Here is a 72,089-nt window from a genome sequence, read left to right on the forward strand (position 1 = left end):
TAAAATTGTCATTGAGATGTTCTATCATTTGTGTCGACGTAGCTAACCATTAGCTTGTTGTGATGGTCAGAATGCTCGGATCACTCCTACTCCTCCGCCAGAGCGTCCAGTGTGCGCTCTGAACGCTCCAGGGGGGAAACGCTCTGAATTTATGAACGCCCAGAGCGCACTCTGGCACCCCAGATTGAATTTACGAACATAAGTAAAATGTCTAGCTAGTAATTTGTTATGCTGGTAAGAGGTTGCATAGCAACATCATCCATTTCCGGTAGAAAGGCGTAGCGCTAGTATGCTCAACTGAAAGGATACCGTTATTTTACTAAAATTAACTCATTAAGTATGTCGTATACAGTATGTTATTGTGGGTATTCGAGCACAGCTTGTACTCTTTCTTCGTCATTGAATACATATCTCTTCCCATTTTCACACTTGTAATTCTAACCACGCCCCAAAAATCTCACACTAACCAATGAAAAGTCTCCAACTGATGCACCAACGCGCCTGCTCTGTGGGCAATAAACACGTGGTTCTTGGCAATCCACGCAGACATTGGTTCAATAATGGCGGCTGATGGAGGTAGTTTTTCTTTGGGGCTACCCTGTGTTTTCTCTCCAAAGTCACGTCAATACCTTGCTTTATGTGCTCAGGATGGCAGACTTCGTATTTGGAACACAGATATTAAAACACTTAATCAAGAATACGTGCCTTCAGCACACTTGAGTGCCACTTGTACCTGCATATCTTGGGGACCATGCCGAAAGGCCAAGGTATGTGTCGGGGGAGGCGTAGGCCCAGGCGTTCCTGCTAGTAAAACAACTTTCTGATAACTTTAATCAAATAAATGCTTTTAGACTTACGTTATATCTACTTGTGATGGAATTATATCTTAAGTCGTTTACAATTCTGTTGTGTGGTGTGTTGTATTTGCCACGTTTAGCTTGTTGAAACTAACGTTAGCTAACGTTACCTCCTGTCCTGCAGGACGCACATGTTAGTTGCACATGGTGGTAGCCCCAAATTGCCACGAGTTCCTTGAATGTGTCTTGATTCAGACTAAGAACGACTAAGTCAAACAAGTACATGTAATAAGGACAGTTGCTTTTCAAATACTAACACAAATGTAAATAGCCAACCGTAAAGGGTTAGCTAGCTAGATTAGAACAGCTAGCTAACGTTAGCTACCTATTCACCATGTGACGCAGATTTTGATTTCCAAATCCAATTTTGTAACGTTAAGTTCCGTACCCCTCTAACGTATAACAACAATACACGACTGCGGAGTTATTTGCTTTGTCTTATTTTTTGTCATTGAATTTGACCACAGTAATGCGTTTCTCGACCACGTTTTACCACCTTTAACTTAGCTATCGTTTCATATACGTGTCAGATGGGAAACACTTCACGCCACTTCGATGCCGAAGTGCTTTTTCGTAGTAGGTTCGGATAATTTAAGCACCAGGTTAGGATAAATAACGTGGCAGGTTAAGAAACCGGTTGAAGTTAGGAGAAGGGGTAGGGTTATCGAAAACTCTCGCCTTACCTGCTACGGAAATCACTTTAAATCGAGGCGTTCTGACAAGGGACAATCTTCACGACAATCTATTCAACCGTACTCCCTTTAGTATGAATCTAGACAGCTACACGTTTAAAGTAAAACAGGTGTTAAGTAGGGGGATGGCTATTCAAGTGACATGGTTTAGTGTCACAATAAGAAACCGTTTTGACAACTTAGTGATTTTGCAGTTGCCTTTTGTGGTCTAGTTACTATGAGTTCGGCTTCCTGTCAATGCAAGGGTTACCTGTAAGCAATGTCGACGATGAGTATTTCATGGCTCCCAACACCCAGGAAGCTCCAGCTCCGCAAGCCTTCAATGTCAAAATAAGTTTGATACTCACCATATATGGAATTTCCCTGAGCAACTATCATTTACTCCTGTTACAACTGACATGTACTTACAAAAAGGTATAGATACAAATTTACAAGCAACCGAAAAAGGACATTTCGGCACCCCAATGTGAATCACTCACCATGCACAGGTCAAATCAAATGTTATTGGTCTCATGCACGTGGTTAGCATTGTAGCGAAGTGCTTCTAGTTCTGACATTGCAGTAATATCTAACAATTCCCTAACAACTATCTAATACAGACAAATATAAAGGGGTGAATGAGAAAATATATGGATGAGCGATGGCTGAGCTGCATAGGCATAGTGCAGTAGATGGTATAAAATACAGTATATACATGTAATACACGATATGTAAACATTATTAATGCGGCATTGTTTAAAGTGATTAGTGATACATTTATTAGTGATTAGGTTTCAATGTAGGCAGCAGTTAGTGATTGCTGATTTCCTTGCTATAGAAACTTTTTTCAGTCTCGCTGTTCCCAGCTTTGATGCACCTGTACTGACCTGGCCTGGCCATCTGGATGGGAGCGGGGTGAACAGGCAGTGGCTCGGGTGGTTGTTGTCCTTGATCTTTTTGGCCTTCCTGTGACATCGGGTGCTGTGGGTGTCATGGAGGGCAGGTAGTTTGACCCCGGTGATGTGTTGTGCAGACCACACCACCCACTGGAGAGCTTTGCGATTGAGGGCGGTGCAGTTGCCATACCAGGCTGTGATACAGCAAGACAGGAAGTTTGTCAGGGGTTTTAAATGTTGCATTTTTTTATTCAACCTTTTTAACTAGGCAAGTCAGTTAAGAACAAATTCTTATTTACAATGAAGGGGTTAACTGCCTTGTTCAAGGGCAGAACTAGATATGTTTACGTTGTCCGCTCGGGGATTTGATCTAGCAACCTTTCGGTTACTGGCCCAACACTCTAACCATTAGGCTACCTGCTGCCAAATTCCTTCAGCGTCCCGAGGTTGATGAGGCGATGTTGCGCCTTCTTTATGAGAATGTCTGTGTGGGTGGACCTTTTCAGTTTGTCTGTGATGTGTACGCCGAGGAACTTAACTTTCCACCTTTGATGTGGATAGGGGGGTGCTCCCTCTGCTGTTTCCTGACGTCCACGATCATCTCCTTTGTTTTGTTGACGTTGAGTGAGAGGTTGGTCAGAATCTACAATGGCTCAATACATTGGAAGCACCGAAAGCTTTTTATTTTCTTAGTTGCGTGCACATTTATATTTGTACCTGTTATTACCTGTATGTACTTCAAAAAAAGAGTACGTTTAGGTAGTTGCTCTGCGAAATTCCCTATTTTGTAATTAACAAATGTATTTTTTTAAATGGGAGTTAGAACCAGAGCTTCTCGTATACTCATCAACATTTCTAATGCACAGATACGGGGGTAGTTTCTACCCAAAGTCACTCAACAATCTAAATGCCTCTGGTTACATGACCAGCAAAACAGCTCAAGTGTTGCACCAAGGAAAATGAACGGTGTCCCTAGTTTTATCAGTCAGTTAAAAAAGTGAATTTAATAGTTAATATTGACTAATGAGTATTTGTACTACAGGAGGGACCTCAACGGAAGAAGAGGAAATCAGAGGCAGGACAGGTGGAAAATCAGGTGGACCTGTTGGCTCTGGGCACGGCTGCGGGCAGCGTTATCATCTACAGCACAGTGAAAGGAGCACTGCACTGTACACTGGTAAGGAGTGGGATGTGGCGCCACTGTCTCTGACCATTTGGGGATGTACCAAAAATCATACAATTGAGAACTTCTATTAGACCATATTGACTAGTAAAATAAAACATGTTGCCTGCATAATAGAAGACAATGTTTGCCGTATGGTTGGAAGTGTTACTTTCTACGTTTGGGCGGTGACCAGATTGTCATAACTTCATACTGACCTTATTGACCTTGTTCCACACTGGGATATTTGGTAACACCGCCACTGAACACAAGGGGGGCTGTTTTCAATCCATACCTGTACTCTGTAATCTGACATGTTAGCAATGCTAAAATCCCATAGAGAATGTTAAATGCCAATGAACGCATTGCTAACATGTTGTACGTTTTCTGACCTAAACTAAAAGTAACAACAATTCTAGTTTCCTGAATGCACAAAACAAATAATAGCTGGTAGGGATCTTAATCCAGCAAGGTATTCTCTGCTGTTATTGAGTGAATGCTTAATTTTGAAAGAAGCTAACCCCAAAGCTAGGTAACGATCTACAAAATGAGCTAACCAAATGCACAACTGCAGAGCATTTAGCACATTTTAGACACTGTGAGTGACTCACAAGGCTCCCGACTCTAGTTGTGATTGTAAACAAACACCCCTTGACTGTAATCTTCATAATGTGACAGGTGAAATTAAGAACATTATGTTTATCTCCTAACGTATTGCACTGCAGGTATTTACTTAAAGTAACGACAAATATTCACATTTATTAAACTTAAACCATAGGAATATTTATGTCCGTTGCGTTATGCTAATTAGTCAGTCGATTACGCTCCCTCATGCAGGATGGGGAGTCACTAGAGGTTAAACCATCCTGTGGGTTTTTCTAAATGCCCGATATATGGTATGCTACCCAAGCCTAGTACTTTATTCTATGTTGTATAATATGCTGCGGTGACATCATTTCACAACATTTTTACCCTCAATTGTGCAAGTTAGTGAAACATCTGGTACTGTTTTTATTCCAATTGTGAACCCTATGAATAATTTTTCTTAATGTTCTATCACACTATCAAAGAATATTGTTGACATCTGCTCTTTCCCAGGACGCAAGTCACAGTGGTGTGGTGAACTGTGTGCAGTGGCACCCTGAGGACTGCCTGCTGTACAGTGGCTCAGACGACACACACATCGTAGAGTGGGACCTACAGACGGGCAAGGCGCGCTGGTGGGTACCGGTGGTGGGGAAATCGAATAAAACTGGTTTAAACCAAAAAAGGGTTTTCTCTGCGACAGTCCTCCATGGCTCAGCAGTAACACCTTTTGTGGTGTTGAAAGGTCGGTTTTACACCGGATTTGTCTCGCTGTAGGAATGTGTTACATTCACAATCCAATGTGTATTTCAAGTCTGGCGCTTCAACCTGATTTACATTTAAGTAGGTAGCCAGACTTGCATGAGCCTTGGCATAACTGCTCATAGGCGCAGGATAATTTCGATAGAAAATGGTGTTCACAAGCTTTTTGACCCGGTTAAAACTTAAATTCACTGGTTGCTGATTGAAGTCTTGGAGTGCATAAGCTTACACGGTCTCAGCAGTATTGTCAGGAATAATTATTGTTGACCAATTAGGCCACTCATTGCTATATAGTGTCTTTTGGCAGATGAGGTCCTACTCATGCTCACACACTTGTCAGATGGGATTTGGTGGAAAGTATAGAGGTCAGTGTATATCTGCAATACAAATCTCTGGGGGGGGGGGGGGGGGTTGTAATTACATGCATCCTAAAACAGAAGCATGTCTGTTCTAAATATATTCCCAAATAAATGCATTCTTGTTTTTGTGTATTGTTGTGTGCGCTGAACTGACATGCACAATTGTTGCTGACAGGCCAATGTTCAGATGAAGGGAATTAAAATGCCCTCCACCGCTTTGCTCAACTCAGTGTGTAGCCTACTCTAGCAACTGGCAAAGTAATTCAATGCCTAGTGTTGCCTTTTTTTGCCATGTAATGTTAACAAAATCCGACAAACCCATAGCAAAATAATTTACCTATTTAACTATTTGCCTTATTGTGTGTTCTGTGAGAAATATTCTTCTCGAGGCGCATTCGAGTTTCAAGAGCCATAGGGAGGAAAATAAGTATATAATTATGAATGTATAGTAATAACAATCGGGATGTGTCAATGGGAAAATGCAGTATGTTTTATAGCCACTATTCTGCATCAGTTGGGTTACAGCCGATGATTCTTATTGCTTATCGGATGAATCGGATGATTCTTATTGCTCATCGGCTGTAACCCAACTGATGCAGAACATTTATTAATATAGACCAGTGCTCTCCAACACTGTTCCTGGAGCACTACCATCCTGTGGGTTTTCATTCCAACCCTAATCTAGTGCACGTGGTTCTATTAATTAGCTGGTTTATAAGATGAATCAGGTTAGTTACAACTATGGTTGGAGTGAAGCCACACAAGGATAGCTCTCCAGTAACTGTGGGAGAGCCCTGCTTTCGACCCTCATATTCAACTCTGGGCCCTGAAGCCAGTTCCACAGCTTTTTTTTCATCCCGACTCTTTAATCAGGGACTGATTTTAGATCTGGGATACCAGGTCAATTAATTATCAGGTAGAACCCAAAACCAGAAGGTTCCGGGCCTCGTAGGTAGGGTAAGTGTTAAATACCCCTGATATAGACTTTATAGGCTATATGCATGGTCCAATATGTTAAAAGCCATTGTTATTAGTCATTTTTTAGGTGGAAATTATATTTTACATGGTGTCGGTGTTATATTTTCATTCAGTTGGGAGAAGAATGAATGTCCCTCTAAAAAGTCACCAGAACTGAGCATCTCAGATCCTGGGGAGGACCCCAGACCCCTTAAGCAAGGGGATTGGAATTGGATTAACTCTGTTAAATGTACATATGATCCTCTTTCCCGCAAAGCAATATGGTGTTGACGTTCTTGCATGAAAGGGGAGGTCAACTTGGCCCCAGACAATCGATCTGAGATTGACCCAAGTTTCAGTCATCGGATATTTTCCCCCCGCACTGTAAGAATATTTAAGAAAATGTTTGGACATGAGTGAAAGGGTTGGAATTTTGGATTTCTTCCTCTAATTTTTTATTTTCCACAGTAAGTGGAAGGCTGATCGTGCCCCAGTGACCAGTCTGTGTGTGAGTCCGGATGGCAAGCTGCTGCTCTCAGCGGGACATACCATCAAGATGTGGGACCTCGAGACCAAGGACGTGTACCGGGTAAAAGGCACTGCTTGGTCAATCTGATGTCTGCATTGGCCATGCATCATTTACGGTCATACGGCCTCTGCAGATGTCAGGGCGTTCCTACCACTACTTGTCAAGGAAGCGTGTTTGTACAGGACCTCCCGTCCACACCTACTGTCAACCAATCATGTCAATATGGAGCCCTCTGCATTGTTACACAATTTGAGGCACTCAGCCATGGGGTTATGAGCTTGATTTGATCTCCACCCTCCATACAAAGCCTCGGAACACATTTTATGATCAAGCATACATTTTGCTTTTAGTAAGTGGGTCTTGCCCAGACCGCATACGCAGCAGTTATGTGGCAGACACTCGCATGAATTCGTCACGCTATTATGCAGGGTAGCTGACAGGCCTACGGTCCTTACACTTATATTTCCATGTAGCAGATGCATTTACACCCCCTTAACAGTCAAATTCAAACAGATCCATAAGCATAAGTAATTGGGTCGTGTTCAGTTGTCACCAAATGGGTGAAAAAAATAAGCCACTCAGGTGTAGTACCTGGACATTGCCAACAAGAGGACCACCTCTTCATCAGCCTTTTTCATTGTGTGCCCTAATGAACATGAGCCACTTCAGTGATTACCTCAGATTCCCCTGTCTTTGGATCAAGATGTTTCCTCCAAACTTACACCTCCCGCCTGTTTTTTCCCTCCATCAGAAGTTCACAGGTCACTCCACAGCGGTGACGACCCTGCGCTTCGCCACCACACGCCCCCCGGATAGTAACGGCCTCTACTTCCTCTCCGGCGCAGCCCACGACAGACTCCTCAGCGTGTGGTTAGTAATGAACGCCACAGCGCTTCTCCCAATAGACCCACAATACACAGGGGTTGTTTTGTGTTGCATGTGATATGAAGTGTCATGTCAAAGTTTCTTACAAAATACTCCCTTACAAAATTAATAAACAGACCTGTCATTTGTCTTGACAGCCTGATTGAATAAAGAACAAGTGTTTTGATTTCTAGTGTTCACTTGCTATCAAGAACTCAAGGTTAGATGAACAAAGCAAAGCCAACTGGCTTGTCTTTGGGCGGACTCGTGTGCTGTGTATACGCTACATATTCATGTGTCTGTCCACCCCTTAGGCAAGTCCGGGAGGACGGCAAGGACAAGAACTCAGTGGTGTCCTTCAACCTGACTGACGAGCCTCACCACATAGACCTCTTCACCTCCAACAGCAAGGAAGAGGTGAGATAGCTGTGCTTCACTGGAGGTTATTTGGAGTAGGGTGCCAGTTTTGCATAAACAAGTGCCAGCTGAAGTTAGCCAAACATTCCCCAGTGGAAAAACAGTGTCGCGCTTAGGAGCACTGGTTGTGGAAGGCTCTCGTTTTGTCTCGCTGTCTGAATCTCTCCCATTGTCAGCACGGTGTGACCTGGCCAAATGACTAAGATGAGATCTAAGGGGACCATTGACCCGATCATTTGTTAGCGGGGGGGGGGGGGGTAGTGGTTGACCAAGTTTGGTCTCTTGTGCCTCCCTTGGTTCAAGACATTACTTAATAACTGGATGTGCAGGTTGTCCAAGATAATGTTGTGGGGGCTGATTTGGGACTAGACCGCTAAGATGCATGCCTAATCCAATTTCTCCTTCTCTTAGGCGTTGAGGCTAGCAGTGGTGTGTAAAGACGGCCAGCTTCATCTCTTTGAGCATTTTTTGAACGGGTGAGTTTAAAAACCCTCATCCTCGTGTTCAAGTTGATTTACTAACACATAATATTACCCTGTCACTGCAAGGCGCTGTCTTTCTTATGGCACAGAGTCTTATATCTGTCAGAGGAAGAGTGAACGAGTCCATGTTCATCCCAGTCATCTCTATTCAGTGAGGAAAAAGGCTGGTTCATGCTATGGGCACAGACTTATGACAATTGGCGACCAAACCATTATTTAAATACTTTTTTTTAAATTGAACCTATATTTAACTAGGCAAGTCAGTTAATAACGTCTTGGAACTACCGCTCCCGGATCCGGGAGAATTGTCATCAACTGACACTAATTAGCATAACGCAACAGACAAAAATATTACTAGAAAATATTCATATTCATGAAATCACAAGTGAAATATATGATATATGATTTTTGTAGCAGAAATAGCTCCGTTTGTTCTTCACATTTTGTTGAGAAATCCACTGGAAATTGCGGTCACGACAACGCCGGGAAAAAAACTCCAAATTAGATCCTTAATATCGACAGAAACATGGCAAACGTTTTTTATAATCAATCCTCAAGGTCTTTTTCAAATATCTATTCGATAATATATAAACCGGGACAATTGGCTTTTCAGTAGGAGCGAGAGGAAAAATGACTACCTCTGTCTTTTACGCAAGAATCACTCTTGAGAGCCCTCAGCTGGCCACTTACGCAATGTAGTCGTTTACGCTCATTCTTCAACATAAAGGCGTGAAACTACTTCACAAATTAGACACCTTAGGGAATACATAGAAAAATAAATCTGGTTGATATCCCTTTCAGTGGCCAATAGGGGTGCATAGGAACACAACGGTTTCAAAACATGAGTCACTTCCTGATTGGATTTTTCTTAGGCTTTCGCCTGCAATATCAGTTCTGTTATACTCACAGACAATATTTTTTACAGTTTTGGAAACCTTAGTGTTTTCTATCCTAAGCTGTCAATTATATGCATATTCTAGCATCTGGTCCTGAGAAATAGGCGGTTTACTTTTGGGGCGTTATTTTTCCCAAAATAAAAATAGTGCCCCCTAGTTTCAAGAGGTTACTACAACCGCTGTGCCAGATTTCAAAGAAGCTTCATGGCAAAAGCACACCATGCACTAATCTGAGTACAGTGCTCAGCCACCAAACAGATATCTGCCATGTTGTGGAGTCAACCAAAGTCAGAAATAGCATTTTAAATATTCACTTAGCTTTGATGGTCATCGGAATGCACTCCCAGGAATCCCAGTTCCACAATAAATGTTTGTTTTGTTCGATTAAGTCCATTTATGTCCAAATACCTCCTTTTGGTCGTGTTTAGTCCAGTAATCCAAATGCACAAAGCGCGAGCACTAAGTCGAGACAAAGTCAAACGAGTTCTATTACAGTTCGTAGAAACATGTCAAACGATGTATAGAATCAATCTTTAGAATGTTTTTATCATAAATCTTCAATAGTTTCAACTGGACAATTCCTTTCATTTTAGAAATGAAAAGGAACAGAGCTCGTGCTCAGTGACTAAACTAATGGCTTTCTGCCAGACCCCTGATTCAAACAGCTCTTATTTGCTCCCCCTTCATAGTAGAAGCCTGAAAGAAGGTTCTAAAGACTGTTGACATCTAGTGGAAGCCTTAGGAAGTGCAATATGAACCCATTTACACTTCATATTGGAAAGGCAATCACTTGAAAAACTACAAACCTCAGAATCCCACTTCCTGGTTGGATTTTTCTCAGGTTTTCACATGCCATATGATTTCTGTTATACTCACAGACATTCAAACAGTTTAAGAATCTGTTTTCTATCCAAATATACTAATAATAATATCTTAGCTTCTGGGCACGCTTTTCATCCGAATGTGAAAACAGCGCCCCCAGCCATAAGAAGTTAAGAACAAATTCTTATTTACAATGATAGCCAAACCCCGACAACGCTGGGCCATTTGTGTGCCGCCCTATTCACAATCAAGGCCGGTTGTGATGCAGCCTGGATTTGAACCAGGGTGTCTGTAGCGAAGCCTCTATCACTGAGATGCAGTGCCTTAGACCGCTGCGCCACTTGGGAGCCCACATTCACACCGGGTGTTTTTCATTGATCGCGCTTAATTTAACATTGTCAGTGCAGTATTTATAAATTATATAGTACTGACAACTGATACATTTCTCTAGTTCTGTAATGTGTACCAATACTATAATTACATGGCACACTTCTTTGATACCTATGTCATGTTCATTAATGAATATTATTGTTTCCTCTGTAGGCCCTGTAAGAAGCCCCTGTCCCCGTTGTGTACAGTGCAGATGACTGGGGTGGAGGACAGCCCCATTCCCGTTCCCCTGTTGGCTGCGGCCCTCACTACAGACACACACAGCTTGCTGCTGGCCTACGGCAACCACTTGCAGCCTGTCATGGAGAGAGTGGTGAGTTGAATTCATACATGTGTTGTATACTCCAGTGTGCAATTATTCTAACCTTTCAAAAATGACTGTCACAGTTTAATGTTCTAGCTAATAAATGTTTGTTTTAAATCTAGGCTGATGACAAAACTCTAGCAATGTCCCTGACTTGAGCGTCATATTGGCTTTTCAATATACAGTTAACACTTAAGGAATGTTTTTGATTTGGTTTGTACACTTCGCCACAAATATTTAGGTTAGAGGCGAAATGTGAGTAGGTAGACCTTAAGGAGTATTCTGCAAAATGCTTCCTGTTCGGAGTGGTGGGGTTAAATGCAGATGACAGATTTCAATTGAATGTGTTCAGTTCAACTGATTAGGTATCCCCCTGTCCCTTCCTGCCATTACGCACAGACATTCTGTCTTACGCGGTCAGTAGTATGAAGTATCGTTTCACTCCTTCCTCACGGAAAGTGCTGTCCTGTTCCTCACCCAGTCAACGGAGGAGTGAATACGTTGTAACACAGCAGATATAATTATAGAAATGTATAGTGCTTTATATTTAAATTATTTTTACTGTAACTGACTGTCCCCTCCTTAAGGAGGTGAACACGGCAGAGAGACATGTTTGCCTGACCCGTGATGTCCACACCACCCTCTCCCTCACCATGGAAACCACAGTCTCCAAGGTAATTCCCAGCGGCAGCAATTTAGTTTTATTTACTGTTCTGAGAAACTGAACCAGTGGTATGGCACGTTACTGTTGCGTTGCTCAATTAAGTGACAATATCAGAGCATGAGTTTAAACACACCCCTGATCCCTGAAAGCTTGCATTGTTGTTTTCCAAAAATGTAATTGTTGATTGGGAAATGGGTCATTGAAGTTGAGTGGTTTGTTTGGTAAAAATGGAAAAACAGTGACATACACTCTTGTTACAGGTGAAAACCCCAGTAGTTAATGCCAAGAGCAAAGTTGTCGTCCCTGGGCTTCCCGGTCACCAAGCGCCGGTCAAAGGAGCCCTGGGATCCGAGAAGAGAAAGAGCACAGATGCCAAAGAGGTATATTGTCTTGCATACACCTCAACCAAGACCAACTTGGCCTTTCAAGGTTGAACACTGAGTGTTTCTTGCTCAAATACTTGACTCCAACTTGCCCCTCAACTCTGTTGGCGATAGCAATAAAAACCTTGACTTAAGATGAATATTTGAAGTCATCGCTAAAAACTCAGAACTTAAATCTTGTGTAATTGTCAGATGCTCTATAAAGTTTTAGGGGTAGGCGTCTGTTGAAGGTACTAGAATGAGAAGCAGAAGCAGGACAGTAGCTCCATCGCGTCTCTTTGCAAGTCTATGTGCCAAATGTACCCTCACTTTCAGAAATTCTAAAGATGCAAACACCTGCGGAATTGTGATTTGTACAAATCACCGAGGATAAATCTGCACCCGACAGCAGTTCCTCGTTAAAACATCTGTTGGTTAAATTGATGGGATCATTCATGCGTAAAATGTATGCACGCATTACTAAGACCCTTTGGATAAAAAAGTCTTAAAGGGAATATGTTAGGGATGCAACTATTCACCGATACGCATCGGTTGCCGATTTAAGATACTCAAACCAATCGAAATTCAGAGGTCAGAAAAATACTCAAATGATCATTTTTTTTCTCCATATTCATTTCTACCTTCTGAAAATATCTTGCGACAACTGATGCGTCCTCTGCTTCACTGTCAAATAAGAACGCATCTGTTGACAGCCATTGCGCTTACAAGTCAATTTTACCTGCCAAACAACCCCAGGGAATATCAGTAGCCCAGCATCGCACACTGCCTAACATAGGATGCCTGTTCCAGAGCTCACACATCTGCGGGGCACATTCCACAGATTCCATCCCTAAGTTAAAACAGCAAATTCTCTCCAACAAGAGGTGTCTGAAAAGTTATGAACAGTATTTGGGCCCTAAGAAATGGAAGTGGCGCAGGCAGGAGGGTACACATGCGGAGGGCTCCGCATAGGTCCGTATTGACATGATTGGTTGACGGTAGGTGGGGGCGGTTCATCCTGTCTAAACAATACTCACTGACAACATGAAGAACTTTGACCAAAGGTTATCAAAACAAGGCCCCATAAAATAAAACATCTTCATGACAGCTCGTGTAGGGATTCAGACACAAAAATGTGTTAGAACACCTGGAAAGAGATCGGGATTGCTTCCTGTTCAGGATAGGGCTGATTTTAAGGTTATACTACAAACCATTACATGGACTTGCTCCTACCCATCTCTCAGATTTAGTCCTGCCGTACATACAGTGCATTCGGAAAGTATTCGGACACTTTACTCAGTAATTTGTTGAAGCACCTTTGGCAGTGATTACAGCCAAAGAGTATGACGCTACAAGCTTGGCACACCTGTATTTGGAGAGTTTCTCCCATTCTTCTCTGCAGACCCTCTCAAGCTCTGTCTGGTTGGATGGGGAGCGCTGCTGCAATGTTTGCTGGTCTCTCCAGAGATGTTTGCTCGGGCTCACTTCCTGGACACTTCGAGACTTGTCCCAAAGCCACTTCTGCATTGTCTTGGCTGTGTGCTTCGGGTCGTTGTCATGTTGGAAGGTGAACCTTTGCCCCAGTCTGAGGTCATGAGCAGGTTTTCATCAAGGATCTTGGTACTTTGCTCTGTTCATCTTTTCCCCTCGATCCTAACTAATCTCCCAGTCCCTTCTGCTGAAAAACATCCCCCACAGCATGATGCTGCCACCATGCTTCACCATAGGGATGGTGCCAGGTTTCCTCTAGAATGCCAAGCATCACATCAGCCCAACAAGTTCAATCTTGGTTTTATCAGACCAGGGAATCTACACCTTTAAGTGTCTTCTGGCAAACTCTAAGCAGGCTGTCATGTGTTTTTTACTAAGGAGCGGTTCCTTAATAAAGTCATCATTCAACAAGACTCGTTTCAATGCTAATTTCTACATTGAAAAATACTGTAAACATTTTAGTTAAATGTTTTAATTGCGCGACTATGATCTCTTTGGTAAAAATGTCAATGAAGGAGACTTTAGTTAATTCTGAGGACCAGTTAATAAAACTGGTCCTCAGTAGTGCAGCTGGTAGAGCATTGCAAGCACCATGCTCTACCAACTGCACTACTTAGGACCAGTTTCTTTCATCATGCATGGTAGAATTGTTACTCTCTCAGTAGTAAATGCAATTGGACACCATGCTAAAGTTTCTGTCCACTCGCTTAAGGTTGAGCGCCGTCCTGTGCCTTACCCAGTCAATGGAGTGAATACATTGTAGCACAGCAAAAACAATACTGTATTTCTCTTCCCTCATCTGTCAGCTGCCAAGTTGCAACCCTCATTTAACTACGTTAACTCCACTGCTACTCATCCTTTTCTTCTTCAGATGTCTATAGAGGAGCGACTGGGCAAGATTGAGATGTCATCTGAAAAGGGTGTCAAGGGGGCCCCTTCTCTGCAGACCGACAACTTTGCGGTGCTGCTGGTGCAGGGCCTGGAGAGCAAGGACGCCAACATCCTCAATGTGAGTGTACCCTTTTTTTTGTATACAGTTCAAGTCGAAGTTTACATACACCTTAGCCAATTACATTTAAACTCAGTTTTTCACAGTTCCTGACATTTAATCTTAGTCTTAGGTCAGTTAGGATCACCACTTTATTTTACTGATGTGAAATGTCAGAATAATAGTGATTTATTTCGGCTTATGTCTTTCATCACATTCCCAGTGGGTCAGAAGTTTACATACACTCAATTAGTATTTGGTAGCATTGGGTCAAATGGGGTTTTGGGTAGCCTTCCACAAGCTTCCCACAATACGTTGGGTGAATTTTGGCCCATTCCTCCTGACAGCTGGTGTAACTGAGTCAGGAGCCTTCTTGCTCACATGCTTTTTCAGTTCATCCCACACATTTTCTGTAGGTTGAGGTCAGGGCTTGTTGATGCCCACTTCAATACCTTGACTTTGTTGTCCTTAAGCCATTTTGACACATCTTTGGAAGTATGATTGGGGTCATTGGAAGTCTAATTGGCATAATACTAAAATCCCATACAAATCTGTCAGCTAGTGATCTGAGTTTGTAGCTTCCGAACAGAAACACACACTTGGTATTCTCTCAACCAGCTTCACCTGGAATGTTTTCCAACAGTTTTGAAGCAGTTCTCACATGCTGAGTACTTGTTAGCTGCTTTTCCTTCACTCTGGGGTCCATCACATCCCAAACCATCTCAGTTGTGTTGACGTTGGGTGATTGTGGAGGCCATGGCCAAGCTTTTCTTGACATAATAAGGGCTATTCGGTAAACGACCAAGTCCAATCTTCTGTATACCACCCCTACCTTGTCACAACACAACTGATTGGCTCAAACGCATTAAGAAGTAAAATTCCACAAATTAACTTTAAGGCACACCTGTAAATTTAAAATGCAATCCAGGTGACTCCCTCATGATGCTGGTTGAGAGAATGCCAACTGTGCAAAGCTGTCAAGGCAAAGGGTGTCTACTATGAAGAATCTCAAATATAACATTTATTTTTATTTAACCTATTTTTTTGGTTACTACATGATTCCGTATGAGTTCATAGTTTTGATGTCTTCACGATTATTCTACAATGTAAAACATAGTAAAATGAAAGAACCCTTGAATGAGTGTTTTAAGCTTTTGGCCTTTACTCTACATGTTGGTGGTTCTGCTCAATCAATCAAATGTATTTATAAAGCTTTTCTTACATCAGTTGATGTCACAAAGTGCTGTACAGAAACCCAGCCTAAAACCACAAACGGCAAGCAATGCAGGCGTAGAAGCACGGTGGCTAGGAAAAACTCCTCAAGAGAGAAATTATTTAGAGGGCATACTTAAATTCACACCGGATAAGACAGGAGAAATACTCCAGATACAGACTGACCCTAGCACCCCGACGCCCAAATTAACGCAGCATGAAGACGAAGCTGAGGTCGGAGGGGTTGGGTATTAGACACCCTCTAGGACTCCCACAAGACTGGTATGAAGGCCCCCCTGTACCAGTCAAACATTAATGGGAGTAGATGGACACTGTTTACTGACCAAAATAAGTGGTTAAATACATGTCCAATTCCAAGGTGTCCTGACTTATCTCTCAGATATTGGCTAAATTGAGGGGGTGGGGCGCTGTCTGTTAAATGCTTTTGGCAGTAAGGCCAAATACATACACATTTGAAAAATATATGTATGTTTTAAAATTCATTATCAAGTAACATGATCCTTTGTTTGACTGTAAAACAATTCCTTAAATCTTAATAGTTTACTGGACAGTAAGATCCAAGACATCTCTGCCTCCTTATTGTAGTTGACATCAATTTAGAATTTAGTCTTTGTCTCTTCTGTCATTGGTCTCTCCTCCGCCCCACAGAAAGTGTTTCAGACCCGGAAGGACATGTTGATAAAGAAAACAGTTGCGCGGGTACCCCTCCCTGCCGTCTTGCCATTGGTGGAGGAGATCACCAAGAGAATGCAAGGGCATCCATACACGTAAGTGAACACCGTCGAATCTGTTATCAGATATGGTCAGATCTCAATATCGGCATTCGCATGATGAATTTTAATATTTCTCTACATTGATGCTAAAATTAAGAGTATCAATTTTGTTTTTTGTCAGGAATCTGTAATACCCATTTTGTTCACTATCTTTAGCTGTACATCAATCAATATTACCTTTTGAGCCGTTTTAGTCAAATCAATTGGTGTCATTTCTAAATCCCCAGATCTTGTTGCCTAAAGTGAACCTATCTGCACCCTTAACGCCTCTTCCCCTTTGTACTACAGGGCAGTGCTGATGGTGCGATGGCTCAAGGCTGTTCTCATGCAGCACACCTCCTACTTAGCCTCTGTGAGTTTATCTATGGGTGTCTTCGTGTAGCGCCTTAAAGCTTCAGGTCTAAAACATGGCTTGACCAGCAGAATGAATAGCAGCAATACAGTTACACTCTGCAGGTAGCCTAGTGGTTACAGCGTTGGGCCAGTAACAAAGGTTGCTGGATCAAATACTTGAGCCGACAATGTACAATCTGTCTTTCTGCCCTTGAGCAAGGCAGTTAACCCACTGTTCCCCGGTAGATCCCAGTAGCCCTCATATCATATGGTAGTTCAGTCTTGCGTTTTAAGCTTTGAATTCCATGCTCTTGAGAAATTAGTTAAACTCAGTGTTATTGACAGACTGACCGGGCCAACATTTAATCTTCATTTAAACAAATCCAAGGAATAATGCTATCATGCATACTAATTTATGTGTGTTCAATCCTCTGTACCAGTTGCCAGACCTGGTGTTTCAGCTGGGAGTATTGTACCACATGATTGAGAGTAGAGTCAAGATGTTCCACAAGCTGACCAAGCTGCACGGCAAGCTCTATCTGCTCATGACACAGGTACGTCTCAGCAGTTGTAGCAAAATAGTTAATCTTTCACAAATGTATTATTTGATTGCCAGTGCCATTCCCATTACTCTACACACAGATGGGTCCCGAAACTAGGCCCACTTATTCAAGGGCTGTGATTGATTGACCAGTTCATTCAGGTGTGTTAATGCTGGAATAACCCAAATAAGTATAACTGTTTGGGGGTACTCGAGTAGAGGTTTGGTGAAACTGTTTGAGATGGATGATTAGACAGTGAAGCCACTACTACCTTGTATCAAAAGCGACTGACCCTTTGATGGCCAGGTCATTGATAGTGCAGCAACAGTGAAGAGAGCTTTTCCCTGTTTGATGTGCCCTTTGTCCCTACCAAACCCTGGTTCTCAGGAAATCTCAAGTGTTATTACATACAGCCGTGAAGAGCTATTGGATATAAAAGCGATTACAACTTACCAACATTACGACCAGGAATATGTCTTTCCCGAAGGAAATCCTTTATTCGGACCACCTTCCACCTTGGACATGGGATCTTATCCCTGTGGCCTACTGCAGGAGAGGCAGACTAGCGGCCTACTGGTCAGACTCAGACCCCCTACTCCCGAGCATATTACTCGCCAAGGGCCAAACTCTAGATAACAAGGTGGATGAAATTAGGGCAAGAGTTGCCTTCTAGAGAGACATCAGAGATAGTAACATTGTTTCACGGAAACATGGCTCACTCGGGATATGTTAGAGCTGGTACAGCCACCGGGTTTCTTCATGCATCGCGCCGACAGAAACAATCATCTCTGGTAAGATGGGCGGGGTGCATACTTTGATTAACGACTCATGGTGTATCCACAACAACATACGGGAACTCAAGTCCTTTTGTTCCCCTGACCTAGAATTCATCACAATCAAATGCTGACCGTATTATCTACCAAGAGAATTCTCTTTGATCATAGTCACAACCGTGTTTATTCCCCCCCCAAAAGCAGATACCTCGTTGGCCCTGAAAGAACTTCACTGGACTGTATGTAAACTGGAAACCGTATCCTGAGACTGCATTTATTGTAGCTGGGGATTTTAACAAAGCTAACCTGAGAACGAGACATGCTGATAGAATTTAGGATATCGAATGCACGACACGGGCTGCTAGCATTCTGGATCATTGCTACTAGAACTTCTGCGATACATACAAAGCCCTCCCCCCGCCCTTCCTTCAGCTAATCTGACCATGACTCTATTTTGTTGCTCTCAGCCGTTAACCAGACTTAAAATAGGAAACACCTGTGCTCAGGTCTGTCCAACACTGGTCTGACCAATCGTATTACATGCTTCGGGATTGCTTCGATCACGTGGACTGGAATGTGTTCCGGATAGCCTGAGACAACATTGACGCATACGCTGACTCGGTGAGCGGGTTTATTAGCAAGTGCATCGGAGATGTCGTTCCTTCTGTGACCATTAAAATCTTCCCTAACCAGAAACTGTGGAATGATGGCCACATGTGAAAGTGCGAACCACTGCTTTTAGTCATGGCAAGATGACTGGAAACATGACCGAATACAGTGTAGCTATCCTCTCCAAGGCAATTGGACAAGCAAAACGTCAGTGTAGAGACGAAGTGGAGTCGCAATTCAACTGCTCAAACACGAGATGTATTAGGCAGGGTCTACAATCAATCACGGATTACAAAAAGAAAACCAGCCCCGTCGCCGACATCGTCTTGCTCCCAGACATATTAAACAACTTCTTTGCTCGCTTTGAGGACAATAGTGCCACTGACACAGCCCACTACCAAAGCCTGTGGGCTCTCCTACGTGGCCGACGTGAATAAAACATTTAAACTTGTTAACCCTCGCAAGGCTGCCATCCCAGACGTGTTCCTCAGCGCACGTGCAGACCAGCTGGCTGAATATGTCCATAAACACATCAATCAATCCCTATCCCATTCTGTTGTCCCTCCATGCTTTAAGGTGGCCACCATTGTTCCTGTTACCAAGAAAGCTAAGGTAACTGAACTGACTATAACCCCATTGCACACCTGTCATCATGAAGTGCTTTGAGAGACTTGTCAAGGAGCAATCATCTCCACCCTACCTGATACCCTAGACTCACTCCAATTTGCTTATCGCCCCAATAAGTTAACAGATTATAAAATCGCCATCACACTGCACTCTGCCCTATCCCATCTGAACAAGAGGAATACCTATGTAAGAATGCTGTTCATTGACTACAGCTCAGCATTTAACACCATAGTACCGTCAAATCTTCATTAAGCTTGAGACCCTGGGTCTCGAACCCGCCCTGTGCAACTGGGTCCTGGACTTTCTGACGGGCAGCCCCCAGGTGGTGGAGGTAGGAAACAACATCTCCACCCTGCTGATCCTCAACACTGGGGCCCCACAAGGGTGCGTTCTCAGCCCTCTCCTGTACTCACTCTTCACCCATGACTGCGTGGCCATGCACGCTTCCAACTCAAATCAAGTTTGTAGACACCACAGTGGTAGGCTTGATTACCAACAATGACAAGACGGTCTACAGGGAGGAGGTGAGGGCCCTCGGAGTGTGGTGTCAGGAAAATAACCTCACTCGACGTCAACAAATTAGATTATTGTGGATTTCAGGAACCAGCAGAGGGAGCACCCCCCCCCCCTATCCACATCGACGTGACAGCAGTGGAGAAGTGGGAGAAGTTAAGTTCCTCGGCCTTCACATCATGGACAACCTGAAATGGCCCACCCACACAGACAGCGTGGTGAATGCGCACCAGCACCTCTTCAACCTCGGGAGGTTGAAGAAATTTGGCTTGTCACCAGAAACACTTGCCAACTTATACAGATGCACAATCAAGAGCATCCTGTCGGGCTGTATCACCGCCTGGTACGGCAACTGCACCGCCCTCAACCGCAAGGCTCTCCAGAGGTTGGTGCGGTCTGCAAAATGTATCACCGGGGGCAAACTACCTGCCCTCCAGGACACCTTCAGCACCCAATGTCACAGGAAGACCAAAAGAATCAAGGACAACAACCACCCGGGCCACTGCCTGTTCATCCAGAAGGCGTGGTCAGTACAGGTGCATCAAAGCTGTGATCGAGAGACTGAAAAACAGCTTTTAGGCCATGAGACTGTTAAACAGCCATCACTAACAGACTCAAATCTCTGGCCACTTAAATAAAGGGATTACGTTAAATAACGCCACTTTAATAATGTTTACATATCCTACAGTGCTCATCTCATATGTGTATATACTGCTCTGTACCATCTACTTGCCTATGCCGCACGGCCATCGCTCATCCATATTTATATGCACATATTCTTATTCATCCCTTACATTTCTGTGTATTAGGTAGTGGTTGTGAATTTGTTAGATTACTTGTTAGATATTACTTCATGGTCTGAACTAGAAGTGCAAGCATTTCGCTACACTCGCATTAATCAGCCTGTCTCAGATTTTGAAATTATCTTTTACAGCGAAAGCAATACAAGCGTCTACGTTTATCGATAGCATAAGATTATGTACACTTAGCATCAGGAAGCTTGGTCACAAATCAGAAAAGCAATCAAATTAACAGTTTACCTTTGATGTTTTCACTCACGAGACTCCCAGTTAGACAGCAAATGTTCCATAAAGGTATTTTTTATATCCAAATACCTCCGTTAGTTTGGTGCATTATGCCCAGGAATCCACCGGAAATAGCGGTCACGACAACGCAGACAAATTCCAAATTAAATCCATAATGTCGACAAACATGGCAAACGTTTTTATAATCAATCCTCAAGGTGTTTCTCATATCTATTCGATAATATATAAACCGGGACAGTTGGCTTTTCACTAGGACCGGGAGGAACAATGCCTGCTTCTCTCTTTTGTGCAAAAATCACTCAAGAGCCCCCACCTGACCACTTACGTAATGTGGTTGTTCACGCTCATTCTTCAAAATAAAGGCCTGAAACTATGTCTAAAGTCTGTAGACACCTTAGGGAAGCCATAGAAAAAGGAATCCGGTTGATATCCCTTTCAATGGTCAATAGGGATGCATTGGAACACAGAGCTTTCAAAATAAGAGTCACTTCCTGATTGGATTTTTCTCAGGCTTTCACCTGCAATATCAGTTCTATTATACTCAGACAATATTTTTTACAGTTTTGGAAACTTTTGTTTTCTATCCTAAGCTGTCAATTATATGCATATTCTAGCATCTGGTCCTTAGAAATAGGCCGTTTACTTTTGGAACGTTATTTTTCCAAAAATAAATAGTGCCCCCTAGCTTCAAGAGGTTGAAGCTAGGTGGCACTATTTTCATATTGTCTGTGTATAACAGAACTGATATTGCAGGCGAAAGCCTATTAAAAATCCAATCAGGAAGTGACTCTTATTATGAAACCATTGTGTTCCTATGCACCCCTCTTGGCCATTGAAAGGGATATCAACCAGATTCCTATTTCTACGTATTCCCTAAGGTGTCCACAGCATTTTGACATAGTTTCACGCCTGCGTAAACGACTACATTTGCGTAAGTGGCCAGCTGAGGGCTCTCGAGTCATTCTTGCGTAAAAGACAGAGGTAGTCATTTTTCCTCTCGCTCCTACTGAAAAGCCAATTGTTCCGGTTGATATATTATCGAATAGATATTTGAAAAACACCTTGAGGATTGATTATAGAAAACTTTGCCATGTTTGTCGATTATTATGGATATAATTTTGATTTGTTTTTGCCGTTGTGACCGCTATTTCCGGTGGATTTCTCAACATAACGTGATCAACAAACTGAGGTATTTTGGGTATAAAAAATCTTTATTGAACAAAAGGAACATTTGCTGTCTAACTGGGAGTCTCGTGAGTGAAAACATCCGAAGCTCATCAAAGGTAAATTATTAATTTGATTGTTTTTCTGATTTTCGTGACCAAGCTTCCTGCTGCTAGCTGGACATAATGCTAGGCTATCGATAAACTTACACATGCTTGTCTTGCTTTGGCCCTAACGCATAATTTCAAAATCTGAGATGACAGGGTGATTAACAAAAGGCTAAGCTGTCTTTCACTATTTCACTTGTGATTTCATGAATCTTAATTATTTTCTAGTAATATTTTTGACCGTTGCGCTATGCTAATTGGTGTAGTTGATGACAATTCTCCCAGATCCAGAATGGGTAGTTCCAAGTGGTTGTTTAACACCTGCTACAGTTGACAGTGCTTGTCAGAGAGGGAAAAAAAACACGCTGAGGTGTAAGGAAATGCATGTAAAGCTCAGAGACAGGATTGTGGAAGGGTACCAAAAAATGTATGCAGCTTTCAAGGTCCCCAAGAACAGTGGTCTCATAATTTTTAAATGGAAGTTTGAAGCCACCAAGACTCTAGCTAGAACGGGTGAATGGACAAGGTCAGTTAGGTGACTAAGAACCCGATGGTCACTCTTACAAAGCTCCAGAGTTCCTCTGGAGATTGGAGAATGTTCCAGAAGGACGACCATCTTTGTAGCACTCCTACATTCAGTCCTTTATGGTAGTGGCCAGACTGAAGCCACTCCTCGGTAAAAAAAGCACATGACAGCCTGCTCTGAGTTTGCCGGAAGGCACCTAAAGTACTCTGACCGCGAGAAACAAGATTCTTTGGTCTGATGAAACCCAGATTGAACTCGCCGGAATGCCAAGCGTCACGTCTGAAGGAAACCTGGCACCATCCCGATGGTGAAGCGTGGTGGTTCATCTTCCAACAGGACAACGACCCTAAGCACACACTTCTGAGAAGTCTGTGTCCTGGACTTGGGCCCGATCGAACATCTAGGTAGACCTGAAAATAGCTGTGCAGCAACGCTCCCCATCCAACCTGACAGAGCTTTGAGGGTCTGCAGAGAAGAATGAGAGAAACTCTCCCAAATACAGGTGTGCTGAGTTTGTGGTGTCATACCCAAGAAGATGCAAGGCTGTAGTCACTGCCAATGGCGCTTCAACAAAGTACTGAGTAAAGGGTCTGAGTACTTATGTAAATATTTCAATTACTACAGCTAACATTTCTGAACCTGTTTTTAGCTTTGTTATGGGGTATTGTGTGTGAATTGAGGTGGGGGAATTTTTTTTAAATCAATTTTATAACATGGCAGTAATGTAACAATGTGTAGAAAGTCAAGGGGTCTGAATGCACTGTTTGGACATTGTTGTGGGGACTTGCTTCCATTAAGCCATAAGCATTAGTGATTGGGAGCACTGATGTGGGGAGACTAGGCTTGGTTCGCAGTTGGCGTTCCAATTTCTACAAAAGCTGTTCGAATGGGGTTGAGGTCATGGCAAATGGCACACCGATCTCGTCGACGTACGTATGTATATATGTATCTTGCTTTGTGCATGAGGGCGTTGTCATGCTGAAACCTAAAAGGGCCTTCCCCAAACTGTTGCTACAAAGTTGGAAGCACAATTGTCTAGAATATCATTGTATGCTGTAGTTTTCCTGGCTTGTGTGTGGCTGCTCAGCCATGAAACCCATTTCATGAAGCTCCCGAAGAACCGTTCTTGTACTTATGTTGCTTCGAGGTAGTTTGTTACTAAGTAGTGATTGTTGCAACCAAGGACAGATTTTTACGCGCGTTGGTCCCGTTCTGGTGAGCTTTTATGGCCTACCAGTTTGTGGCTGAGCCGCTGTTGCTGCTAGGTGTTTCCCCACTTGTGTCAACCGCTGCCTTTAAATAATTTCTTCCCTCCACCAGGTGGTGACAAGCGGCAACGAAGTCAAAGACGTGGACCACACGGCCAAGCTTGTCTATGAAGAGGGTAACGGCCACACTGCCCACTTTGTTTCTTTTTTAATATTCATTTTCTCTTCACACATTCATTATCACACTGCATTTCAGCTCTCTTAAAATCGGACATGTTGGCTGGATTCACAATGAGTGTAGCTTTAATTGAGTATCTTACATGTGGGATTTAATGAAAGTTTGAATTTATTATTTTTTTTTAAAAATTTGCCGCGCTTCATTTTCCCTGTTTTTGTTTTTGCCCAAGTGGGACGCAACCTTCCCCTAGCCTCGAGGTTAAATGCTTTTCGGTGAAAGCATAAGGAGCTATTATTTGATCACAGCACAGTAGTAAACAAAAGGTAGCATATTTCAACCCTGCAGGCGCTACACAACGCAGAAATAAAATATAAAACATACCTTATATTTGACGAGCTTCTTTTGTTGGCACTTCAATATGTCCCATAAACATCACAATTGGTCCTTTTGCTCGATTAATTCCGTCCATATATATCCAAAATGTCCATTTATTTGGTGTTTGATCCAGAAAAAAAACACTTCCAATTTGAGCAAAGTCAGTACAAAACATCTCAAAAGTTCACTGTAAACTTTGCCAAAACTTTTCAAAATACTTTTGTAATACAACTTTAGATATTTTTAAACGTTAATAATCGATCAAATTGAAGACTGGACTGTCAGTTTCCTCTCGTCCTCTATTGAAAACAAATGCTACTTTTCAAGTCTTGGCCAACTCTCAACAGCGTTACGCTTTTCCAGGATGGCTGTACTTAATTGCACAAAGGAATAACCTCAAATTCCAAAGACTGGTGACATCCAGTGGAAGTGGTAGGAACTGCAAACAAGTGCCTAAGAAATATTGTTTCCCGTGAGAACCCATTGAACAGACAGCGACCTCAAAAATAAATAATTCTGAATGGTTAGTCCTCGGGTTTTGCCTGCTACAAGTTCTGTTATACTCAGACATGATTCAAACCCTTTTAGAAACTTCAGAATGTTTTCTATCCAAATCTACTAATATGCATATCTTCTATTCTTGGCATGAGTAGCAGGAAGTTGAAATTGGGCATGCTATTTATCCTAAAGTGAAAATGCTGCCCCCTGTCCCAAAGAGTTTAGCAAGGAAAAGATGCTGGCTCAAATAGAAGCCTTTCTCTAACCACCTGTTTCCAGTGTTTTAAGCAAATAAACGCTGTGGCTATTAATGGAAGGTTTACGGTAATGGATTGACGCCAATGGTAGAGATATTGTATTTGATATACGCAAAGGATCTCATCTGAATAAGCGATCTCTTTTACAGTACAATGATGCATTGTTATTCCTAGCTCATTATCTACTCAAATTGCTGATACCGGGTGACTGACGCCACAGTTCAATTCAATGCCCCCCACAATTATTTTCAGTAAACAACACTTGACCCGGTCTCTAATTATAGCGCTGTATAAAATGGTTTATTGAACTGCATGGGAAGTATATTCATGACTTAACTTGATTTAAGTCGACTAACTCAGCAATAATCTGTCTTCTTGGTAAGGGAAGACCCCCATGAAATGAAGAGAAATTAATGGCAACTTATTTCCATTGGGCGAAACAATCGCAAATACCACTCAAATGGACGGCAGTTCATCAAAACCATACTGCAACCAGAACATTGTAAACGCCAAGTGTAATAAACCCAAAATCCCATAGGGTGTGAGCGTGCTTCTGTAGATTATAGTATGGGAAATGGTCTCAAAGTCAAGTCCCAAGGGTGAAATTGTCTATACATATGTTGTAACATGGACATTGGACATTTGTCTTTTATTGATTTTGTCCATAAGGCTCATGTTTTTTCCATTTGCCATATGATCATAGGAAGTCGGCTTCCAAACCAAAAAGTCAGTGAACATTTCCAACTGGCGCATATACTGACCAAATCATATCACTATCTTAAGCCCTCAATCAACCTAGGTCTATTTCATGTTTGATCATAAGAAGTAAGAATTTCTCGGATGTTGATTCACCATGTCCAATTTATATTTGGTTGTCCTTATGGATATGCAATGGACACAGTCAACTTGCAGAAGAGCATGTTCACACTGACAATATAGCATATGTGTACTGGACACTGACCAATCACTATGATTCCAGCCTGTCCATTTGGTGATGGAAAATCCCTCATTAAATACATTGGAAATGTGCAATGTCTTCCAATGGGTATTTACCAACACAAATTGGACATGCTCTAATATACTGCAGAAATGACCAATTGACTAGCTCGTTGAACTCGGGAAGGCCGAGCAGTTATAGTGGGTCCTCTCCATCGCTCGTTGGTGTTGATTTCAGCCTGTCCATTTGGCCATGGTAAATCCCCCATTTTAAATACATTGGAAATGGACACTGTACATTTTATATTGAAAATGGGCAATGTCAATATATTATACAGCCAGCGTCCATCAGTCAATAAGATATCATTCTGACACCAAACTGATACATACTGACATCAAACCTACTTGGTCCAAGTCTTTTAGAAGCCAAGTATCACATTTCAGAGCGGGCCTAAAATTCACAGCGCCTTCTGTTTAAACCATAATAATGTAAAAACGCGTTACATTCTAGCTGCGGGTCCAGTTCTGACATGTGCAGGCCTAGCTGAGGTGGCCCTGTATCCTGAGTTTCGGCTTGATCGCTCATTCGGAGCAGTGACCTTAATTAGTGCTGAAAATTCACCTTTTCCGGGCATTGCTAAGGGGTCCCTTAATGAGCTATCAGACAAACTTTAGGGTCTCTCTATGGGCCAAGGTGATTTTCAATGCACCTAGTCTTGTGACTCTGGGACTTTTGAAAGTGTTGTCATTTTTGCGATTTTCAAAATGAATTCAAGTCATTGCAAATGGATGAGGCTGGCTGTTGGCCTGAACCTTCTAGAGCCACAACTCAACGTGCACTACCGACTTAACCGACTTGCCAAGTTAAAGTAAATTATATTGCCAACTTAAATTGACAGAGTGAGAAGGAAGCCTAAACAGAATACACATATTCCAAAACATGCATCCTGTGCATCAAGAAGTTAAGAACAAAATGTTAATTACAATGACGGCCAAAGGGCCTCCTACGGTGGCTGGGATTAAAATGTAAATATTGGATGTAACGCACCACGATGAGACAACACTACATAAAGAGATCTAAGACGACACCATAGCAAGGCAGCAACACATGACAACACAGCATGGTAGCAGCACAAAACATGGTACAAACATTATTGGGCACAGACAACAGCACAAAGGGCAAGAAGGTAGTAGACATGTTGATCCATCTTCAGTTCTATCACAGCCATTACTGTTTTAAAGTCCAATTTGGCCTCATGGTAAAATTCCTTAGTGCTTTCCTTCCTCTCCGGCAACTGAGTTAGGAAAGATGCCTGTATCTTTGTAGTGACTTGGTTTATTGACCCACCATCCAAGTGGAATTAGTAACTTAACCATGTCTGATTTTTATTTTTTGCCCATCTACCAATAGGTGCCCTTTGCAAGGCATTGGAAAACCTCCCTGGATTTTGTGGTTGTAGTGAAATTGTGTGAAATTCCCTGCTTCACTAAGGGATCTTACAGATCATTTTGTGAGGTACAGAGATGAGGTAGTCATTCAAATCATGTTAAATACTATTGCACACAGTGAGTCCATGCAACTTGTGATTTGTTACGATAACAATCATGAATTTATTTAGGCTTGCCATAACGAAGGGGTTGATTGACTTTGTATTTCATTTGTAATGTGTTAACATAATTCCCCTTTCACATTATGGTGTATTGTGAGAGCCAGTGACAATCTAAATGTAATCCATTTTAAATTGTCGAACAAGTGATAGTGTCAATACTTCCTGAAGGCCTTGTATTAATACATTACTAGCTCAAACTTAATCTGCGCAAATGTTAATTAGTGGGTGATGGTTAACAAATTCAGCACCAAAGTGGGGTAGACAAACTGCTACATTGCCCCCTCTAATGTGGTGGTAGATCCCTAGTCTCCTTATAGCTTAGCTCCAGTGCCTTTACACCATAGACATGCAATACACACACCTGACAGATCGAGCTCATGCACTCCTTCAGCAGCAGATTGTAATTTCCAATGCATGTGTTTCTACAGATGTGTATTCAAATCAATCAAATTTATTTTATATAGCCCTTCGTACATCAGCTGATATCTCAAAGTGCTGTACAGAAACCCAGCCTAAAACCCCAAACAGCAAGCAATGCAGGTGAAGAAGCACGGTGGCTAGGAAAAACTCCCTAGAAAGGCCAAAACCTAGGAAGAAACCTAGAGAGGAACCAGGCTATGTGGGGTGGCCAGTCCTCTTCTGGCTGTGCCGGGTGGAGATTATAACAAAACATGGTCAAGATGTTCAAATGTTCATAAATGACCAGCATGGTCGAATAATAATAAGGCAGAACAGTTGAAACTGGAGCAGCAGCACAGTCAGGTGGACTGGGGACAGCAAGGAGTCATCATGTCAGGTATTCCTGGGGCATGGTCCTAGGGCTCAGGTCCTCCGAGAGAGAGAAAGAAAGAGAGAATTAGAGAGAGCATATGTGGGATGGCCAGTCCTCTTCTGGCTGTGCCGGGTGGAGATTATAACAGAACATGGCCAAGATGTTCAAATGTTCATAAATGATCAGCATGGTCGAATAATAATAAGGCAGAACAGTTGAAACTGGAGCAGCAGCACAGCCAGGTGGACTGGGGACAGCAAGGAGTCATCATGTCAGGTAGTCCTGGGGCATGGTCCTAGGGCTCAGGTCCTCCGAGAGAGAGAAAGAGAGAAGGAGAGAATTAGAGAACGCACACTTAGATTCACACAGGACACCGAATAGGACAGGAGAAGTACTCCAGATATAACAAACTGACCCTAGCCCCCCGACACATAAACTACTGCAGCATAAATACTGGAGGCTGAGACAGGAGGGGTCAGGAGACACTGTGGCCCACTCCGAGGACACCCCCGGACAGGGCCAAACAGGAAGGATATAACCCCACCCACTTTGCCAAAGCACAGCCCCCACACCACTAGAGGGATATCTTCAACCACCAACTTACCATCCTGAGACAAGGCTGAGTATAGCCCACAAAGACCTCCGCCACGGCACAACTTAAGGGAGGAGGGGGGGGGGGGGGGCGCCAACCCAGACAGGATGACCACATCAGTGACTCAACCCACTCAGGTGACGCACCTCCTCCAGGGACGGCATGAGAGAGCCCCAGTAAAGCCAGTGACTCAGCCCCTGTAATAGGGTTAGAGGCAGAGAATCCCAGTGGAAAGAGGGGAACCGGCCAGGCAGAGACAGCAAGGGTGGTTCGTTGCTCCAGAGCCTTTCCGTTCACCCTCCCACTCCTGGGCCAGACTACACTCAATCATATGACCCACTGAAGAGATGAGTCTTCAGTAGAGACTTAAAGGTTGAGACCGAGTTTGCGTCTCTGACATGGGTAGGCAGACCGTTCCATAAAAATGGAGCTCTATAGGAGAAAGCCCTGCCTCCAGCTGTTTGCTTAAAAATTCTAGGGACAATTAGGAGGCCTGCGTCTTGTGACCGTAGCGTACGTGTAGGTATGTACGGCAGGACCAAATCAGAGAGATAGATAGGAGCAAGCCCATGTAATGCTTTGTAGGTTAGCAGTAAAACCTTGAAATCAGCCCTTGCTTTGACAGGAAGCCAGTGTAGAGAGGCTAGCACTGGAGTAATATGATCAAATTTTTTGGTTCTAGTCAGGATTCTAGCAGCCGTATTTAGCACTAACTGAAGTTTATTTAGTGCTTTATCCGGGTAGCCGGAAAGTAGAGCATTGCAGTAGTCTAACCTGGAAGTGACAAAAGCATGGATTAATTTTTCTGCATCATTTTTGGACAGAAAGTTCCTGATTTTTGCAATGTTACGTAGATGGAAAAAAGCTGTCCTTGAAATGGTCTTGATATGTTCTTCAAAAGAGAGATCAGGGTCCAGAGTAACGCCGAGGTCCTTCACAGTTTTATTTGAGACGACTGTACAACCATTAAGATTAATTGTCAGATTCAACAGAAGATCTCTTTGTTTCTTGGGACCTAGAACAAGCATCTCTGTTTTGTCCGAGTTTAAAAGTAGAAAGTTTGCAGCCATCCACTTCCTTATGTCTGAAACACATTCTTCTAGCAAGGGCAATTTTGGGGCTTCACCATGTTTAATTGAAATGTACAGCTGTGTGTCATCTGCATAGCAGTGAAAGTTAACATTATGTTTTCGAATAACATCCCCAAGAGGTAAAATATATAGTGAAAACAATAGTGGTTCTAAAACGGAACCTTGAGGAACACCGAAATTTACAGTTGATTTGTCAGAGGACAGACCATTCACAGAGACAAACTGATATCTTTCCGACAGATAAGATCTAAACCAGGCCAGAACTTGTCCGTGTAGACCAATTTGGGTTTCCAATCTCTCCAAAAGAATGTGGTGATCGATGGTATCAAAAGCAGCACTAAGGTCTAGGAGCACGAGGACAGATGCAGAGCCTCGGTCCGATGCCATTAAAATGTCATTTACCACCTTCACAAGTGCCGTCTCAGTGCTATGATGGGGTCTAAAACCAGACTGAAGCATTTCGTATACATTGTTTGTCTTCAGGAAGGCAGTGAGTTGTTGCGCAACAGCCTTTTCTAAAATTTTTGAGAGGAATGGAAGATTCGATATAGGCCGATAGTTTTTTATATTTTCTGGGTCAAGGTTTGGCTTTTTCAAGAGAGGCTTTATTACTGCCACTTTTAGTGAGTTTGGTACACATCCGGTGGATAGAGAGCCGTTTATTATGTTCAACATAGTAGGGCCAAGCACAGGAAGCAGCTCTTTCAGTAGTTTAGTTGGAATAGGGTCCAGTATGCAGCTTGAAGGTTTAGAGGCCATGATTATTTTCATCATTGTGTCAAGAGATATAGTACTAAAACACTTGAGTGTCTCTCTTGATCCTAGGTCCTGGCAGAGTTGTGCAGACTCAGGACAACTGAGCTTTGAAGGAATACGCAGATTTAAGGAAGAGTCCGTAATTTGCTTTCTAATAATCATAATCTTTTCCTCAAAGAAGTTCATGAATTTATCACTGCTAAAGTGAAAGTCATCCTCTCTTGGGGAATGCTGCTTTTCAGTTAGCTTTGCGACAGTATCAAAAAGGAATTTCGGATTGTTCTTATTTTCCTCAATTAAGTTAGAAAAATAGGATGATCGAGCAGCAGTAAGGGCTCTTCGGTACTGCACAGTACTGTCTTTCCAAGCTAGTCGGAAGACTTCCAGTTTGGTGTGGCGCCATTTCCGTTCCAATTTTCTGGAAGCTTGCTTCAGAGCTCGGGTATTTTCTGTGTACCAGGGAGCTAGTTTCTTATGAGAAATGTTTTTAGTTTTTAGGGGTGCAACTGCATCTAGGGTATTGCGCAAGGTTAAGTTGAGTTCCTCAGTTAGGTGGTTAACTGATTTTTGTCCTCTGACGTCCTTGGGTAGGCAGAAGGAGTCTGGAAGGACATCAAGGAATCTTTGTATTGAAACGTCTTGTAAAGGGAAAGCAGATGCACATCCCTAATGGCATAGTTTGTGTAGGGAAATAATTGGTACGGTTTGTTGCTGCCGATTGGTGCTCCGGAGCTGGGCGCCTCTGAGATGGCTCACTGAGATGACTTCTCTTAACTGAGTGTCCCTCTTAGTGTGCCATAGGACATATTTATCTACCACCCTGCTATCAGATTAGGGGTAGGGACAATTTATGCTTTTTGTCTGAAAAATAGGAGTGGCAATATCGTTCGCTATTATCCTCAGCAGTTTTCCATCCTAGTTGTCAGATCCCGATGGCTTGTCATTGTCTATCAACAATCACTTTATGGGAATTAAATTAGTGCTTGTCTTTAATTTGGTCAGATATACTTATACTTAGATGTGTAGTGTCAGTGTTTGTTGCTGGCATGTCATGCGTCATTGCTAATATTGCCAAATACTTTAATGCGTGTTTCTTTGATCAGTCGGTTTTGTGATGAATGAGCCATCATTCAATGAATGAGCGGAGTTTGCCTTTATTCCCAAATGTCATTGTAGGTGCTCCAAAGCTCTTTACTATGTTTGTTTCAGTGTCGTTTTTATTCAGTTTAGTCTCATGATTTTTCAATTTGCAATACATTTGCCAATTGGTTATGCATCCAGACTAATTTGCCATTCCTTTTGCCTCATCCCTCTCAACCATACCATTTTATTTGTTTAATTCTTCATCAGTCCACAGGGTATTGACAGTCATTTTCTTAATGGGCCCATGCTTATTGACTGGGTTAAGCCATTTCAGAAATGTGCAGCGTCTGTTTGCTCCCCTTCCCATGGACCAAGAAATATTATTTTCAACAATGTAGCAATGACTACATAACTTATTGTGTGACATCTTATACACTGTTAGGTCCAGCCTTTGGATCTTTGGTTTTCCTAGATATGACTACTATATTGTGATCACTACATCCGATGGATGTGGATACTGCTTTCCAGAACATTTCTGCAGCATTGGTGAAGATGTGATTTAACACACGTTTTCATTCCTGTGCTGTTTGTAACTACCCTCGTAGGTTGCAGCCACTAGTTAGTTTGAAGCTTTATGAGTGGGAAGCTTGATGAAAGCCAGTCAGTATTTAAGTCACCCAGAACATGTCTATCACATTCATTTATCAAGAATTTCACGTTATTCGGATACTGACTGTTGGCACTTGGTGGTCTATAGTAGCGTTTCACAGAAGGGGCTTTATGTGCGGCAGATTAACCTGTAGCTGTGTTACTTCAACAGTACTTAACATAAAATCCTCTAAGCCTTCTAGGAATGTGGTTCTGAATATTAACCGCAACACCTCCACTCGTGTTTCTGTCTTCTGTAAATGTTATAACCTTGAATTGCTACCACTATCATCAAAGGTTTTGTATAATTGTGTTTCGGCGGTAGTCAGAAAATGAATGATCTGCTACTAGCACATGAATAATTTCATGAACCTTGTGTTAACGTGGGCTATTTTGAGCACTTCTGGGATGCTTGCTTGTGTTCATTGCTTTACTGGGAAGCTTAGCAGAAGTTGATATTCTCATGTTATTTATGTCAGTGTTGGGTGAGCAGCATAGTGGACTTCCTACTAGGGCACACCGCCTCAGTGCTAACAGCATAAATATGGTTCATAGGAGTGTGATTGCTGCGTGCAATAGCTGTAGGCTCAGCAGAGGCATTCAGGGGGTTGTTAGAGGGGCATAAATTAGGTTACTTACGTTGTCTTATATACATGTGCTAAAGCGTTATGGCGTCACAATGGTAGCGATTAGCTGAGCTGGACTTGGGTCATTGACAAAGTCATTGTCTCAAACACAGCCTTATAATGCACGAACGCCGTCCAGCCACCAGCGTAGAAAAGCAACTCTTTCACTCTGCGTTTTCCAAATTTCTTACATAGGCTGGCAACCTGCGTGATCAAGGAAGCCACAAGCTTATAATCATTGGCAGGCAAACAATTGCTGCATTGGGGCTCTTAAGTCCCAAAATAAAGTGTAGTAGTTACAGCGGTGGAACTGTTCAGTTACTTCTCCAGACGGAGTGCTCCGTTGCAAAACATCTGGCTAACTTAGGTAACTTGATGGCTAGCAGTTCGGCTAGGTTAGCGGCTCTGTCAACCTGTCAGTTAAGCGGGATTCTGGGACGAGAAATGGAGGTCCTAGTGTTTAACAGCTAATCACGTCACGGAATCCATACAAAAACAAGTTTGGTGTTTTGGTTATGTTTAAGTCATAGGTTGAGTTAGCCAAAAGGCACCTAAAGGACAGACAATATGAATGCCAAGCGTCACATCTGGAGGATACCTGGCATGGTTGTGGCAGCAGCATGCTGTGGGGTTGTTTTTCAGCGGCAGGGACTGGGAGACTAGTCAGGATCGAGGGAAAGATGAACGGAGCAAAGTACAGATCCTTAATGAAAACCTGCTCCAGAGCGCTCAGGACCTCAGATTGGGGCGAAGGTTTACCTTCCAACAGGACCATGACCCTAAGCACACAGCCAAGACAATGCAGAAGTGGCTTTGGGACAAGCCCCTGAATGTCCTTCAATGGCCCAGCCATAGCCAGGACTTGAACCCGATTTGAACATCTCTGGAAAGACCTGAAAATAGCTGCGCAGCCATGCTCCCCATCCAACCTGACAGAGCTTGAGAGGATCTGCAGAGAATGGGAGAAACTCCCCAAATACAGGTGTGCCAAGCTTGTGTCATACTCAAGATGACGCACGGCTGTAATCGCTGCCAAAGGTGCTTTAACCTCTAGTGACACCCCATCCCGTGAACGGGACCGTTGTCATCTGACACTAATTAGCTTAACGCAACGGACATAAATATTACTAGAAAATATTCCTATTCATGAAAATCACAAGTGAAATATTTTGAGACACAGCTTAGCCTTTTGTTAATCACCCTGTCATCTCAGATTTTCTAAATATGCTTTACAGCCAAAGCTAGACAAGCATTTGTGTAAGTTTATCGATAGCCTAGCATAGCATTTTGTCCAGCTAGCTGCAGGTAACTTGGTCACGGAAATCAGAAAAGCAATCAAATTAAATCGTTTACCTTTGAGCTTCGGATGTTTTCACTCACGAGACTCCCAGTTAGATAGCCAATGTTCCTTTCCCCAAATATTTTTGTAGGCGAAATGGCGCCGTTTGTTGTTCACGTTTGGCTGAGAAATCATCTGGAAATTGCAGTCACAAACTGCTAAAAATATTCCATATTAGCTCCATAATATCGACAGAAACATGGCAAACGTTGTTTATAATCAATCCTCAAGGTGTTTGGGAACAGTTGGAAACTTTAGTGTTTTCTATCCTAAGCTGTCAATTATATGCATATTCTAGCATCTTGTCTTGACAAAATATTACTACGGGAACTTTTTTTTTCTCCAAAAATGAAAATACTGCCCCCTAGTCACAAGGTTAACAAAGTACTGAGTGAAGGGTCTGTATACTAATTTAAATGTGATATGTTAGTTTTATAAATTATACATTTGAAGAAATGTCTAAATCTGTTTTGCTTTGTCATTATGTGGTATTGTATGTAGATTAAATAGACAAACTATCTTAGAATAAGGCTGTAACGTAACTGCAAAGAGTGAAGTGGTCTGAATATGTTTAGAATGCACTGTAGGTAACATTCTACAAGAGGAACAGGAGCTCAAGTAGTAGAACATTTGAGGTGCTGGTACTCTGCGCGCCGGTAAGCTCCTGCCCATGTCAAGCGTTGCTGCTTATCCCATAGCAAATATCCTACAGCTGTTTGTCCCAAGCTCACTGGCTCGGAAAACTCCTGAGGTCCCCGGCTATTTTATACAATGTTGCAAGTTCGTTGCAGGCATGTCATGTTTAGCAAATGTGTTTTTATCAGGATATTTTCTACCTGCCCGCTGTGGTGTTTTTATTTGTTGGCTTTATGTAGGCTATTTTTTTACATGGCTGGCCGTGTCAATAGAAGGAACTTTTATTTATTTTCTTTTGGATAGAGTTGTGATGTAACCACATGACAATGATTTTGAGAAGAGGTTACTATAAATTAAATATAACTTTCACAAATGTGCATATGCGAACCATAACTGCCATGCAGATTGGTAAAAATTGTAAGGTAAATTGACATTCCACATGAAAGGTAGCAGACTCCTCGTGTAGCTGCATCTTCAGGAGAGGCATGGCAGAATCTGCTAAAACCAGCAGGACCAGGAGGTGATTTACTCGGGTCAAGTTTACTATATGCATTTTTTTTTTTTTTTTTTTTTACATTTTCTGTTCATCTAGACCTCTGGTGCCCTCTTGAGGCATTTTATTCACCAAACCGTAAGCTTAAAGCATCAGACAAGCTTGACGCATGTAGTTGATTTTATTAAAACACATAGGTGTATGTGTGTGTATGTATGGAATAATATACCATTTTAAAAATGTATTGGTCAAAAGAACAGACTACGTTCGATCGACCAAGATTTTTAGTCGGGACAGCCGTAACGCAGATGCTGTATGGATGTTCCTGTCCTTTAACTTGTCACTTTATTTCTTTGAGGTCACATGTTCCTCCGATTTATCAAATTCTAAATCTGATCATGCAGAATTACTTTGAAGACGCCCTAAAGGATTACACCCTCACGGTGGCCCTTCTGTTTAAGTCTCCAGAGGGTTCGGTGTTTGCAGCTGCTCCTCTCCATTTGTAGTTATGTAGGAGTCAAAATAATAAATCCGTTCTGTATTCAAACACAATGCTCTGCTTAGCTGTCAAACAAACCCTGAACTTCGCCGCCACACACACCGTCCCCCCTCTGTATTTCTCTGTACCATGAATGAATAATACCATGAATAACAGCAAATACTGCTACTCTACACAATATAGCTGACTTACTGTATGCATTTGCTTTCGCTACAAATTACATCAAGTAATCAGTCAAGACCACCGTGTCATAGCTGCGTTTTTACATTTTTTTTTAAAGAATTCAAACGCAATTAAGGATGTTTCCCCAACAGCATTCGAGAAGGGATGTGTGCACTTTAACACAGGGCTTTGTTCAACAGGGGGTATTTCTGTCTGTAATAAAGTCATTTTTGTTGGGGATAATCTCATTCTGATTGGTTAGGCCTGGCTGTCAAGTGGGTGGGCTTATGCCCACCCATGCATGGCTGCACCCCTGCTCAGTCAGGAGATCCATAGATTAGAGCCTAATGTTTTTTTTATTTTTATTATTACTGCTTTTCTTTTGAACTGTAACTCAGTAATGTCTTTGAAATTGATCACTTTTTTTTTTTTTTTCATTATAAAAATCTGTGTAATGGTTCTGTAAAGTGTCTGGACTGTGGCTTTGACTGACCAGTTTTGTCTTCTCCACTTTAGAGTCCTCTGATGAAGACAATGCTTCAGGTGACGAAGGTCTTCCAGATGAGGATTCTGATGTAGGTGGTTAAGATGACACAAAGGGGCTGTGGGTGGGATGGAATACAGATGGTTTGTTAAATGCTTTATCAAGTAAATAAGAAGGGGTTTCCCAATCCCAAATGGGTGCATGTTTTTTACCCTAGCACTAGCTAGCTACTTGCTAGCTAGTATTAGTGGGACTTTTCTACAACAAAATGCACAGCAAATATTCACAAACGTTGCATCTTGTGTGAACATTTACAAACAAATTGATATAAATTGTACATAAAAATCACTTTGTACGTACAGTGCTTTGCAACCAACAACTTACCGCTGGTTTGGTGCTTGTTCACTGGGATGATTCTAACTGAAACATCCTCCCTCGTAAGCAAGCTACGCAAACCAGCCAATAAGATGCCATGTTGAGTAGGTGAAGGCAAGACTAAACTAATAACCCAAAACCAATTGGCTCAACAATAGTGGCAAGGGGAATCATCAATATAACCCTTACACTAACACTCGATTCAACTCTTTACCAAGCCTTTGATTAAGTTGGAAACAGTTGGTAAAAAACATAACGTGCACCCCTATGGGTCCATAGGACTAGTGCTGTGTTTTAGTGGAAAGGAATACAATACAGATTATACAATGAGGTGTCGTAAAGTGCACTTTTGCTCTTGAACCAACACATTCCCACTGACATTGCGTTTATTGGAATGTTGACGTATTATGAGTGAAGCGTCTCACTGTATTGTGCGTTTCTGTTCTGTGCAGAACTGGGAGGAGGATGAGACTATGGAAGACAAGGCAGAGGAAGGCATGAGGATGGAATCAAAAGTGACTGCCGATTCCGACATAGAACCTGGGAACGAGAGCGAGGAGGAGTGACAAGCGAAGGAAACCAATTTAACAAAATAAACTACAAATGGACCTGAAAGATTTTATATGTACTTTCATTTATTTTTATCCTTTTGATTTTATCAGAACAAAATGGTTTTATAGAAAGAAATGGGCAGGCAGTGGTTGGTATATGGCGGTGAGTGGGGCTACCATCCTGCCACAACCAGGGACCTCCACTATGGAGGTGGTGTTAAATACCCACCCCACTACCAACCTGAAAGCCCCATATTTTGAAGCTGTACGAGGCTCAAGCGCCATGCTTCTCCCCCAATCGCCGCCTTTTCCACTTGATCTGTGGTTCTGGGTGTAAACTATGTGTATGTGACCATCGTCCGCACTGCTTGTTCCAGAGAAAAGGTGGGCTTGTTGCCAGACATGGGCTGCATATTTCTTGCATATGACTGGTCAAAAGTAGCTCGCTATGCACCCTTGTTCTAAGTATTTAACTATATAGGGTGCCATTTGGGATGTAACATGACTAATGGGTCATGTCCCCACTCAATGTATATCAGTATGAACAGTAGTGTTTGAGTCCCCCTCTTTTTCCTGAGCTACCCACCCCTCCCCCAGGTTTCTTGGTATTAAATATTCTTCTGTAAAGTATCCAACTGAACCCTTGTTTTATTTTCTGAATCTGTTTTTGGTGTCCTTAACTCCTTTTGTGCAATGATTTTTTTTGGGGGGGGTGGGGCTTGGCAGTCAGTGTCCACTGCCTTTTAATCATAGCTGGATTGGGGACTGGAGAAAAGAGATGTGAACTTGGCTCGATTTAGGTGTATAAATGGCTGGTTAAATTGTGGCTGTCTAAATGCAGGGAACGTGATCAAAGGGCACTTTTTTCTTTTTTTTTAACAATGCTGTTTTAGATGCTAGTTTACTTGAATAAACTGACTCTGACTGTTCCTTGACTTAGTTTAACATTCACACTGTCTGATTTCCCTCAAGTAAACTAGTATCCAAATCAAGAGCAGGTCGAAAACGGGATGGGGACTCTGGCCCCTTTCGAAAATACCTTCGGACAGAGCCAACCAGGCAGGATCTTGTTCCTGGTCAATCATTGGCTCACTGGTGAAATTACCATTCGGACTATATTTTAATTAAATCATTCAACCTTTAATGCAATTGCAGACACAAGTTGACAAGAACTAGAAAAGGGTCTGAGTTTTATTATTCCTACAGTCATATCTTAGTGATGTCACTGCCTACATTACCTTCTACTCATGAAACCAAAACCATGCCTACACAGCTATATAAACAAGAGTTTGTGTTATCTAAAAGCTCAGCAGTAAATGTCCACCCAAGTTGAATTGTAGTGGGATGTCTGACTATTCTCTACTCTTACACTCCCTGCAGAGTTCTGTCTCAGTCACACATTTCTCACATTGTCTTTATAAGAGGCGGAGATTAGAAAAGACTGGAACAATATTAAACCTTTATAACGAGTATATACACTGCTCAAAAAAATAAAGGGAACACTTAAACAACACAATGTAACTCCAAGTCAATCACACTTCTGTGAAATCAAACTGTCCACTTAGGAAGCAACACTGATTGACAATACATCTCACATGCTGTTGTGCAAATGGAATAGACAACAGTTGGAAATTATAGGCAATTAGCAAGACACCCCCAATAAAGGAGTGGTTCTGCAGGTGGGGACCACAGACCACTTCTCAGTTCCTATGCTTCCTGGCTGATGTTTTGGTCACTTTTGAATGCTGGTGGTGCTTTCACTCTAGTGGTAGCATGAGATGGAGTCTACAACCCACACAAGTGGCTCAGGTAGTGCAGCTCATCCAGGATGACATCATTGCGAGCTGTGGCAAGAAGGTTTGCTGTGTCTGTCAGCGTAGTGTCCAAAGCATGGAGGCGCTACCAGGAGACAGGCCAGTACATCAGGAGACGTGGGAGAGGCTGTAGGAGGGCAACAACCCAGCAGCAGGACCGCTACCTCCGCCTTTGTGCAAGGAGGAGCACTGCCAGAGCCCTGCAAAATGACCTCCAGCAGGCCACAAATGTGCATGTGTCTGCTCAAACGGTCAGAAACAGACTCTGAGCGTGTTATGAGGGCCCGACGTCCACAGGTGGGGCTTGTGCTTACAGCCCAACACCGTGCAGGAAGTTTGGCCATTTGCCAGAGAACACCAAGATTGGCAAATTCGCCACTGGCGACCTGTGCTCTTCACAGATGAAAGCAGGTTCACACTGAGCACATGTGACAGACGTGACAGTCTGGAGACGCCGTGGAGAACGTTCTGCTGCCTGCAACATCCTCCAGCATGACCGGTTTGGCGGTGGGTCAGTCATGGTGTGGGGTGGCATTTCTTTGGGGGGCCGCACAGCCCTCCATGTGCTCGCCAGAGGTAGCCTGACTGCCATTAGGTACCGAGATGAGATCCTCAGACCCCTTGTGAGACCATATGCTGGTGCGGTTGGCCCTGGGTTCCTCCTAATGCAAGAAAATGCTAGACCTCATGTGGCTGGAGTGTGTCAGCAGTTCCTGCAAGAGGAAGGCATTGATGCTATGGACTGGCCTGTCCGTTTCCCAGACCTGAATCCAATTGAGCACATCTGGGGCATCATGTCTCGCTCCATCCACCAACGCCACGTTGCAACGCCACAGACTGTCCAGGAGTTGGCGGATGCTTTAGTCCAGGTCTGGGAGGAGATCCCTCAGGAGACCACCCGCCACCTCATCAGGACCATGCCCAGGCGTTGTAGGGAGGTCATACAGGAACGTGTAGGCCACACACACTACTGAGCCTCATTTTGACTTGTTTTAAGGACATTACATCAAAGTTGGAACAGTCTGTAGTGTGGTTTTCCACTTTAATTTTGAGTGTGACTCCAAATCCAGACCTCCATGGGTTGATAAATTTGATTTCCGTTGATAATTTTTTTGTGATTTTGTTGTCATCACATTCAACTATGTAAAGAAAAAAGTATTTAATAAGAATATTTTATTAATTCAGATCTAGGATGTGTTATTTTAGTGTTCCCTTTTTTTTAGCAGTGTATATTGGGGGTGTTGACCATTGATATAGGCCTACTGTTTTAATATATTGGGGGTGTTGACCATTGATATAGGCCTACTGTCTTAATATCTTGGGGGTGTTGACCATTGACATAGGCCTGCTATCTTAATATCTTGGGGATGTTAACCATTGATAAAGGCCTGCTATCTTAATATGTTGGGGTTGTTGACCATTGATATAGGCGTACTGTCTTAATATGTTTGGTGCATTGATCATTTATATAGGCCTACTGTGTTAATATCTGGGGGGTGTTGACCATTGATGAAGGCATACTGTCTTAATATCTTGGGGGTGTTGACCATTGATATAGGCCTGTTATCTTAAGATATTGGGGGTGTTGACCATTGATTATGGCCTGTTATCTTAATATCTGGGGGGGTTGACCATTGATATAGGCCTGCTGTTTTAATATATTGGGAGTGTTGACCATTGATATATAGGCCTGCTATCTTAATATCTTGGGGATGTTGACCATTAAATATAGGCCTACAGTTTTAATATATTGGGGGTGTTTACCATTGATATAGGCCTGTTATCTTAATATCTTGTTGGTGTTGACCATTGATATAGGCCTGCTATCTTAATATCTTGGGGGTGTTGCCCATTGATATAGGCCTGCTATCTTAATATCTTGGGGGTGTTGACCATTGATATAGGCCTGTTATCTTAATATCTTGGGGATGTTGACCATTAATATAGGCCTGTTATCTTAATATCTTGGGGGTGTTTACCATTGATATAGGCCTGTTATCTTAATATCTTGGGGGTGTTGACCATTGATATAGGCCTGTTATCTTAATATCTTGGGGGTGTTTACCATTGATATAGGCCTACTGTCTTAATATGGTTGGTGTTTTGACCAATGATATAGGCCTATTGTCTTAATATCTTGGGGTTGTTTACCATTGATATAGTCTCGTCATCTTAATATGTTGGGGTTGTTGACCATTAATATAGGCCTACTGTGTTAATATCTTGGGGGTGTTTACCATTGATATAGGCCTACTACCTTAATATCTTCGGGTGTTGATCATTGATATAGGACTATTGTCTTAATTACTGGGGGTATTGACCATTGATATAGGCTTGTTATCTTAAGATATTGGGGGTGTTGACCATTGATTATGGCCTGTTATCTTAATATCTTGGGGGTGTTGACCATTGATATAGGCCTGTTATCTTAAGATATTGGGGGTGTTGACCATTGATTATGGCCTGTTATCTTAATATCTGGGGGGGTTGACCATTGATATAGGCCTGCTGTTTTAATATATTGGGAGTGTTGACCATTGATATATAGGCCTGCTATCTTAATATCTTGGGGATGTTGACCATTAAATATAGGCCTACAGTTTTAATATATTGGGGGTGTTTACCATTGATATAGGCATGTTATCTTAATATCTTGGGGATGTTGACCATTAATATAGGCCTGTTATCTTAATATCTTGGGGGTGTTTACCATTGATATAGGCCTGTTATCTTAATATCTTGGGGGTGTTTACCATTGATATAGGCCTACTGTCTTAATATGGTTGGTGTTTTGACCAATGATATAGGCCTATTGTCTTAATATCTTGGGGTTGTTTACCATTGATATAGTCTCGTCATCTTAATATGTTGGGGTTGTTGACCATTAATATAGGCCTACTGTGTTAATATCTTGGGGGTGTTTACCATTGATATAGGCCTACTACCTTAATATCTTCGGGTGTTGATCATTGATATAGGACTATTGTCTTAATTACTGGGGGTATTGACCATTGATATAGGCTTGCTATCTTAATATTTTGGGGGTGTTGACCATTAAGATAGGCCTGTTATCTTAATATCTTGGGGATGTTGACCATTAATATAGGCCTACTGTGTTACTATCTTGGGGGTGTTTACCATTGATATAGGCCTGCTATCTTAATATCTTGGGGATGTTGACCATTAATATAGGCCTGTTATCTTAATATCTTGGGGGTGTTGACCATTGATATAGGCCTACTCTGTTACTATCTTGGGGGTGTTTACCATTGATATAGGTCTGTTATCTTAATATCTTGGGGGTGTTGACCATTGATATAGGCCTGTTATCTTAAGATATTGGGGGTGTTGACCATTGATATAGGCCTGTTATCTTAAGATCTTGGGGGTGATGACCATTGATATAGGCCTTACTGTCCAAATATGTTGGGGTTGTTGACAATTGATATAGGCCTACTGTCTTAATATGTCTGGTGTTTTGATCATTGATATAGGCCTACTGTCTTAATATGTTTGGTGTTTCGACCATTGGTATAGGCCTACTGTCTTAATATCTTGGGGTTGTTGACCATTGATATAGGCCTACTGTCTTAATATGGTTGGTGTTTTGTCCATTGGTATAGGCCTACCTTCTTAATATGGTTGGTGTTTTGACCATTGATATAGGTCTACTGTCTTAATATGGTTGGTGTTTTGACCATTTATATAGGCCTACTGTCTTAATATCTTGGGGTTGTTTACCATTTATATAGTCTCGCCATCTTAATATGTTGGGGTTGTTGACCATTGATATAGGCCTACTGTCTTAATATGTTTGGTGTAGTGACCATTGATATAGGCCTACTGTGTTAATATCTTGGGGGTGTTTACCATTGATATAGGCCTACTTTCTTAATATCTTGGGGTGTTGATATAGGACTACTGTCTTAATTACTGGGTGTGTTGACCATTGATATAGGCCTGTTATCTTAATATCTTGGGGGTGTTGACCATTGATATAGGCCTGTTATCTTAATATCTTGGGGATGTTGACCATTGATATAGGCCTACTGTCCTAATATGTTGGGGTTGTTTACCCTTGATATAGGCCTGTTATCTTAATATCTTGGGGGTGTTGACCATTGATATAGGCCTACTGTGTTACTATCTTGGATCTTGGGGGTGTTTACCATTGTTGGGGGTGTTTATGTAACAGTATAACTTTAAACCGTCCCCTCACCCATACCCGGGCTCGAACCAGGGACCCTCTGCACACATCAACAACAGTCAACAGAAGCATCGTTACCCATCGCTCCACAAAAGACGTGGCCCTTGCAGAGCAAGGGGAACCACTACTTCAAGGTCTCAGAGCAAGTGACGTCACCGATTGAAACGCTATTTAGCGCGCACCACCGCTAACTAGCTAGCTATTTCACATCCGTTACACTCACCCCCCTTTTGACCTCCTCCTTTTCCGGGTCAACAGCATCAATGTAACAGTATAACTTTAGACCGTCCTCTCGCCCATACCCGGGCGCGAACCAGGGACCCTCTGCACACATCAACAACAGTCACCCACGAAGCATTGTTACCCATCGCTCCACAAAAGCCAGGCCTGGCAGAGCAAGGGGAACTACTACTTCAAGGTCTCAGAGCAAGTGATGTCACCGATTGAAACGCTATTTAGCGCGCACCACCGCTAACTAAGCTAGCCATTTCACATCCGTTACATTTACCTATTGTCTTAATATCCCGTGGATGCTGTTCACCATTGATATTTCTACTGTATGGACTGAGTGTGCTAAATGTAATCTTTGTACAGTGTCTTGACTTTGGGTAAACAGAACACAATTAGCATTCTACCTACACCCCATTACATGCTCAGATTACTGTGAAACCGCTTTCCAGGTAAAGTTATTAGTGTAACAGAGGTTGGTCACATTGGTGCCTTGACCTTAATGGGTTTCTGCGAGGATGAGTGTGAAGAGGTCAAAGGGGAATGAAGTGTAACAAGGTGGTAATCAGTTGTGTGATGAGTAACTTTGTATGCCTAAGAGCTGAACAATTACATTGAATCCGAAAGGTAATGCTTAGTTTGGCATAGCGGGCTAATGCACTCTTAGTGCGCACAGGAAACCTACATTGGGAACGCATTAGCAAACTTTCACAAAAAAAAATGTCTCCATATGGGATGGCGAGACTTTTAAAAATATGCTTAAAAAAATAAATCAACCCAAAATGTCCATGTAGTTCTGGGCAGGGCGTGACACCATGACGTTGCATTGCTCAGGGATTAAATTCCCCATTTGCTCAGCTGGTGGACTTGCTTTTTATGATGTGTACTTACTTTGTATATTTGCCGAGGGTGGCGACCTTAAATGCAAGGCAACCCTCAGGCCCATATAGCAATGTATTTAATAATTGTGTGTTTTCACTTTATTGACTTACAGTGCCTTTGACTTTTTTCACATTTTCTTGTGTTACAGCCTGAATTTAAAATGGATTTACATGAGATTTTGTGTCACTGGCCTACACACAATACCCCATAATGTCAATGTGGAATTGTTTTTTGAAATGTTTACAAATTACTAAAAATGAAAAGCTTAAATGTCTTGAGTCAATAAGTATTCAACACCTTTGTTCTGGCAAGCCTAAATAAGTTCAGGAGCAAAAATGTTCTTAAGTCACGTAATAAAGTGAATGGATCCACTGTGTGCAATAATAGTGTTTAACGTGATTTTTGAATGACTACTTCATCTCTGTACTCCACACATATTATTTTCTATAAGGTCCCTCAGTCAACCAGTGAATTTTAAACACAGATTCAACCACAAAGATCATGGAGGTTTTCAAATGCCTCGCAAAGAAGGGCCCCTATTGATAAATAAAAGAAAAGCAGACATTGAATATCCCTTTGATCATGGTGAAGTTATTAATTACACTTTGGATGGTGTATCAATACACCCAGTCACTACAAAGATACAGGCGTCCTTCCTAACTCAGTTGCCAGAGAGGAAGGAAACCACTAAGGGATTTTACCATGACAAATGTGACTTTAAAACAGTTAGAGTTTAATGGCTGTGATAGGAGAACTGAGGATGGATCAACAACATTGTAGTGTCTCCACAATACTAACCTAATTGACAGAGTGAGAAGGAAACCTGTACATAAATAAGTATTACAAAACATACATCCTGTTTGCAACAAGGCACTAAAATAATTATGCAGAAAATTGGGCAAAGCATTACATGTGTTATGTTTGGAGCAAATCCAATACAACACATTACTGAGTACCACTCTCCATATTTTCAAACATAATGGTGGCTGCATCATGTTATGTGTATGCTTATAATCGTTAAGGACTTGGGAGTTTTTCAGGATAAAAAATAAACGGAGTGGAGCTACGCACAGGCAAAATCCGAGAAGCACAGGTTGTCTGCTTTCCACCAGACACTGCGAGATGAATTCACCTTTCAGTGGGACAACAACCTAAAATACAAACGTAGGAACTGGTTCCTCGAGTCTGACCCCTGCTGCCTTCTCTGGCTCCACACCCACCCCATTCCGGCTAAAATGCTTAACTGCAGACCTGAATGTGCCTCATGGCCAAAAGAGCACAGCAGGGAGGTGTTGATGTACTCTGTGCCACAAGAAATCTCCCATCACCTGCACTACTTGTGCTGTTACCCTCTGCTTCACAGCAGAAAGTTTATTCTATGGGACTTGGCATCAACTCGAATTGTGTGTGCACTTATGAAATTTGATAAATGTTGGCTGCTGACTTGGCCCTTATCTTAAATAGTTCACTTCTGTGTTGGGAAGTATTGGATCCTATTAGTACCGTTTATGAAGGGAAGCTAATGATCCATCATGTTTGACATTCCTGGGAGTGTGTAAACATTTTTATGTTCTCTATAGTTATGTACCTGAAAATGTATCAATTGACCAATTCGGCCACTTGGAGGCCCCTTGGGTACATTTGGGCAAATCGTGCAGGACACCTGGGAGACTTCATACTAAATATTATGTAGCTCTCTCATTCTCTCATTCTGCCCTGTTGTGGACAACATCTATCCCAGCTTCCTATCCCAATGTATGACTTTTTGCATTTCAAAGATGATGGAAAAATTTCAAATAGAAACCCCATGTTTTTTGTTTATCTTTTACCAGATCTATATATTCTCCTACATTAATTTCACATCTCCACAAGCTTCAAAGTGTTTCCTTTTGAATAGTATCAAGAATATGCATGTCCTCGCTTCAGGTCCTTAGCTACAGGCAGTTAGATTTGGGTATGTAATTTTAGGCGGAAATTGAGATGAAGGGTCCTATCCTTTTCCAAAGAGGCCAAGGGCAAATACAATAGGAAATAAGTAGCCTACAGTACAGAGATGTTGCATTTTGGACGGTTGTTTTCGACAACAGCCACTGGGTGTCAATGTTGTTTCATTTTTTAAACGAAGAGACTGATCCCTTTGCAACTTGCACAAATCTATAGTATTACTTAAACACATTTACCCTGATAATGTAAGGGATTTAAGGTAAGCTTAATTGATTCTCCCACAAGGAAGAATTAACTTAATATGATGAAGGTCAAGTTATGCAACTAATGGAAATCTATGTCCTGGAGCTATTGTTATAGCAATCTAATGCAAACATGAACATAGATTAAACGTGATTAAAAAAATAACATTATTTATTGAAAAATACAAGGTTCAATAAATAAAAAAACGACTGAGACGACTGTTAGGCCTACCAACAGCCCTAGACATAACTAAATGTAAGAAAAAAAGTCTTATTTAATTATCCATTCCATATCTTCGTATCTGCTGCTGAGAATCTCTGTCTCCTGTCTCCCCCGTCTTATTCCAAATCCCCTGCAACACACAAATAGACACACACGTTCACATTACTACTTGCTGAAATGTACTGGCATGAACATCACAAGGTTATATAATTTTGTATTGAAAATCACATCTTACCGATTTAGTGAGGTCCTTGTCCCTGCTTTCCATTGCTGAGCCGCCTAATATCTGGGCTATATTTGGACACTGAGCTGCTCACAGGCCTCCGAGTGGTCTGTTGTCAACCGGCTGTGTGAGGGGCTCAGGATTGACTTCATGTGTGAAAAGATCTATTCACATAGATATGTGGATCCAAATGTTGAAGCATTGCACATGCAACATTCTTCAGACTGTCAAATTTCACTGACAGGCTCTCCCAACCGTGGATAATGGAGGCGATCAGCTGCATTTCAAAGTCATCGATACCCATCCACTGAAACAGACAGGTCCAAGTCGCTCTCCTCGAAGTTGTCTGGCTTAGTCTTGGAACACAGATTCTCTTGGCAAATGATAGTGACATTTAACCATGGGGTGGCCAATCTTATCTTCAATCAACTTTGTGAAAACTTTATGTTTCCCCACCATATCGGGGGCACCGTCAGCTCAAATCAAATCAAAGTTTATTTGTCAAGTGCACTGAATACAACAGGTATGATGGAACCAGTCTCGATGTTGCAGCTGTAGAACCTTTTTGAAGATCTCAGGACCCATGCCAAATATTTTTAGTTTCCTGAGGGGGAATAGGCTTTGTCGTGCCCTCTTCACGTCTGTTTTGGTGTGTTTGGACCATTCTAGTTTGTTGTTGATGTGGACACCGAGGAACTTGAAGCTCTCAACCTGCTCCACTACAGCTCCTTCGATGAGAATGGGGGCGTGCTTGGTCCTCCTTTTCCTGTAGTCCACAATCATCTCCTTAGTCTTGGTTACGTTGAGGGATAGGTTGTAAATTCATTAAAAATCCTACAATGTGATTTTCGGGATTTTTTTTCTCATTTTGTCTGTCATAGTTGAAGTGTACCTATGATGAAAATTACAGGCCTCTCTCATCTTTTTAAGTGGGAGAACTTGCACAATTGGTGGCTGACTAAATACTTTTTTGCCCCATATGCTCTCAGGAGGGCAGGTAGCAGGCGGGTTTCCTCTCCAGAGCCTGGATTGATGTCACATCTATGTCCCAAAACACGGGGCCAACGATACAGGACGATGGAATGATAGGCTGGAGGGCACCTACAGGACTCTAAACTGATGTGGAACCACAGGGTAAGAGAAAGGTGCCCAGGTGGTGATTTTTATCCTTGACCAGGAGATGGTGGGGTTATTACGTTGGAGTCATGGGAGGCCGAGGATGACTTTGTGTTCAGGAGCGGTGATGATTTGGAATGGAAGGTTTTCTTGGTGGTTCTGTGATGTGCGTGATTGTGCCGGATCACAATGGTTGATTATCCCGGGCTTGGACGGTAAAAAAGGAGAGGACAGCGGCTACGAGGTGATGTTCAGGGAAAAGGCCTGGTTGATGAAATTCCTTATGACATGGGAGTCTACTAGAGCTGTAGAGACAACACCTGAAGGACTGCCAACCAGTGAAATGGAAACCAGGAAGGGTCTGGAGGAAAACGATGATTATGGAATACTCATGCCTACCCTGGGAGACGGATGATCAGACGGCCGCCCCTCTGCCCCAGTGGATCCCGGGTTGGGACGCACCGGACACCGCTGAAGCTGGAGCCCCTCCAGGCCGCAATAGGAACACAGTCCCAGCTGTCTCCAGCGATGCCGCTTTGCCTCGGAGAGGTGTGTGGCCCCTACCGCTATGGGTTCAAGCTCTGCCTCAGGACGGCCAAAGGAGAAGGGTAAGGGGAGAGGAAGATGCCTCTTGAAGAAGGTTGTCCATAGGGATGGCCACAGCGATGAGCATGTCCAAGGAAAGGTTGTCATCCTGGCACGCCAACTCCGTCTGCACCTCCTCGCACAGTCCTCTACGGAATAGGGTGCAGAGTGCCAGTTCATTCCATCCACTGGAGGCTGCCACGATCCAGAAGGTGAGGGTGAGGAAAGTGAGGGCTCCCGTCTGATGGGCGAAATAGAGGGACTGCTGGATAGGAAGCCACAGCATTTAGATGGAGTCCTGTCATACGTGTCTGGGAGGGACAGTCGGGCATTGCCTCCCTGGGTGGACTGCTGTGTTGGCTGGGGGGCTGGCTCGCTGGGATGACTCGTGGTAGCTAGTTGGAGTTGAATTCGATGGCAAAGCTGTCATCAAGGCAAAGGGTGGCTACTTTATATTTGATTTGTTTAACACTTTTTTGGTTACTACATGATTCCATATGTGTTATTTCATAGTTTTGATTTATTCACTATTATTCTACAATGTAGAAAATAGTCAAATTAAAGAAAAACCCTGGAATGAGTAGGTGTGTCCAAAATTTTGACTGGTACTGTATATATATTTTTCGATTAATCAGGAACCTTACTTCCTGTGGCTATGGTGACAGGGCCTTCTCACATGTGGCCCCTCAGCTCTGGAATACTCACCTGTACATGTAAAAGAGGTATCTCGTATTTCTTCATTTAAAAACTACTTAAGACATACTATTCAAGCTAGCTTTTCATGTTTGATCGCTTAGTAACCCTCCAGAGTCCATTGATGCAACGGTGCGTCAATCTAAGTAACATAATAAAATAAAAAAACATAAAAATGCGGCAGTTTAAGCTAGAGCTATTTTTTGGGCTGAGCTATGTCTCAATCCACCTCATCCACCTATGTCACCCTTCCGCATCTGCAGTCGAAAGTGTCAGAGCTACAGCGCTGTTTGTCAAACCAGCAGACATCTCGAATATCAGTCTTCTCACAAAAACATATGTAGCATCTGAATGCTTTGGCCTACAAAGTAATATGACCTACTCTATAAAAAGGGGAGACTCTCACAAGCCCCACGGACTCGTCTGAAGTTGGTAAAGCTGATATGCCAACATTAGTCTGTAGTGTCCAAACTTTTTAGGCTACAAACTAATATAACCCCCACAAGTGTCACAGGACTCATCTAAAGGTAACCTATACAAATTAATGAAAGTATGGCGATAGTTTTGTGCCAATACAAATAAGTGGTTAAATATGTGTCAGAATAGACAAAAATATGTCCTGTGCATTCTTATATCTCCTAGATATAGGACAGACTCTTCCTTATGATACAATGTTTCACTGTCTTTTTTGCCATTTGTGAAAGTGTTATTCAATGCATTACCAAATTCAATATTTTATCAAATAATTTTTGAATATAATTTTGGGATACCTAAAGGGCTCCTAAAATTCAAAATCAAATGGCTAAATTATTCATGCATGGTATGACCTTCTTAAAACAATTCCACATGTCAGCTTAGAACCCCCAGCCCCCCCCCCCCCCCTACAGCTTAGACTTTTAAGAATGAAGTTGCTAGATTTTGTATCTTTTGCATTAGTCTATCTTTTGCATTAACATGTTATGTTTAGATGTATTGTGATTGTTGTTTCTACTTATTGATGTATTGATTGTGTTTTCTGTTTTGTTTTTGTTTTCTACTTTGTGTATTGAGCGTGGGAAATGTGCTCTACAAATGAAATATTATTATTATTATTTGAATTATGTGTGCATGGATGCTGACTAGCCTGCTGCCTTGCTGAAATCAAAGCACAACTCCATTTATTTAGCCCTCTCTACTGCTTACACGATTTAAGCTATTAACATGAAAATATTTTTGATAGCATTTATACTTTTTTGTACTACAACAATATTTAAATGAGCTCCCAATGCATTTCAATCGTAATAAAATGGCCCTACACTCTAAAAGGGTTCTTTGGCTGTCCCCATAGGACAACCCTTTGATGAACCATTTTTGGTTCCAGGTAGAACTCTTTTAGGATCCACATTGAACCCTCTGGGTTCTACATGGAACCCAATAGGGTTTTACCTTGAACCAAAAAGGGTTCTTCTATGGGGACAGCCGAAGAACCCTTTTGGAAACCTTACATGGGAAACATTTCTTCTTACACCGTTGAAGCTGTCAACACCAAACCAACGTTGAGATCTACAGAATGACCCAACTTAGATTACTTGTCAACGGCTTTTTAATACTACTCCTACTTTTTCAACTGTAACCATTTAATTGTTCATAATGTTCCCTAGCTATCTTCACCTTCATCACCCCAAACATTCCCAAAGGTGCTCGTGTTAGGTACATTTAACGGAAATCCAGAAAGATATGAAGAAGTAAAGAGAGTGTGACATTTCTTTTATGGACTGAAATTAATTCTAATGTGTTTACCCTGGATGGTTCTGACAGGATTTACTGCTGCGATTTAAGGCGCCCCCCCGGAGGAGTTACACTACATGACCAAATGTATGTGGACACCTGCTCATCGAACATCTGATTCCAAAATCATGGGCATTAATATGGAGTTTGTTGCTATAACAGCCTCCACTCTTCTGGGAAGGCTTTCCACTAGATGTTGCAACATTGCTGCGGGGACTTGCTTCCATTCAGCCACAAGTGTATTAGTGACGTCGGGCACTGATGTTGGGCGATTAGGCCTGTCTTGCAGTCGGCAGTTCCCACTGCTCCAGAGTCCAATGGCGGCAAACTGTTCTTGTGCTCGGTAGTGAGTGTTGCAACCGAGGACAGATTATTTTTACGCGCTAAGCACTGAGCTTGTGTGGCCTACCGCTTCGCGGCTGAGCCGTTGTTACTCCTAGACGTTTCCACTTCACAATAACAGCTCTAGCAAGACAGAAATTTGAAGAACTGACTTGTTGGAAAGGTGGCATCCTATGATGGTGCCACGTTGAATGTCACAGAGCTCTTCAGTAAGGCCATTCTACTGCCAATGTTTTTCTATGTAGGTTGCACATCTGTGTGCTCTATTTTTTACACCTGTCAGCAACAGTTGTGGCTGAAATAGCAGAAACCACTAATTTGAAGGGTTGGCCACATACTTTTGTGTATATAGTGTAGTCAGTTAGGAAACCGGCTTACCCCTCCTCCCTCTGTTACTGACATTATTGCAGAGGTTGGGGGTGAGAATGAGAGAACACACAGTGATGACTCATCGATTCGGGGGTCTTATTTGTGTTCTAGCCGAGTCTATATTTTAGCTTCAGGGTAACCAGGTTGCTGTCTTTCTGTCATGAAATAACACAACTCGTGTTGCCGGTATGTTCCAGACATAATAAACACAATTTGTTGCTGGATGGATCTGTCTTGGGGATCTGTGTTGCTCTCAACAGTGGTAAATGTAAACAGATGATTTAGCCCTCTGCATATGTCTCATTTCCATTGAGTTTTCAGGTCACAGAGTCCAAAAGTGTCTATTTGATGCTGAAGAGGCGCGAAATCATACCCATCCCCCCTTGTGTTTTTTTCTACCATTCTATTCACTGGATCCCACTGCTGCCGCCAAATGTCAACCCCCATGTCGAAAAGAAGAATCAGAGTACTCATTACATCGATGGCTTGCCACAGTGGGCCTGTGCAACACAGAACAAACCAACAACAACAGAAGAAGAAGGAACGTCATTACTGTCTCTGGTAAGAGACAGACACCTTGTGGTTCACATCAAAGAGTCTGTCGTGCTGAGATAGCAAACATCTCCTCCCTCTGATTTCCCTCTCACCTTTGGTCCGAAGCCAACCTTTCAGTAAGAAAAGCTGTGTCTTGATCTAAGCCGTCTGAGGGTTGGCGTGATACCGCTAAAACGGCTAACATCAAGTTTTCGGGACAGATCACACCTTTTGATTTGAAGTGGATAGAGATGCTTGTGTTGGAAAATCCACTCCATTTCTCTCGCTATTCATGAAGAGATGTCTCGATTGCCTCAGGACTTTGATAAATCCCCCACCTGGAGCGTTATTAAAAATGTCTGGGCTCTTATCATAAAAGTGTCACTTTTTACTTCCTATACAGGTGTTTAGGGATTTGTCTCTTGATAATTTGTCGATACATCCAGGCCTCTATTCTAGGCCAACGTAACACAGCATCTCTGAGAGCGTTCCCTACCAGGGGGCCAAATTTCAATTACCTCCTTTAACCTTGCAGATGATAACAGAACAGAAGAATGTGGTAAGTTAAGCAAGCCAGATAGGCTACACCTTCAGAGAGGGGAAACTGTGTCCCGCGCATGAGGGACATGGCACAGGAAGTGACATCAACACCCTCGTCTCCACTCATCTTCCCCTTGTGTGATGTTGTCTACTTCTACCATGAGCTACATGCTCTAATCCGTCTCTGAGGAATAAGTCACTCGACACTCGCATGTCATTCCTCTAAATTAGCTGATAAGAATTTCGGCATGCTAATCATTTACAGGAATCCTATCCCCACCTCCCCCCACATACGCACACCTCCTAATCTCCTGTGTTGCCGCCTCGCATTATTGGCCCCTGGGCCGTTGCTGGAGTGATTCATGTCTGTTTCCTCTAATAAACAAAGCGTTTCATCATCAAGCCGCGCAGCCAAGCTCCCACCCCTCCTTCTCCTCCTCCTTTCCCCTCATTCAAGTCGCTTGACTCTTCCCTCCGAGCTCCCAAGATGGGTGTTTATGCCCGTTCGACTGGCCCCCAGTCGCAAAACGTCATCCTCGTCGGTGCCTGACGGCACCGACTTAATTCTAGTGTTCACGTCGTCGTTCACGTTTACCTTTGACTTATGATAGCTAGTATTGTTTTGTGTGATATTCAATGTCTCGTGTCCAGGGGCGGACTGTGACCAGTGAAACATAGTGCTCCTTTTTTAACCAGCTAAGACACATCCAACATGTAACAGCACCACTGGAGATCCAACGTACCACTATCACTGTGTCTCTGTTGCCTCCCTGTTGAACAGTCTGTCTCTGTATCTTCTCTGCAGTCACTCTGTCTCGGACTGTCTGTTCGTCTCTCCGTCTGTCACTCTGTCCGTCTTTCTGTCTGTGATTCTCTTTGTTCTCCTCCATTGTCAATCTGTCTTTGCTTCTCCTTGTGCTCCTCTGTTTGTCTGTCACTCTGTCTGTCACTCCTAAGTGTAAATTTCTATTACATACGGTATAGAGCCAATATATTAAGGAACTGTCAGTACATCTGTGTCTCTGTTTTCTTCCTACCTCCACTGCACTCACCTCTGAGCTGTCTCTGCTAGGCCTAGCATCCTTTCCCACAGCACTGGTACCAGATGACCAGGGGACCACGCTGCCTGTGCTAGGCCCAGCAACATCCTAATTGTGAATGAATAAACACATGCATTAGATAAAAAAGAAAGATGACTGAATAAATGCCTAATAGAGTGCCTTGCAAAAGTATTCACCCCCCCCCCCCCCCCTTGGCGTTTTTCTATTTTGTTGATTTACAACCTGTAATTTAAATGGATTTTTATTTGGATTTCATTTTTATTTTATTTTTTTTATTTTTTTATTTTACCTTTATTTAACCAGGTAGGCAAGTTGAGAACAAGTTCTCATTTACAATTGCGACCTGGCCAAGATAAAGCAAAGCAGTTCGACAGAGACAACGACACAGAGTTACACATGGAGTAAAACAAACATACTGTCAATAATACAGTATAAACAAGTCTATATACAATGTGAGCAAATGAGGTGAGAAGGGAGGTAAAGGCAAAAAAGGCCATGGTGGCAAGGTAAATACAATATAGCAAGTAAAACACTGGAATGGTAGTTTTGCAATGGAAGAATGTGCAAAGTAGAAATACAAATAATGGGGTGCAAAGGAGCAAAATAAATAAATTAAATACAGTTGGGAAAGAGGTAGTTGTTTGGGCTAAATTATAGGTGGGCTATGTACAGGTGCAGTAATCTGTGAGCTGCTCTGACAGTTGGTGCTTAAAGCTAGTGAGGGAGATAAGTGTTTCCAGTTTCAGAGATTTTTGTAGCTCGTTCCAGTCATTGGCAGCAGAGAACTGGAAAGAGAGGCGGCCAAAGAAATAATTGGTTTTGGGGGTGACTAGAGAGATATACCTGCTGGAGCGTGTGCTACAGGTGGGAGATGCTATGGTGACCAGCGAGCTGAGATAAGGGGGGACTTTACCTAGCAAAGACTTGTAGATGACCTGGAGAAGGTGGGTTTGGCGACGAGTTTGAAGCGAGGGCCAGCCAACGAGAGCGTACAGGTCGCAATGGTGGGTAGTATATGGGGCTTTGGTGACAAAACGGATTGCACTGTGATAGACTGCATCCAATTTGTTGAGTAGGGTATTGGAGGCTATTTTGTAAATGACATCGCCAAAGTCGAGGATTGGTAGGATGGTCAGTTTTACAAGGGTATGTTTGGCAGCATGAGTGAAGGATGCTTTGTTGCGAAATAGGAAGCCAATTCTAGATTTAACTTTGGATTGGAGATGTTTGATATGGGTCTGGAAGGAGAGTTTACAGTCTAACCAGACACCTAAGTATTTGTAGTTGTCCACGTATTCTAAGTCAGAGCCGTCCAGAGTAGTGATGTTGGACAGGCGGGTAGGTGCAGGTAGCGATCGGTTGAAGAGCATGCATTTAGTTTTACTTGTATTTAAGAGCAATTGGAGGCCACGGAAGGAGAGTTGTATGGCATTGAAGCTTGCCTGCAGGGTTGTTAACACAGTGTCCAAAGAAGGGCCGGAAGTATACAGAATGGTGTCGTCTGCGTAGAGGTGGATCAGAGACTCACCAGCAGCAAGATCGACCTCATTGATGTATACAGAGAAGAGAGTCGGTCCAAGAATTGAACCCTGTGGCACCCCCATAGAGACTGCCAGAGGTCCGGACAACAGACCCTCCGATTTGACACACTGAACTCTATCAGAGAAGTAGTTGGTGAACCAGGCGAGGCAATCATTTGAGAAACCAAGGCTGTTGAGTCTGCCGATGAGGATGTGGTGATTGACAGAGTCGAAAGCCTTGGCCAGATCAATGAATACGGCTGCACAGTAATGTTTCTTATCGATGGCGGTTAAGATATCGTTTAGGACCTTGAGCGTGGCTGAGGTGCACCCATGACCAGCTCTGAAACCAGATTGCATAGCAGAGAAGGTATGGTGAGATTCGAAATGGTCGGTAATCTGTTTGTTGACTTGGCTTTCGAAGACCTTAGAAAGACATGGTAGGATAGATATAGGTCTGTAGCAGTTTGGGTCAAGAGTGTCCCCCCCTTTGAAGAGGGGGATGACCGCAGCTGCTTTCCAATCTTTGGGAATCTCAGACGACACGAAAGAGAGGTTGAACAGGCTAGTAATAGGGGTGGCAACAATTTCGGCAGATAATTTTAGAAAGAAAGGGTCCAGATTGTCTAGCCCGGCTGATTTGTAGGGGTCCAGATTTTGCAGCTCTTTCAGAACATCAGCTGAATGGATTTGGGAGAAGGAGAAATGGGGAAGGCTTGGGCGAGTTGCTGTTGGGGGTGCAGTGCTGTTGACAAGGTAGGAGTAGCCAGGTGGAAAGCATGGCCAGCAGTAGAAAAATGCTTATTGACATTTTAAATTATGGTGGATTTATCAGTGGTGACAGTGTTTCCTATCTTCAGTGCAGTGGGCAGCTGGGAGGAGGTGTTCTTATTCTCCATGGACTTTACAGTGTCCCAGAACTTTTTTGAGTTAGTGTTGCAAGAAGCAAATTTCTGCTTGAAAAAGCTAGCCTTGGCTTTTCTAACTGCCTGTGTATAATGGTTTCTAGCTTCCCTGAACAGCTGCATATCACGGGGGCTGTTCGATGCTAATGCAGAACGCCATAGGATGTTTTTGTGTTGGTTAAGGGCAGTCAGGTCTGGGGAGAACCAAGGGCTATATCTGTTCCTGGTTCTAAATTTCTTGAATGGGGCATGTTTATTTAAGATGGTTAGGAAGGCATTTAAAAAAAATATCCAGGCATCCTCTACTGACGGGATGAGGTCAATATCCTTCCAGGATACCCCGGCCAGGTCGATTAGAAAGGCCTGCTCGCTGAAGTGTTTCAGGGAGCGTTTTACAGTGATGAGAGGAGGTCGATTGACCGCTGACCCATTACGGATGCAGGCAATGAGGCAGTGATTGCTGAGATCTTGGTTGAAGACAGCAGAGGTGTATTTAGAGGGGAAGTTGGTTAGGATGATATCTATGAGGGTGCCCGTGTTTAAGGCTTTGGGGAGGTACCTGGTAGGTTCATTGATAATTTGTGTGAGATTGAGGGCATCAAGTTTAGATTGTAGGATGGCTGGGGTGTTAAGCATGTTCCAGTTTAGGTCGCCTAGCAGCACGAGCTCTGAAGATAGATGGGGGGCAATCAGTTCACATATGGTGTCCAGAGCACAGCTGGGGGCAGAGGGTGGTCTATAGCAGGGGGCAACGGTGAGAGACTTGTTTTTAGAGAGTTGGATTTTTAAAAGTAGAAGTTCAAATTGTTTGGGTACAGACCTGGATAGTAGGACAGAACTCTGCAGGCTATCTTTGCAGTAGATTGCAACACCGCCCCCTTTGGCAGTTCTATCTTGTCTGAAAATGTTGTAGTTTGGAATTAAAATGTCTGAATTTTTGGTGGTCTTTCTAAGCCAGGATTCAGACACAGCTAGAACATCCGGGTTGGCAGAGTGTGCTAAAGCAGTGAATAGAACAAACTTAGGGAGTAGGCTTCTAATGTTAACATGCATGAAACCAAGGCTATTACGGTTACAGAAGTCGTCAAAAGAGAGCGCCTGGGGAATAGGAGTGGAGCTAGGCACTGCAGGGCCTGGATTCACCTCTACATCGCCAGAGGAACATAGGAGGAGTAGAATAAGGGTGCGGCTAAAAGCAATAAGAATTGGTCGTCTAGAACGTCTGGAACAGAGAGTAAAAGGAGGTTTCTGGGGGCGATAAAATAGCATCAAGGTATAATGTACAGACAAAGGTAAGGTAGGATGTGAATACAGTGGAGGTAAACCTAGGTATTGAGTGATGAAGAGAGAGATATTGTCTCTAGAAACATCATTGAAACCAGGAGATGTCATTGCATGTGTGGGTGGTGGAACTAATAGGTTGGATAAGGTATAGTGAGCAGGACTAGAGGCTCTACAGTGAAATAAGCCAATAAACACTAACCAGAACAGCAATGGACAAGACATATTGACATTCATGTAATGGACATACACAAAACAGTCCAAATTGGTGAAGTGAAAGCGGTGTGTGCAAATGTATTCACCCCCTTTGCTATGAAGCCCCTAAAGAAGATCTGGTGCAACTAATTACCTTCAGAAGTCACATAATTAGTTAAATAAAGTCCACCTGTGTGCAATCTAAGTGTTACATGATCTGTCACGTGATCTCAGTATATATACACCTGTTCTGAAAGGCCCCAGAGTCTGCAACACCACTAAGCAAGCAGCACCATGAAGACCAAGGAGCTCTCCAAACAGGTCAGGGACAAAGTTGTGGAGAAGTACATATCAGGTTTGGGTTCTAAAAATGTATAATTAACTCTGAACATCCCATGGAACACCATTAAATTCCTTTTAATAATAAAAAAAAAAAAGAATAGGGCACCACAACAAACCTGCCAAGATAGGGACACCCACCAAAATGCAACGAGGGCATTAATCAGAGAGGCAACGAAGAGACCAAAAATAACCCTGAAGGTGCTGCAAAGCTCCACAGCGGAGATTGGAGTATCTGTCCATATGATCACTTTAAGCTGTACACTCTACAGAGCTGGGCTACAGAAGAGAGGCCAGAAAAAAAGCCATTGCTTAAAGAAAACAATAAGCAAGCATGTTTGGTGTTCGCCAAAAGGCATGTGGAAGACTCCCCAAACACATGGAAGAAGGTACTCTGGTCAGATGAGACTAAAATGTAGCTTTTTGGCCATCAAGGAAAACGCTATGTCTGGCCAGCATCCCGGAGTCGCCTCTTCACTGTTGACGTTGAGACTGGTGTTTTGCAGATACTATTTAACGAAGCTGCCAGTTGTGAGGCATCAGGACTTGTGAGGCATCTGTTTCTCAAACTAGACACTAATGTACTTGTCCTCTTGCTCAGTTGTGCACCGGGGCCTCCCACTCCTCTTTATATTCTGGTTAGAGCCAGTTTGCGCTGTTCTGTTAGTACACAGTGTTGTACGAGATCTTCAGTTTCTTGGCAATTTCTCGCATGGAATAGCCTTCATTTCTCAGAACAAGAATAGACTGACGAGTTTCAGAAGAAAGTGCTTTGTTTCTGGCCATTTTGAGCCTGTAATCGTACCCACAAATGCTGATGCTCCAGATACTCAACTAGTCTAAAGAAAACCAGTTTCATTGCTTCTTTAATCAGAACAACAGTTTTCAGTTGTGCTAACATAATTGGAAAATGTTTTTTTCTAATGATCAATTAACTTGGATTAGTTAACACAATGTGCCATTGGAACACAGGAGTGATGGTTGCTGATAATGGGCCACTGTAGGCCTGTGTAGATATTCCATTAAAAAAACTAATTTCCAGCTACAATAGTCATTTACAACATTAACAATGTCTACACTGTATTTCTGATCAATTTGATGTTATTTTAATGGACAAACAATTAGCTTTTCTTTCAAAAACAAGGACATTTCTAAGTGACCCCAACCTTGGAACGGTAGTGTACATTTGGTGTAATAGAAGCAGTTATTGGTACCATAATTATCTTCAAAGTTGTTATGTATTTACACGAATATTGACCACAAAGATTGCTATTTTATCATAATGGGGGATCCTGCGTTCTGGATACAACAGCCTGCAGTACCCCAGTTGGCCTTAAACGCCAATGCTTCAATGAAAGGGGGCAGTTGTATTGATGCTATTGCAAGAACTCTACCTGTGCCAATTTACCCAGTTTTGTCCAATTTCGCGTGCTGGGTATAACTTATATATACTCTCCCATTATAGCACTCTCCATAGAAGACTAGCGCATGGGAACTTCCACGTTTCCTGATGACTGAAGAGAGCTGAAGGGGAGCTTCTGAAATCTTGATCTAAGTGACTCTGCAGGCAGGGACACTGGCTGATTCTGGCAAATTATCTGTCATGATTGAACCAATTTGGCTTCCTATCTCAGCTCTTAAGAGACAGTCTAAATGGTGGCTTGGGAGGGAGGGGAGGGAAGGATCGGGGGCAGTCAGAGAAACCAGCTGATGAAGGCCCTCTCAGGACTGAAGATGAGTAGCGCCGAGTTCCAGGTTCTTCCTCATCTCTCCGTAATGAACGGGACTGGGCTCTCAGTCAAGGGCGGCAACCCTTGGGACGCTCGGCCCGCTGTGATGAGTTGGCGGTGCACTGTCAAAATGGACAGCCATTTTAGACACTTCGTTTTTTTCCCCATTCTCCTTTTCCCTCTTCTCTTCCTACATTTAGAACAAAAATAACTCAGACAGGTATCTTGAGGGTAATTGGACCACTGCTGTGGTTTGCTTGTTAGATTCATTGCTCTCCAGCACTTCTCAAAGGGAAAAGGAAATAAAAGAGAAGGGGCAAAAACATCAAAGGTATGTAGAAATACATGACAACAGCAAACATCACCTCAGGTTTCAGGGATTCTTTCTCTGACTAGGTTAGTAAAGAAGGTTAGTAACTAGGTTAGTAAAGAAGACTCTGTAAAAAGCAGTACGCAACCAAAGTCATATCCTCCGTCCGCAATTCTCAAGCACCTTAAAAAAATGATTGCACCCTAATGATAGGGAAATAATAAGGAGGGGTAATTAATATAATGTAGCATTACATCTTTTATTAACTTTGAGTTTCACTTTCAGATCTCAGATATTCTATATATAAGAGGGAGATGGAAGACAAATACAGGGCGTTGCCATGAAACTCATACCCCTTGGATTTCTTCACATTTCATTGTGTTACAAAGTGAGATTAAAATGAATATGTCTTTGTTTTGTCAACAATCTACTCAAAATACTCTAATGTAAAAATGGAAGAAAATATATATTTTAAAAAAGATGAAAATGAATTTGATAAACTAAAATATATTTGTTATACAGTGGGGCAAAACAGTATTTAGTCAGCCACCAATTGTGCAAGTTCTCCCACTTAAAAAGATGAGAGAGGCCTGTAATTTGTTTGGTTTTGAGGTCTCTGTCTGTTCACTGAGTTCTCATTGGCAAACGATATTTCTTAGGAACTTGTTTTCAGTTCCTACCGCTTCCACAGAATGTCACTAGTCTTTGGAATTTGGTTGAGGTTACTCATTTGTGCAATGAAGAAGTAGGGTCAACTAGGAACTGGGTAACACTGAGAGTTGGCCAAGACTTGAAAAGTAGCGTTAGTTTACTCTTGTCCTCTATTGAAAACAGATAGACCCGTCTTCAATTTGATCGATTATTAACGCTTAAAAATACCTAAAGTTGTATTACAAAAGTAGTTTGAAATATTTTGGCAAAGTTTATAGGCAACTTTTGAAATATTTTGTAGTGACGTTGTGCATTTTGGAAGCTGTTTTTTTCTGGATCAAACGCTGCAAATAAATTGACATTTTTGATATATATGGACGGAATTAATCGAACAAAAGGACCAATTGTGATGTTTATGGGACATATTGGAGTGCCAACAAAAGAAGCTCATCAAAGGTAAGACATGTTTTATATTTTATTTCTGCGTTTTGTGTAACGCCTGCAGGGTTGAAATATGCTACCCTCTTTGTTTACTGTTGTGCTATCATCAGATATGTTGGCTGGATTCACAATGAGTGTAGCTTTAATTGAGTATCTTACATGTGTGATATAATGAAAGTTTGATTTCTATATCAATTTATTTGAATTTGCCGCGCTGCATTTTCCCTGGTTTTTGGCCAAGTGGGACGCAAGCGTCCCCTATACCATAAGAATTTAAGAAGGAAAGAAATTCCACAAATTAACTTTTAAGAAGGCACACCTTTTAATTGAAATGCATTCCAGGTGACTACCTCATGAAGCTGGTTGAGAGAATGCCAAGAGTGTGCAAAGCTGTCATCAAGGGTGGCTACTTTAAAGAATCTCAAACATAAAATATATTTTGATTTGTTTAACACTTTTTTGGTTACTACATGATTCCATATGTGTTATTTCATAGTTTTGATGTCTTCACTATTATTCTACAGTGTAGAAAATAGCACAAATAAAGAAAAGGTGTGTCCAAACTTTTAACTGGTACTGTAAATGGTTGATGATTGTATATGAAAATCAAGTGACTTGAAGCCGTAGCTACATCTCCGTGTGATTTATTTCTACATTTCCCCCTTTCAGGAGTATAGCACAATGCAGTACAAATATCCATATCAATAATCATTAATAGTCAAATAAAACAATAACAAGTAAGTAGAAGAGAAGTCGTTTACATATTAATAAAACGGATATGTAAGAAATAGGATATACAGTATAAATGATGAATGTGCGGTCAAGCATGATTGTATTTACAATATAAAGTGGATAGTGTCTTGTGGACTTTTTTTGTCCTACAAGTGGAAAATCTTAGTACAACTCACACACCCCCCCACCCCACACCTCCCCATAGGAGGGAGCTACATGATCAAGTATACCAGGGAAATGCCAACATTTTATACATTTATTCAATAAGATCCACTTTAGCCGACATCCGCATAGCAGTTGTTTTGGCGGTGTCGGAGGTGGAACTGTGTTAGAGTTGTCAAATCCACAAGCAGTTCCTGGCATTATACATAAAGTGGACATTGCCATTAGCTGCATAGAGTCGTACTATGAGAAATCCTGTGCAGCCTTGTTTACAAGTTCGAACACTGAACTTCTAACGTAATGATCAAGCAGCTGCTCACCGTTTTGACAGTCAACGCTTGATCTGATTGAATCTGTCTTAATCAACCACAAAATCAAGAGTTACGGTACATGTATCTGTTTATCAAAGTTAGCTGGCTAACTTAATAATCCTGCTTTCTGGAATACCTCAAACTCTTAGAAAAAAGGGTTCCAAAAGGAATTTTCAAAGGGTTCTCCTATGGGGACAGCCGAAGAACACTTTTTGGTTCTAGAGAGCATCTTTTTTTCTAAGAGTGCACTTGATGATGGTGAAAGGGATGAGAGGGGACCACATCTTATTAAACACTGTCTTCTTGACATGATAGTAATGGACTCAAGACCTCAGAGCGTCCATGTTGCTCTCCCCCAAAACACACTATCGATTACCTGACACCCTTATCTCTGCCATTTTCCAGTGAGGTGTGTTGCCCTTTGATATGGTGTTTTCCAAAGTGTCAAAAGTGGGTTAGCGTCCCTGTCTGCCTCGCTCACCTTGTTCTCTGGGTGTGTTCCAATAATAGCTCCTTTCTCCTATACTCGTTCACTACCTCCCACAAATCTAAAAGCATTGCATTGGTGGAGGGAAGTAAACATGTGCACACTTTGGGAGGAAGGAGAGATAATTGGGACATAGCCTCTTTCTCTCTTTTCCTCATCTATTTTATTTTCTCTCTTCTGTGTCTGGCTTGTGTGCTGAAAACATCACTACACAGTTCTCTTGATATTAAGGTCATGTAGTTGATAGAAGAGAATCTTACCGCCTGTATTGCAACTCTAATACCAAGGTTATTTTAGCTAGGCTAAATAATAATAAACATTGATTTGTCCATTGAGGCAATAATTATTAAATAATATTGGATAAACTGGATATGGCATTGAGGGAAATGACCCTCAGTGGTTTAAAAGAAGAGGCATCATCAGATTAATAGGTTCATATATATATATTTTTGTATTAGAATCCACACAGGAAAACAAACTTTCTGGATTACCCAGAGTAAGCATTACCTACTGTAAGCATTACCCAGTGTAAGCATAACCCACTGTACGCATAATATGGTGCTGAACTTCTGTATAAATCCTCATTTTGCCAACTTCATGGTGACTAAAAATACAGTTGTGAGGATATAGGTTTGATAAAATCAGTAGAAAAGGTGTGAAATAATTAACTTGAATTCAGAACGTTTTGTGCATGCATAATAACCATGACATTTTGTTGCATTTGCAACCATTACAGTAGAGTACATTATACTGTATGTGGTTTATCATTCCACTTCTATGTTGCTTTTGTGTTGCTTTTGCATCTCATTTGAGGATTACTCACAGGCCATGGCATACAGTAATTAGAAATAGTGACAGTGGTTGCTATGACACCCCCACCACCTCCTTTACAACCCTACACGGGGAAAAAATACAGTTCTTAACTGGTTCTTCCTCGGCTCTTCCCCGATAAAGAACCTTTGAATTAAGTGAGGGGTTCTTAATGTGGCGTCTTCAGTTCTTGCAAATTCGAAAAGGTTCTTGAAATGTACAGTATGGAAGCCTGCAGATGTGTCCCTTTCATAGCACACAGCAAATTGGCCAGTGTTAACGAGTGTTGATTTTTAGTTTAACATATCTATTGTTTATTCAGGAGTTAAATTAACACTGTAAATAGTGAAATTAATATTCAGTGGTGTACAAGAACCCCAGTGTAAAACCAAAACAAAGCCCATCATTTTCATATTTCCCAGCATGCTTTATTGCAGGTTAATGTTTAGAATTGTTTGTTTCAATATTTATTTTTTGCATGTACATTGATTGATTAATATTATGCTGCTCAAATATAAATAACATAAATTTTTCTAAACTATTACAATCTGTTACTTGGACTTATTGCACCCATTACTGAAATGGTTGTTCTGGTTTAGACGGTTTAGTTAGTCTCATATCTTAGTCTTCCCAACCCTGCCATTCATTCTGAATGCAGGTTGCTGGTGAATAGAAATTCCAAATTTTGGATATCTTCACTTTGGCCAGATTCCAGTTGGAAATACGCATCACTTTGCAAGCCAGCATAATGTGATTTGCAGACCTGATGTGGCCTGTAAACTACGAGTTTTAGTCCACTGTATTAGGATAAAACTAGGTCCTCAAAATAATAATATGTATTGTGTTAAAGATGAAACATTTTATGACAACACATTCCCTTAGAATCTAATGGGGAAGACCACACGATTGAAAATGAATGCAACAACCTTGTCTCTGTCACTAACAAACAGTCATGGGTGGTACTGGTAACTCTAAAAATCACTCGATAGGAACCCGGAATAATATGCTAATAAGGCTCCACACCCTACAGCAGGACTATTCAATTCACTTGCCGGCTTTCACCCAGTACCCTGCCCTGAACTTATTCACTGTCACTAGCCGGCTACCACCCGGCCACTTAAACCTGCACCTTAGAGGCTGCTGCCCTATGCACATAGACATGGAATCACTGGTCACTTTAACAATGTTTGCATACTGTTTTACTCATTTCATTCCATATGTCTATACTGTATTATACTGTATTCTAGTCAATGCTCATCCAAATATTTATATATTTATTTTCCTTTTAGATTGTGTGTTGTTGTGAATTGTTAGATACTACTGCACTGTTGGCGCTAGGAAGCATTTCGCTACACCCGCAGTAACATCTGCTAAATATGTGTATTCGACCATATAATTTGATTTGATTGGAATTCTGGTCCCGGAGGGCCAACATTTTTCTGGTTTAGGATTTTTGTGTGGTTCTTTAAAGAACCATTCCATTAATTGGTCTTCAGAGACCCTAAAATGTTTCCCCTATGGCATCGCTCTCAATATGCTTATTTGGTTCTAACTATACCCCTTACCCTTATTCTCAACTTAACCTTAACCGTAACCTTAGCAAGCAGTTGCTTATCAACAGACCATCTGCAGAGGATCTACAGATGGACTATCCGGACTATCCAAATGAAGTGTTACCAAAAACATAATTGCCATCTTGATTCACCTTCGCTGCTTGAAGTAGTAAAATTGTCTGATTGGTGCGGCTAATTAAAAAACATTGATCGATGGCTTTGGGTAATGTAAACAAGAAGTCAATCCAATCATCCATTTGTTTGGCCTTTGGTAGAGACTACGCCTCGCAAAGGACAAACTGCGAGCATGTCTGGCCGTCTTTACAATACGGCTTCCTGCATAATTGCCTGGATCAGTAATCAGAGGGTTTGTCTGTCAGTTAATAGATTGCATGTATTGTACATGCAACCTGCATTCCCCTCCCACCTGAGGATCTGTCATTTTCAGAAATCTATTTCCTGTGTTTGAGGGATGCAAAATCCACTTGTCACTTACATCTCACTAGATTGATGGTTTCATTTGACTCCTGTGACTCTATCATACTCTTGCTAGTGCCTGCCGTTTTTCCCGTTAACGAATAGGACAGCGGAAATGGTTGTAATGCCCTATCAAACACACCCGGTAATGACTGAAATGGGCTCAATTGAATACATTGTCTTTGCGTTGCATCTATAAGAACGCTAAAGCTGCATCTGGGATTTAATGCATACCCTGGACATTTACATCACAAGAAAGATAAGAAAGATAACTTTATGTTGATGGGTGTTAATTTTTGGTGGAATTGACGAAGTAGCCATTTGATACAGTTTAAATGTTTACAAATAATAGCCCACAAAAGCCTATTCCTGCTCTTTTCCCACGATCCATCAAAACACATTTGGTGTGTCATCATAGTGTTCTCTGACTTGTGGTCAGACTTGCTCAGGTGGAACAAACTTAAACTTGCACCTTTTTTCAATGCTGATTTGAATGTCATTGAGAGAACAGAGAAGTGTCAAATATTTTTTTACTCACAAACATCCTTTCTGAATTTTCAGGGAAGAATTTTCAGGGAAGTCAGGAACCAATATACTCAGTCAGTTAGGAAAGCTAAGGCTAGCATTTCAACAGAAATTTGCATCCTGTAGCATTAATTCCAAAAAGTTTTGGGACACTAAAGTCCATGGAGAATTAGAGCACCTCCTTCCAGCTGCCCACTGCACTGAGGATAGGAAACATTGTCACCACTGATAAATCTACGATAATCAATAATTTCAAAAAGCATTTTTCTAAGGCTGGCCATGCTTTTCACCTGGCTACCACTACCCCATCCAACATCTCAGCAACCCCTGTAGCAACTTGACCAAGCCCCCCCACCGCTTCTCCTTCACCCAAATCCAGACAGCTGATGTTCTGAAAGAGCTGCAAAATCTGGATCCTTACAAATCAGCTGGGCTAGACATTCTGGACCCTCTCTTTCTAAAATTATCCGCCAAAATTGTTGCAACCCATATTACTAGCTTATTCAACCTCTCTTTCGAATCGTCTGAGATCCCCAAAGATTGGAAAGCTGCCGCTTCAAAGGGGGAGACACTCTAGACCCAAACTGTTATAGACCTATATCCATCCTGCCCTGCCTTTCTAAAATCTTTGAAAGCCAAGTGAACAAATAGATCACCGACCATTTCGAATCCCACCGTACCTTCTCCACTATGCAATCTGGTTTCCGAGCTGGTCACAGCCACGCTCAAGGTCCTAAACGATATCATAACCGCCATCGATAAAAGACAGTACTGTGCAGCCTTCTTCATCGACCTGGCCAAGGCTTTCGACTGTCAATCAGAGCATTCTTATCGGCAGACTCAACAGCCTTGGCTTCTCAAATGACAGCCTCGCCTTACTCACCAACTACTTCTCAGATAGAGTTCAGTGTGTCAAAACGAAGGGCCTGTTGTCCGGACCTCTTGCAGTCTCTATGGGGGTGCCACAGGGTTCAATTCTTGGGCCTACTCTTTTCTCTGTATATATCAATGATGTCGCTCTTGCTGCTGGTGATTCTCTGATCCACCTATAAGCAGACGACACCATTCTGTAGACATCTAGCCCTTTTTTGGACACTGTGCTAACAAACCTCGAAACAAGTTTCAATGCCACACAACACTCCTTCCGAGGCCTCCAACTGCTTTTAAATACAAGTAAAACTAAGTGCATGCTCTTCAACCGATTGCTGCCCGCACCCTCCCACCTGACTAGCATCACTACTAAGGGCGGTTCTGACTTAGAATTTGTGGACAACTGCAAATACCTTCAGTTGAAGTCGTAAATTTACATACACTAGGTTGGAGTCATTAAAACTCGTTTTCAACCACTTCACAAATTTCTTGTTAACAAACTATATCTTTGGCAGGTCGGTTAGAACAGCTACTTTGTGCAAAATCACACAAGTAATTTTTCCAACAGTTGTTTACAGACAGATTATTTCACTTATAATTCACTGTTTCACAATTCCAGTGGGCCAGAGCTTAGAAAATTCCAGAAAATTATGTCATGGCTTTAGAAGCTTCTGATAGGCTAATTGACATCATTTGGCATCATTTGAGTCAATTGGAGGTGTACCTGTGGATGTGTTTCAAGGCCTACCTTCAAACTCAGTACCTCTTTGCTTGACATCATGGGAAAATCAAAAGAAATCAGCCAAGACCTCAGAAAAAAAATGCAGACCCCCAGAAGTCTGGTTTATCCTTGGGAGCAATTTCAAAACCGCCTGAAGGTACCATGTTCATCTGTACAAACAATAGTATGCAAGTATAAACACCATGGAACAGCGCAGCCATGATACCGCTCAGGAAGGAGACGCGTTCTGTCTCTTACAGATGAACGTACTGTACTTTGGTGTGAAAAGTGCAAATCAATCCCAGAAGAGCAGCAAAGGACCTTGTGAAGATGCTGGAGAAAACAGGTACAAAAGTATCTATATCCACAGTAAAACGAGTCCTATATCAACATAACCTGAAAGGTCGCTCAGCAAGGAAGAAGCCACTGCTCAAGAACCACCATAAAAAAGCCAGACTACGGTTTGCAACTGCACATGGTGATGAAGATTGTACTTTTTGGAGAAATGTCCTCTGGTCTGATGAAACAAATATAGAACTGTTTGGCCATAATGACCATCGTTATGTTTGGAGGAAAAAGGGGGAAGCTTGCAAGCCGAAGAACACCATCCCAACCATGACACACGAGGTTGGCAGCATCATGTTGTGGGGGTGCTTTGCTGCAGGAGGGACTAGTGCACTTCACAAAATAGATGGCACAATGAGGCAGGAAAATTCAGTGGATATATTGAAGCAAAATCTCAAGACATCAGTCAGGAAGTTAAAGCTTGGTCACAAATGGGTCTTCCAAATGGACAATGACCCGAAGCATACTTCCAAAGTTGTGGCAAAATGGCTTAAGGACAACAAAGTCAAGGTATTGGAGTGGCCATCACAAAGCCCTGACCTCAATCCCATAGAAAATGTGTGGGCAGAACTGAAAAAGTGTGTGTGAGCAAGGAGGCCTACACACCTGATTCAGTTACACCAGCTCTGTCAGGAGGAATGGGCCAAAATTCACCCAACTTATTGTGGTAATCTTGTGGAAGGCTACCCGACACGTTTGAACAAGTTAAACAATTTAAAGGCAATGCAACCAAATACTAATTGAGTGTATGTAAACTTCTGACCCACTGGGAATGCGATTACATAAATAAAAGCTGAAATAAATAATTCTCTCTTCTATTATTCTGACATTTCAGATTCTTAAAATCAAGTGGTGATCCTAGCTGACCTAAGACTTCAAATGTAGGTGTCTGGTTAGACTGTAAACTCTCCTTCCAGACTCACATTAAGCATCTCCAATCCAAAATTAAATCTAGAATTGGCTTCCTATTTCACAACAAAGCCTCCTTCACTCATGCTGCCAAACATACCCTCGTAAAACTGACGATCCTACCGCTCCTTGACTTAGGCGATGTCATTTACAAAATAGACATCAATACTCTACTCGGCAAACTGCATGCAGTCTATCACAGTGCCATCCGTTTTGTCACTCTACTCTTCTACATTTGCACAAACTGTACATAGATTATTCTGTTGTGTTATTGACTGTATGTTTGTTTATGTGTAACTGTGTTGATGATTTTGTCACACTGCTTTGCATTATCTTGGCCAGGTTGCAGTTGTAAATGAGAACTTGTTCTTAACTGGCCTACCTGGTTAAATAAAGAAATGAAGGACTGATTCACGCAGTCTCCTCTGAACAGTTGATGTTGAGATGTGTCTTGAACTTGAATTTCTTAGGCTGGTAACTATGATAAACTTATCCTCTGCATCAGAGGTAACTCTTTGTCTTCTTTTCCTGTGGCTGTCCTCATGAGAGCCAGCTTCATCATAGCTCTTCATGGTTTTTGCGACTGCACTTGAAGAGACTTTCAAAGTTCTTGACATTTTTCGTATTGACTGATCTTCATGTCTTAAAGTAATGATGGACTGTTGTTTCTCTTTGCTTATTTGAGCTGTTCTTTCCATAATATGGACTCTGTCTTTTACCAAGTAGGCTATCTTCTGTACACCAACCCTACCTTGTCACAACAGAACTGATTGGCTCAAACGCAGTAACAAGGAAAGAAATTCCACAAATTAAATTTTAACAAGGCACGCTTGTTAATTGAAATGTATTTCAGGTGACTACCTCATGAAGCTGGTTGAGAGAATGCCAAGAGTGTGCAAAACTGTCATGAAGTCAAAGGGTGGCTACTTTGAAGAATCTCAAATATAAAATATATTTTGATTTATTTAACACGTTTTTGCTTACTACATGATTCGATATGTGTTATTTCATAGTTTGGATGTCTTCACTATTATTCCTCAATGTAGAAAAAAGTACAAAAAAAGAAAAACCCTTGAAGTAGGTGTGTCCAAACTTTTGACTGGTACTGTATATATTTTTTATTATCATTCTAATGTTAGACAAAACCCTAACTAGAACTTAATGGGTAATGGTAATATTGGTAATGGTTAATAACTTAATGGGTAATATTGGTAATATGTAATGTGTTTTATATGAAATATCGTTGGATATATGTTCTTCTAACATTCACTAAAATGTTGTGCACAACATCTGTAACAACCACCACAGAAGTGTTCTCATTCGGTTTCCAGGTAATGTATTAACATAATGCACCAGTAAAGTTTTTACAACATACTGCCAAAACAAAATGTGAGAGGGAACGCTCTTGCAATATCAGGCAAATGTTTTATCCAAACATTGTATAATCATCAGCACAACTGAAGAGTTTTTGTGCTATGAGAACATTTTCCGCAACCATTCGAATGTTCTGGGAACTTTCAGAGAACCAATTTTGGTAACTGGGAAGTTGGTAATTTTTTTTTGCATAATGCCTGGTGATTGAATGGCAAAGAGCATAAGTAATTTTCCTAACAGAAATACCGCTGGCCTCATTCCGTTCTGATGCCCCTCTGGGCTAGTCTGTTCTTGTGCTTCTTCTCTTCTTCTTTTCAGAGAAATAATAAGAGGGAAGTCCTTGACCCCTGTGACCAGTCACACACAGCCGCACAGCTTGCTTGACCAGACACCTGGTTAACCAGCTTTATAAATTCTTTCTTCATCTCTTTCATTCTCTCTCTCTCTTTCTCTCTCTCCCTATTCTCTTTCATTCTCTGTTTCCTGTGTTCTTTCTTTATCCCTCTCTTCCTCTCGCTCCTTCTCTCCTTATTTTTTATGTCACTGGTATGTTACCTCAACAGAAAATGTAGAAGAATTTAATAGGTGCTGACAGTGAAGGATGTACCAGATGTTGCATAAGAGCAAGATGAGAGTCTACAGTACCTCCAGCCTTGCATTGTGAGTCCCTGGTAACCACCATTCATAACCTTCAAGGTGCACAGTTTCAGGAAGTAATTCCAATTCCAATTTTATCTCATTGAAAACCATTGAGAAAAAATCTATTTGGAATTTCAGTTTACTTTCTGAATTGACCCT

At 42.1% G+C, this 72,089-nt stretch overlaps 1 protein-coding gene across 1 annotated transcript; it reads left to right on the top strand.

The window, feature by feature from the left end:
* The first annotated feature begins 536 nt into the window (after positions 1-536).
* On the top strand, positions 537-38,503 carry wdr43 (WD repeat domain 43). Its single transcript, XM_021585701.3, has 17 exons — positions 537-767; positions 3,467-3,601; positions 4,685-4,806; positions 6,718-6,838; positions 7,530-7,648; positions 7,957-8,059; positions 8,471-8,535; positions 10,803-10,962; positions 11,541-11,627; positions 11,878-11,997; positions 14,342-14,479; positions 16,340-16,458; positions 16,753-16,816; positions 17,238-17,351; positions 24,025-24,088; positions 36,980-37,038; positions 37,775-38,503. Exons 1-17 carry the CDS (start codon positions 561-563, stop codon positions 37,886-37,888), a joined length of 1,911 nt encoding a protein of 636 aa, XP_021441376.1. The 5' UTR covers positions 537-560; the 3' UTR covers positions 37,889-38,503.
* Positions 38,504-72,089: the final 33,586 nt, after the last annotated feature.

This window comes from Oncorhynchus mykiss, chromosome 26, assembly GCF_057628025.1.
Source record: "Oncorhynchus mykiss isolate SJ-2025 chromosome 26, ASM5762802v1, whole genome shotgun sequence".
NCBI lineage: Eukaryota > Metazoa > Chordata > Actinopteri > Salmoniformes > Salmonidae > Oncorhynchus > Oncorhynchus mykiss.

Excerpts from the sequence above, each read along its gene's own strand:
- wdr43 (XM_021585701.3), top strand. The coding sequence starts at position 561 with ATGGCGGCTGATGGAGGTAGTTTTTCTTTGGGGCTACCCTGTGTTTTC. Across the intron at positions 768-3,466 it reads GACCATGCCGAAAGGCCAAG|GAGGGACCTCAACGGAAGAA; the intron begins GTATGTGTCGGG and ends TTTGTACTACAG. Across the intron at positions 24,089-36,979 it reads CAAGCTTGTCTATGAAGAGG|AGTCCTCTGATGAAGACAAT; the intron begins GTAACGGCCACA and ends TCTCCACTTTAG.